The 72,089-nt window shown below is 34.7% G+C and overlaps 1 long non-coding RNA gene across 1 annotated transcript, besides 1 other annotated feature; it reads left to right on the top strand.

Annotated features, from left to right (window-relative positions):
* Positions 21,830-23,029: an enhancer, noted in NCBI's record as "BRD4-independent group 4 enhancer chr18:37825467-37826666 (GRCh37/hg19 assembly coordinates)". NCBI's record gives its function as "activates an origin of replication core promoter dependent on BRD2, P300/CBP, MED14 and CDK7 cofactors, and independent of BRD4, by STARR-seq in HCT116 cells {active_cell/tissue: HCT116}" and the evidence as "EXISTENCE:reporter gene assay evidence [ECO:0000049][PMID:35650434]".
* Positions 22,600-25,953, top strand: LOC105372082 (uncharacterized). The gene is made up of 3 exons (XR_935408.1): positions 22,600-22,633; positions 22,842-22,892; positions 25,804-25,953. It is a non-coding gene; the product is annotated as an uncharacterized LOC105372082 (long non-coding RNA).
* The last annotated feature ends 46,136 nt before the right edge of the window (positions 25,954-72,089 follow it).

A 72,089-nucleotide genomic window follows, 5' to 3' on the forward strand; every position in this document is an offset into this window, starting at 1 on the left:
TGCTTTGGGAGAGACAGAGGACTAATAGACAAAAGGGATGGGGTTGGGGCAGGAGTCAGAGAGGTCTTGAGGCTGCTTCTTTAGTCCAGCATGTCAAAGCACCATATTTTAGGGTATCATATTTTAAGCCCCAACATTTCCATAGAATGAGAAATGGCATTGTTACCATGGGCTTGTGGTCAATTGAGACAACAAAAAAAAATTGCTATAGAATGGGTTTTCTGCTTGAACTGGCATTGTTTATGAACCACTGCAGTGAAAGAGTCCTTGTCACATGCAAGTGTGTTGGACATCTTGCTCCCCAAACTCTCTCTTTTCTTGACATCTTTCTACTTCTCTTTGCCTTGTTCTTGTTCTTCTTTGAATGCCAGAAGAATGCTCTTTCTGGCATTCTTCCAATATTAATTTAAACATCACCACTTTTTAAAGAGGTCCTGGAATAGACCTCTCTAAATCAGCCGAAATCTCCATTCTAGTTAATCTCCATTATATCACTGTACTTATTCACTTAATAACAAAGGCAGCGCTATTACTACCTATAAAAAACTGGTTTTATTTCTTTGTTTGCTTATGTATCAACTGTTATCTCCTGCTGGAATATAAACTACATTAGGAGTATGTTTTTCTGTTTTTATCTATTTTATACAAAGCTATTAACCTATAATTGGCACTCAAAATTTTTTGATAATTTGTCCATGTATGTATTCATCTATATATTCATTCATATATCAAATAAACATTTACTTAGCATTTACTATAGGCCGGGCATTTTTTTTTAAGGCATAGGGGACATAGAAAAATACAAAATAAAAAATCTCTGCCCTTATGACTATTGCAGTCTAGAGATGGAGACAAATAATAAACAAATAGACAGGTAACAGATAGCATATGAGAAGTGGATATGTGCTATGGAGAAAAATAAAGCACACAAGAGAATGGTTGCCATTTGGAAGGGAGGTTTTATGTTACATATGGTAATAAAAGAAGGCCTCAAGGTGAATGTGATATTTGAACAGAACACTGAAAGAAGTGGAATATTTACTGTAATTAAAAAAAGGAATATTTTAAATGGTCTAAAGAGAAGTGATCTGGCTCTTATTTTAGAAACATCATTTTGGCTCTTGGACTGAATATGTATTGTAGGGGGCAGGATCTTGTGGAAGTAAGGAGACGATAGTACACAGTATATAATTGTCTAGGTGAGAAGTAACATTGCTTTTGACCAGGATATTAGTAGTAAAGTTCAGAAGACCTGTTTTATATATTTTCAAGTTACAACATATAGAATTTACTGATGAAATAGACATATAATGTGAAAAAAAAAGAGAAGGTTAAGGGCGACACCTAGATTTTTGGCCTGACTCCTTAGAAGGATGGAACTGCCAGTTACAGAGAAGAGCTGTGGGAAAAACAGGTTTGGGGTTAACGAGTATAACTGGGGTATGTTAAGATGATAGACGGTTAGGGAGACCATCCTGCTTCTGAAGTTTGTTCAATTTCTTTCAGTTTAAAATACTCAATATGTCAAGGTGTCATATTTTGGGGCAGCATTTCCTGTACTCCATTATTAGAATATGGGCCTTCGTGATGCTGCAGGAGCAGGAAGATGTAGAGGTGACAGGAAGAGGCCCCTCTGGTATTGGGTTAAGAAACAGTTAATCAAGAATTGATATTTAACTGAGACCTGAATGATATGTAAGAGTTAGCTAAGTCAAGAATAGAATTTAGAGTGTTCATTTGCTTATTCTTGAAATTCAGCTCATGTAATTCTGTTTCTGGGATTTGGAGAGATAATTGTTATTTCAAAATGGGCAGCAAATTTATTAATCTATGTAAGTATACATTTTTATTAAAAAGCTTGTCACATAAGCTTTTTATAAAAATAATAAATACATACATCTTTATTTATTTGTTATTTATTTCTTTATTAGATGCCACTGCCATTCTTTCTTATAATCCCTCTCCCACCTCCATCAGACACTCCCATAAACTCATTCCAGTGAAATGTTTTTCTTTGAAATAATACAAAACAAAGGGAAGATGGATTTGAGTTTGGGGAATTTTATTTACAAAGGAAAATTTTGTTTACGAAGGAAAGATAAGATGTATTACACATTTCGTGGAATAACTTGAATAAATTAATAGAAAGTTATCTTGCAGTGCATTTTGACCTTGCAAGTATTCTAAATGTACAGTATTATTACAGTATTGTGAATGAATACTGTTGTGTGCCCACATGCTCCTTCAGGACCACAGCCCTAATTTTCCCAACTATCTGGAGCATCCTTTCCTCTGGAAGTTGCCTTCTGATGAAAGAAATCCATCTTCCAAGGATAGCCGTCCTTTCTAGGGTCAGCACAGATCTAATGAATATTTAATGCTGGGGTACAAGGGATTGTCTTGCACCTCAAGTCAGGACACCTCTGAAAAGCCATCTCAGCTCTATAAATCTCTATGAGGTTGGCTGAGGGCTCTGTTGAAACTGCATGAGTTCAGTATCTTCTTCAACCCAGTTCTACTTTCCTCACTCCTTTAAAGATATTATTTTTAAAGATACTACTCAGTAAACCTTCTGTAAGCACATTTCTGCTTCAGAATCTATTTCCTGAGGAACTGTGACAGACAGAATCATTTAAATCATCTGCAGTAGATTGCTGTAGCAAATGGCATTTAGACACCCCAGTTAGAATTGAGAATGTTCCCTTTGCTAAAAATGCTATTATAATTTTGGATTAAATCAATAAAAAATATCCTTCATTCCCATGTTGTGAGTTCTTGTTAACATGGGCTGAGTTTGGATTTTGATTCTCTAGCTCTCATCACTAGACAAATGAATAGATGAATGTATAATGCCTGATCGGAGAGAATAACCTAAAGCCTCAGATGAAAGGCCCTACCAAATGCTCCCATTGTTTTTTGAGGTGTTCTTCTGTCTTCTGAAATTTTAGAACTTTAATCTGGACATTCTCTTTAGGAAGGCCAAGTAGAAAACATCCAGAATAGGACACAGATGATCCAAATTATGGAGGGCCAAGATGCCAATCTCACGTACTTAAAGGATTTAGTAAAGAAATAGATTTAGCCCTAAGAAGTTGAAGTCACATTGGACATCTAAAGATACGATGAATGGAAATTATAAAGATGCAGCTGCTGCTCATTAGCAAGATAACTGGTTCACATTTGGAAAAATATATCCTGTGAGGTCCTAAATGCACAGAACAAACTGAAATGAAGGTGACCAGGAGCCAAGGATGATGCAGAAGAGATACAGGGATTGTCCTGCTTTGATTTTGCAACATCGAGACTTGCACCAGGAAGGGTCTTAGTTTGAAGTTCATGTCTATACAATGCGGTAGTCTACACAAAAAGAGAAATACATGCACCAAATGTATTTATGGTAAATGAATAAATGCATAAATCTGTATACTAGTTTTCATAGTTGTGGTTATGGAGATAAATGTTCTAAGATGACATTGCACCTTAGCTTTGGTTCATTTATTTTCACTGTTTTAGAGCATTACATATAGGACAATGTGTTTATCATTCTTTTTATGGAAGTACAACTGTGGTAGTTTATTTGTTTTTGTGATTACTGTTAGTACCCACAGTGCTGCTATGCATATCTTTGTGCATGCTTCCAAGTGCACATGTGTAAGAATTTCTCTAGAATACATAAGAGGCATGACTGATCTCAAGGTGTGAGAATCATTTCTTTTAATAGAAAATGCCAAATTATTTGCTAAAGTGATCAATATTCACTTCCACCAGCAGTATGTAAAAATCAATTGCTTCCAGACAGCACCAATACTTGTCTGACTTCTATATGTTATACCAGCGCATTGTGCATGAAATACTCTATTATAGAGACTTTAAATTTCACTCTGTTGATTATTGAGAAATTGAGGGTCTTTTCATATAATTCACATGATATCTTTCTTTCCTATTCTGTGAAATGCCAGATCATTGCTTATAGTGTCTTTGTTGGGGGCAGGTGCACAGGTGTTTAAAAAATCTTTTTCTAGGAGTTCTTTATATATTTTGTAGGTAGTCTTTGTTAGTTATATACGTATGAAATATCTTCTTTCAGTTTGTATTTTTTTATTTGCTTAATAACTTTTTGGATTAATGGAAAAGTTAATTTTAATATGTTCACATTTATTTGTCCTTTATGATTTACATCTATTAAGTCTTGTTTAAGAGATTATTTTCTATGTAAGTGTTTTTGTACTGTTGTTATAACAGAATACCACTAATTGGGTAATTTATAAAGAAAGAAAGTTTATTTAGCTCATGGTTCTAAAGCTGGGAAGTCCAAAAGCATGGTGCTGGCACCTTGTGAGGGACTTCTTCCTGCATTAAGACATGGCAGAGCGCATTGCATGGTAAGCTGGTGAGAATGTGCCTGTGTGTCAGTGTAAATCTCTTTTTCTCATCTTGTGAAGCCACGAGTCTCATCAGGGAGGCTCCTCACCCCTGTGACCTTTTCTAACCCTAATTATCTCCCAAAGGTTCCACCTCCAATCAACATATGAATTTTGGAATCAAACCTCCAATACATGAAATCTGGCGGGCACAGTCAAGCCATAGCAGCAAGGTCTTTTAGAGATTCCCCGATTTTTTTGTAGTTTTGTATTTATAATTTGGATACTTACATTTACATTTTTAAACTACCTCAATGATTCCTGTTAAGAGTATGGCGTAAAGATCCAAATTCCATTTTTTAAAATGTTATGGATAAGTGATTCTTCTGGCAAAATTTATTGATGACTTTGTTTTCTCTCTTGCTACCTAGCAGTGCACTTGGTCCCTAAGCAATTTGAGATGTAGGTCTGATTCCAACTCTAAAGGGTTTCTTATCTATACTCTCTTACTCCCATTTTTTTTCTTTATATGTTACTGTAACTACATAATAAATCTGGATATTTGGTAGTGTTTGACCATTTTTAATACTGTAAGTGTATTGTTTATTCTTCTACTTTTCTCCTCCATACACATTTTAGCATCAGGTAATAATATTTTTTAAAAGCCTGTTGGCTTTAAAAATCCTGTTGGGGTTTTTTTTTTTTTGGAGGCTTTTTTTCAACCCCTCCCCCACTTTATTTTATTAAGGTGAGATTCATAGAACATAAAATTAGCCATTTTATTTCATTTTTTATTTTTTTAGAGGTGAGTTCTCACTCTGTCATCCAGACTGGAGTGCAGTGGTACGATCACAGCTCACTGCAGCCCCCAATTCCCGGGCTCAAGTGATCCTCCCACTTCAGCCTCCCAAGTAGCTGGGACTACGAGTGCATGCAATCAAGCTGGGCTAATTTTTTATTTTTGTAGAGATGGGCTGGGTTGGGCGGGGGGGTGGGTCTCACTATGTTGTCCAGGCTGGTCTTGAGCTCCTGGCCTCAAGCAATAAAATTAACCATTTTGAAGTGAGCAATCCAGTACCACTGAGTGCACTCAAATGTTATGCAACCATCACCTCCAATTCCAAAACATTTGTATCACCCTATAAGAAAACCCCATATTCATTAAGCAGTTACACCCCTCCCGTCTCCCACTACCCCCTGGCAATCGCCAGTCTGCCTTCCATCTACATGGATTTACCTATTCTGGACATTTCACATGAATTGAATCATACAATATGTGGACAGGCTATCCAGCCTGGGTGACAGTGTGAGACTCTGTCTCAAAACAAAACAAAACAAAACAAAACTGCAGACTATCGCTCTCTAACTGTCCCATAGGCACCACAAACTTGACAAGCCCAAAGTGAAACTCACCGCCCTCCCAAATAGCCTTGGTTGTTGTCCTTCTTGGCAACAACTTAGATTACCTGATTTCTTCCACTTAGCCAAGCGTTTTGGGGTTCAAGCATGTTTTAGCTTGTATCAGCACTTCATTCCACTTTAGGGTTGATCCCACTCTCTTACAACTCACAGCCAATCAGCCAGTGAATCCAGCTGAGTCTACCTTCAAAGTATTTCTAGAATGGATTCACTTCCCACTATTTCCACTGTTGGCACTTCATTCCCCCTCCCCAACATAGCATCACCTGTCATCTGGATTTTCTTACTTCTGTCCTTCATGCTTCCCACTCCCTCCCCACTCTTCCTGGTCCAGTTTTTTTTTCTTTTTTCTTTCTTTCTTTATTATTATTATTATTTTTTATTATACTTTAAGTTCTAGGGTACATGTGCACAACGTGCAGGTTTGTTACATATGTATACATGTACCATGTTGGTGTGCTGCACCCATTAACTCATCATTTATATTAGGTACATCTCCTAATGCTATCCCTCCTCCCTCCCCCCACCCACAACAGGCACCGGTGTGTGATGTTCTGCTTCCTGTGTCCAAGTGTTCTCACTGTTCAATTCCCACCTATGAGTGAGAACATGCGGTGTTTGTTTTTTTGTCCTTGTGATAGTTTGCTGAGAATGATGGTTTCCAGCTTCATCCATGTACCTACGAGGGACATGAACTCATCCTTTACGGCTGCATAGTATTCCATGGTGTACATGCCACATTTTCTTAATCCAGTCTATCATTGATGGACATTTGAGTTGGTTCCAAGTCTTTGCTATTGTGAATAGTGCTGCAATGAACATACGTGTGCATGTGTCTTTATAGCAGCATGATTTATAATCCTTTGGGTATATACCCAGCAATGGGATGGCTGGGTCAAATGGTATTTCTAGTTCTAGATCCCTGAGGAATCGCCACACTGTTTTCCACAATTGTTGAACTAGTTTACACTCCCACCAACAGTGTAAAAGTGTTCCTGTTTCTCCACATCCTCTCCAGCACCTGTTGTTTCCTGACTTTTTAAAGATCGCCATTCTAACTGGTATGAGATGGTATCTTATTGTGGTTTTGATTTGCATTTCTCTGATGGCCAGTGATGATGAACATTTTTTCACGTGTCTGTTGGCTGCAAAAATGTCTTCTTTTGAGAAGTGTCTGTTCATATCCTTCACCCACTTTTTGATGGGGTTGTTTGTTTTTTTCTTGTAAATTTGTTTGAGTTATTTGTAGATTCTGGATATTAGCCCTTTGTCAGATGAGTAGATTGCAAAAATTTTCTCCCATTTTGTAGGTTGCCTGTTCACTCTGATGGTAGTTTCTGTTGCTGTGCAGTAGCTCTTTAGTTTAATTAGATCCCATTTGTCAATTTTGGCTTTTGTTACCATTGCTTTTGGTGTTTTAGTGATGAAGTCCTTGCCCATGCCTATGTCCTGTATGGTATTGCCTACGTTTTCTTCTAGGATTTTTATGGTTTTAGGTCTAACATTTAAGTCTTTAATCCATCTTGAATTAATTTTTGTATAAGGTGTAAGGAAGGGATCCAGTTTCAGCTTTCTACATATGGCTAGCCAGTTTTCCCAGCACCATTTGTTAAATAGGGGATCCTTTCCCCATTTCTTGTTTCTGTCAGGTTTGTCAAAGATCAGATGGTTGTAGATGTGTGGTATTATTTCTGAGGGCTCTGTTCTGTTCCATTCGTCTATATGTCTGTTTTGGTACCAGTACCATGCTGTTTTGGTTACTGTAGCCTTGTAGTATAGTTTGAAGTCAGGTAGCGTGATACCTCCGGCTTTGTTCTTTTGGCTTAGGATTGACTTGTCAATGCAGGCTCTTTTTTGGTTCCATATGAACTTTAAAGTAGTTTTTTCCAATTCTGTGAAGAAAGTCATTGGTAACTTGATGGGGGTGGCATTGAATCTATAAATTACCTTGTGCAGTATGGCCATTTTCATGATATTGATTCTTCCTATCCATGAGCTTGGAATGTTCTTCCATTTGTTTGTGCCCTCTTTTATTTCGTTGAGTAGTGGTTTGTAGTTCTCCTTGACGAGGTCCTTCACATCCCTTGTAAGTTGGATTCCTAGGTATGTTTTTCTCTTTGAAGCAATTGTGAATGGGAGTTCACTCATGATTTGGCTCTCTGTTTGTCTGTTGTTGGTGTATAAGAATGCTTGTGATTTTTGCACATTGATTTTGTATCCCGAGACTTTGCTGAAGTTGCTTATCAGCTTAAGGAGATTTTGGGCTGAGATGATGGGGTTTTCTAAATATACAATCATGTCATCTGCAAACAGGGGCAATTGGGATCTTTAATGGAATTATATTGAAACTATAGTTTATTTGGGGAAAACTGTTATTCAGTATTGCATTCTCTTATTTGTAAGCATTGCATATGAGTTCATTTACCTAAATATTTTCCAATGTCTTCCAATATACATCTATAACCTTCTCCATGAGAGGCTTGCAAATTCTGCACTTTTGAAATGATCCATACTGAATTATATTCTATTTTAATGATTGTGTGGCATATTCTTTCACTTTTTTACATTTTTCAATTATATCTATTTTAAATAATACCATTTATTGCATATTAATAACTTTAATATTTTCACAACGAAATGTCCTTAGAAATATTAATCTCATCATTTAAAAGGAAAGTTAAAAAACCTACGACAAATGAAGGCAAGAAGAAAATAACTTGAAGACACATAAGCATTCCTGCCAACATCATCCCAGTGATGGAAAAAAATTATAATAAAATCCTTATGAATGCATTTTTATAAATCCAGCTTTTGTGTTTTTTGCTGGGATGTGTCTACTGCTAAGAAATTGTGCTCTGACTTGTTCAGATACCAAGTTCTATTCTTGTTGGATTGATGTTTGGGGGTTTATGATAGATAGAAAAGTAAAATCTAACACCTTTACCTCCACCATCCTTACTTCAAAAGAAACTGCTCTGTCTGATACTCTCCCTGAAGTTTCTATTGACAGGACATCAATCATTTTATTTGTATACACGTTTTCACAACATTAAAAGTGCCTCACAAAGCTAGTAACACTCAGTTCTCAATATAGACGACAAGTTATTTGTTCAAAAGGCAAGCTTATCAAGCCTGCACCACTTACTTTCTGGGTCCAGAGCTATATTGGCTGAATATGAAATAAGGGTAGAATCTGTTGCCCATGCCATTAGACAAGCAGAGGCCCTATGAAAGTCTCTATATCAGCTTCTTGGAATTTCAGGCTGTAAGCTCCTGTGTGTCAGAAGGGACCATATATATCCACAAGGTAAAAGGATGTGCCAGATTCTCCAGGAGTCTTCCATATGTAACTGCCATAAGTCTCAAATCTCTAGGCTAAAAGTTATCATGGAGTACGAACAGTTTTAGGGGCTACACTCAGTATCCAAGTCTCACTGCATACAGTCATTTTAACTAAAACTGAATACAAACACCATTTCTTTATTGGCAAAATGTGCAATCACTTTTTGTTTTAGCCATTCTTCAACATGAGCCATTCATTCAGGTGGAGTCTACCTTCTCACTTTCTCTTCAGGCACCTCGTCTTCTGCCCTGCTCTACCCTGCCCTATGACCTTTCTTCTAGGTTATCATAAGCACACCTCCCTTGTCTTTTCAGTCACCATATTACACTGGCATGATTCATCCTCTCTCTCATCTGAATATTTTAACCTACATTTACTTTCTTCATACAATTTATTTCAATAGTGTCTTAGAGATAAATTATATTTGCATATATGTATCAATGCTGTCTGTGAGTATCAGTTTGATGCCAGAGTTATGTGATCATGTAAATTTCTCTTTGAGTTCCACAGGCCAGCTGTGTAATTATACTCATGATGTAATACATATAGCACATACACACACACATACACACACACACAGGCACACAGCATGTATATATTAAATTTTCATATTATTATTTATATGTTGCTGTAGAAAATTTCTTGGTTCATATACTCATGTTCTTCCTATTAGAGTATTACTAGAAACTTGAAGCAGAAGATGTGTATCTTTGTTCCCTAATTTCTTCCAGAAACAAAATAAAAAAAACTATGCCTGTAAAAGGCTGTATATAAAAATTTTTGAGTGACTGGCATAACTAAGAAGTAGGATAATTTTGTTTTATATACTGCCAATAATAAAAAAGTTGTGGCAATGGAAAATTTGTATATGTTTTAATACACAGTTATTTTTAAATGATCATAAATATCAATTATATGTACATATGAATTTATACATATAATCTATATAATTATTTTATAGTAATCAATAAATTAGGTACTTCTACTATAAAACATTACATATAGATATGTATATGTTACAGAGAGATTGTTGTCTTTTATAATAATATAAAGCAAATTATAATATTAAGTATTTATTTCAATAGTTATTAAAATATGTAATTTATCATTGATATCAGTGGGTTTATTTCTTAGAAAAAACAAAATTTTATGGTTTTTAAAGAAACATGTTATGGCCTGGAAAAAAATATTTATAGTGTCTAACTTGTGCAAATATTTTCTTCTCAACAAATTCTTCTATTAACACATACATTTATAGTCATAAAACAACCTTTAAGCCACATTTTACTAAGCCCTAAAGCAGATGAAAATCAAATGCAGATGTGGAAAGGGAGCCAAACAGATGCTGAAAAACTCTGTCAATATCCTAAAGGAATCCATTCCCTATCAGAAAGAAACTTAATTTCTACTATAAAGAATTTGATTATGTATTGTTATACAAAATGTGATTAATGTTTTGTGGTGATTAATCAACTGCAAAATATATAATTATGCCATCTGTATTTTTCCAGCTTCTTGTCACTTACAAATTCTGCAGGGGAGTTGGGAGGTGGGGTATTGAGAACTTGTGGCATTTGGAGAGCTTTAAAGCCACAGGAGACTAGTCTGGGGAAACAGAGCAACTTAAAGACCTGGTGCTTATTCTAATGGAAAAGTACTAAAGAACATAAACAAAGAGACCCCCAAAGCCCACTGGCTCCCTGCAGAATGAAACACTGATAAGAGAGGCCCATAACCTCCCAGACACAGCAAGAATTAGTGCTTCTAGATAAATTGCCATTTGCTTTTCACTCCAGAAATGGGTTACAGACTTCATCTTGACTCGTGGAAGTAACAGTTACAGTACCAAGCAAGGTTTATCATTTATTTCAAAACAAATAAAGTGAATACTTTTGCATTTCCAGTCCACTATAATTCAAGATGTAGGACTGTGATTAAGGTGTATGCTATGATTGATATTCATATCTTCCCCCCAAAATGAAAACTGTTAAGAGTTGTATTTACATGAATGTCCCAGTTGGACAAAGTTTCAATATAGTTGAGAGTTGCTTATAAAGTTCAATTCTGCAGAATACCTAGGGTTTTAATATATTGTTTTGACCTAGATAATGCTAGATAATATGTTTCACTGATTTTTTTTATTTTACTATTGCTCTGGGGGGGGGCATTATATGGAAACAACTTACAGTGAGTTTTGTTTCAAATTCTTGATGTTTTTTCATGAAAATAGCATTTTACTTGTGTGCTATATGGTAGCACAAAGAGCTGTTGTAGTTGATTTTCTCTTAGCATGCTACCTTGACTCTGGATATACATCAGAATCACATGGAATCCACTTTTAAACATAAATTCTGTGCCATACCTGCAGATAATGCTTGAGTTGCCCAGAGGTGGGGGCCAAACATTCGTGATTTTAGAATTTCCCAGATACTTTTCATGTAATGTTTATCCAAAATGAATATGCAATAGGCCAATGGTTCTTCAAGTGAGGTCTCCAGATCGCCAGCATGAGCAACAGCTGGAAACTTTTTTAAAATGCAAATTATTAGACTCCACTTCAGATCTACTGAATTCAAACCTCTGGGAATGGGGTCTAGGGATCTGTGATGCAGTAAGCCCTGCAGACAACTTTGGAGCATATTAATTGTTCCTCAAACTTCAGCTGGCATCAGAATCAGAATGTCTGATATTGTAGGTTTGGGGCGTGCCTCAGTAATTTGAATTTCTAACTAGCTTCCATGTAGGGCTGATGCTGCTTGTTCAGGAACTTTGGTCATTACTGGGCTAAAGTGCTGCAGAACTGTAATCTGCAAATAACAAGACAATGTGTCTAGAGGTGTTTTAATCTGTCAAGCCGTATCATTTTTGATCTAAAAACTATTCTTTTTAAAAATTTATTTTGGGAGACAGGCTCTCTTGCTCTATCGCTCAGGCTGAGCTCACTGTAACCTTAAGCTCCTGGTCTCAAGTAATCCTCCCGTCTCAGCCTCTCAAGTAGCTAGGACTACAGGTGGTTGCCACAGTGCTCAGCTAATTTTTTATTTTTATTTTCTAGAGACAGCGTCTTGCCATGTTGACTAAGCTGGTTTCAAATACTAGCCTCAAAGAATCCTCTCGCCTCAGTCTTCCAATGGAATGGAATTACAGGCGTGAGTTACCGCACCCAGGCAAGAATTACTCTCCTTTAAAAGACAGGCTTTGTAAAACTTTTAGTTTTAAATCACACCAAGTGATACTAAACAGTCTCTGTCGCGCTTTTAGAACAAAAGCTATTTGTGTGCAGGAGCTCCTGTCTTGTTCATTACTGGCAGCACAATTTAGCTCTCAGTAAACATTTGTACAATGAAGGAGTACATGAAAGCCTTTGTTTGTTTCTTTTGTTTTATACTGGCTTATAAATAGCATACATTTATTTATCACTGTTCCAGAGGCTAGAAATTCCAAGATTGAGGTACTGTCAGATTCAGTGCCTGATGAGGGGTCACTTCCTGGTTCATAGATGGCCACGATTTTGTTGTGTCCTCACATAGTTGAAGGGGAAGGAGAACTCTCTGGGGCCGCCTCTTTTATAAGGTACTAATCTCATTCATGTGGTCTGCCTATTCATATCCTAATCACCTTCCAAAAACCTTACCTCCAAATACCATCATGTTGGGGATGAAGTTTCAGTATATGAATTTGCATGGATTTAGGGAACATTTTTTAGGGCATCATATGTCCCAGGGTAAGTGTATCAATGGAGGGTTAGCATTTAAAACTTTTATAGTAATTTGTCGGACTGCATTGTGTCTGTTTTCATGTAATAATAAAAGACACATTCGGGCTTGTATTTTTTAATACCTGCTTTAATTTCATTTTCATAAATGTAATATCTATTTTAAGCTCATGGTATTTTCATATATTTATTTTTTTGTAAAAGTATTCATACACAATAGATTGGTGGGAGAAATATGTTTAAAACATATTTATATATTTATAATACATAATTTATATATAATATATATATTTTTAAAATATAGTTTAAAAAGTGTAACCAATCCGGCTAGTCAGAGTAGAACTTATTGGACCAGAAATCACAGCCTCAGACAATGACTGCTTGATAAGAATGTTTTTAATGATCTAGCAACTAAAATTTGGAGGAGTACGGGTTAATATTTGGAGAAACAAGTTTTCTGCTATCCATGGGACTGAATCATCGTTTCTCACTAGGGCCTGGTTATTTCTTCCAACCTTGGAACACTGGTTGCTCTAGACCAACCTCAGTGAACATGTATTTTGATTGAACTCATCAGTAAACTCAGTCTACACAAAGATTTGACTTGTTTTTTTTTCCATAGTTGTTTTAATTCATTGCCAAGCTGTTTTGAAATAATATTGTTTGGAGGTATTTCTGGTTAAAAGATTAAATCCATTCAGTTTGACAATTCACTACAATCAAATATCTATTGTCTCTTTTTCTTTTTTATTCTGAAATGGTTATTATGAAGCTGAACGAGCCGGTGATGCTACCACTGCAGTTATTTTTTCATTTATATGGCTCTAATATCTGTAAACCTTTAATATTGTCAGTCATAAAATTATGAATCTGCCATTAGCAACTTACAAAGGACAGAGTAACTCACTCATAAAGGAGAAACTACATTTTCTCTTGTTTCTTTGTATACATTTTCTGATAATTGTAATAATAAAATTGGAAATATAAAAGAATTTTATGGCAGTTTAATTGGGTTTGCGGTTTTAAAACTATGGGTTTGATATAACTAAATGATAGCAGAGGATAAGTAATGATTTTTTAGGAGAACACAATTTTTGTAGGATAATTTCCTTCTTTTTCTCCTTTATATGGTGAGAAGGAAGAAAAGAATTTGAGAAATTAAAGGCTTAGGAAAGGAGGAGGAGAGCTTCTCTGTGGGAAAGGTTGACATCGATGTAGCCTCAGAAATGTTATTCTTAATGCAGTGGGAAATCTTTGCATCTTTGTATTCCTCTTAAAGAGATTTGGATAAGAGCTTCAGTTTAAACTGTTTCAGGAAAGTGATACAGAGACTTGATTGTTTAACATCTCATGTCCACCTGTGTATAAAAACAGAGTGTATTTAACATATTTTACCAAGATCTCAAAAGATGTCAGATTCTGTCAAATGTGGCATATTTTCTCGAGACCTCAAAGAGACTTTGGATTTATCAATTTAGTGAGGAATGTGTAATTTGCACCACATGTGCAAATCATCAGGTGGCTACCACAAAAAACAAAAAAGAAAAAGAAAAAGAAGCCAACATTAAACAATGTTGCCAAATTTTGATAAGCAACATTATCACTCATCAGGATGACTTAAAAAGAAACAAATTTCTTATTTAGAATTTGGAGATGTTTCACAAAAAGAAGTCAGAAAAATTTTTTTAGGAGAAATACAGAAAAATTGAAATTTGATAATAAAGAATATATATTTTAAGATGAGAAATATAGTAAAACAGTACCACTTACACAACCTAAATGCATAGTTATTTTAAAGATTTTATAATGAATATTATAAAAATATATCATAATCATATATATAAAGTAATCAATATGAAATTCAAGATGGCATTTTACACCAAGTAAAGAGAGTCATATGTAGTGAATTAAAAAGAAAATAAATGAAAAGAATATTTTTTTTAAAAAAAGGGTTTATTAATCACTAATTGGGGTAGCCTTGAATTTGGGGATAAATTTAGTCATTGACCTTTAGAAGCATGACTGAGTGAAGTGTTACAGAGAAGATGAGAATTGGGAGTTATCACACACCCTTGGTGAAGTACTTTCAGTTGCCATAATTTTGCAAAATTAAATCTCTTTGTAATATCAAAAACTTGGAAGTATCCATTAGGAGAAGAATTTATAATTTTCACATGTTGACAAATGAATAAAAGCATTCTATCTGTGTAGATACAGATTTATATTGAAGATTTTTAATGTAGAGTGAAAAAAGAAAGTTGCAGGATGGTTAAATACAGAATGAGACTAAAGCAAATAGCGCATCATTCATGGCTTATAAATACATTTGGATGGTAGCTCCTCCAGACAAGGGATTGAGAGTGTGTTGAGAAAAAATGTAATTTCATCTATATCTGTTACTTAACAACAAAAGATATTATATGCAGAAATTATTATTTTGTTAATGCTTAGTAATTTCTAGAGGTCAGTTAGTTTATTTTACCTTTAGAATATTTTATAATACAAGAAGTTGAAGGAACAAAAAAATGACACCATATAATTCTGCTTCAGAGTGAAGCCAAACAGATTGTTTTGCTAATTTCATCATTTTTATTGAAAGTGCTTATTGACCTATGTGAATACAGTACTAGGTTGAACTATACATTCCTATGTACAATGTGTTTGCAATTTCAAAGCCCCATCTGGAGAAAAAAAATTTGAGGAGGCTGAAATTTTAGGTATAGTTCCTTATTTCTTGTGGTATTTTGTGTAAATAGCTCTAGTTTTCACAAACCATGTTCTCTCTGCATAAACTTTCGTAACATTGCAAAAAGAAATTCAACTCAAAGCAAAGCAAAGTATATTCATTTTCATTTAATAGCTACATATTGAAAAAATATTATTTCTATGTGTTCATTTAATTACAAGCTTCTTTGAAAGAACTAACTGCTAATGCTTTGTTATGGAACTTCAACTTTTCAAAGATACCATATCAGGGTATCCAATTAAAGGAGACCATTAAGGAAATACATTGCAATTAAGTTTACATTCAACAGATAGGACTTCTTGGTAGATAAGAGAAATCGTTTAAATGTAGGCTATTTATTTATTTTTACATTTTATCATGTTGATTATCACAGCATGAGGTATTCTTTTAGATTAAAAACATTGCAAAATGTTAAATTTAAAAAATGAAAAAGCCAATATGCACAATTAAACAATTATCACTTTCAACCTAGACTCACAAATGAAAATTAATAAGTAAAACAAGAACACATAAACACTTAGGGGGTCTCAGTTATACTCCCTGCCTCTGTGGCAGCTCCATTAACTTGAAACCTTGGATTGTTATTAAGAAATTACAGTCTTGCCTTAGGAAAGGAGTAGAGTTATGCTTGTTCATAAACCTGGAATATATCTTCCTTATCATCATGGTTTCCACCTTCATAGGTGGAAGAGATATATATTTCAACATGTGACACTTAATAAATCCACAGTCCACCTCTTTTTTTCCCAAAATACATTTTCAAATTCCATTAAAGATTACGTAGTAAGTTTGCAACTAGAGGCAAAGCCCATGCTTCAAATACATAGCAATGATAAAAGAACATATAAAAGAGTAAATAATGGCAATGGCAATAACAAAAGCACTTCATGCAGGCTCAAAAAACCAGATTATATACTTTCATGGACCAGAAATAGAACAGATGCACAAAACTGTGAGCGCAGTGATGGTGTCAGGCCTGCTGGTCTCCAAGATTATGAACAGACAATAGAAATGATATTCAGTAAGGAATCACCTGTTTAAAGCCAGAGGACAGTAGTTAGAATACTTTGAAACTAGCTTAAAAAAATCCGAAACTTAAGAATCCAGGGAAGCTCATAGACAAGGTCAAAGATATGTGAACAGAAAATTCAGCAAATCACAGCTGGCTGGATAAAAGGAAATACAAAATCCCTGATAGTTTAACAAGAAAGATATCTGAGCCACAACTATAAGGATCGAGGTCCAGTGAGGAGGGTGGGCAAATCTGATATGCATGAATCAATGACAGGTAAGAAAAGGAGGATGAAGTGAAGGAAAGAGCAAGAAATAAGAAGCACACACACAAAACTTTCCACTCAAAATTAACATTTAATTCAAAATTGCAAAAACAGGTAAAAATGTATATATGCACAATATTCTATAGTATATATTTTTATCATATATATTTCAACATAAATTCCTGGAAAAGAGAATTTAGCTAGATGAGACTCATTTTGTACAAATGTTTTAAAATAATTTAAACACACTGAATTAGAACAAAATAAAATTTAAACTTCTCTACACAAAAGGCAAAATAAAGTTAAAGGACAACAAATGGCAAAAAAAATTATGATACATCTAAATGACAAATGATTATTCTCTGGCATATATTAAGAATTTACCAAATCTGTAAGGAAAATACAATCAACTTAAAGGTTATGAGCACACAACACATACAAGGAAAACAGTTAACCAAAGGTATGAAAAGATGTTCAACCTAATTGTTACCAGGGAAATGAAAATATAAACAAAATATTTCATCTGCATCTGATTGGCAAAATGTGAAATGTCTGCTAATGCTATGTGTTGGACACGTTGTTCGCTTTGGCAGCCTAATATAAAATTCATAGGTAATATTACCTCTCTATACACATACATTCAAAAATCCAACAATATAACATGATAGTATCATAATATATAGCATCACAATTAAAATATGCAAGGAGAAATAAAGAAAAGTAATTTATAATGTGATTATATAGTATAATATATCAATGCTTGGGCATGACAACATAATGTCAGGCATTTGCCTCTATATCACCATGAAAGGGGCAGCAATGAATACAAATCCTGACATTTTTAGTAGAGGATTTAATGGCCATGGGCATTTCTGTCATTAGTGATGTACTTTTTCCAAGTAGTGACCAATTTTTTTGTACAGATCCTTATCTGTCACTACACACACACACAATGTATCTTTCTACAACTGTCACAGTGGTTCCAATCATTGGAAATTCAGCATAAGTTAAAACTAAGCAAAACTACTTTGGATATGTATGAAAGATAATTGACATTATAGCTTTGATAATTACTCACAGGATCTCTTTTTAAAAAACAATCTTGATAGGTGTCCAGTTATACTTTCAAAAGACCTCTGAGGAACAGAACAATTCTTATGGGGGGACTGTTGCATATATTGTTGGTCATCTCACATTCCTAACATCCACCAGCTTCGTGCTTGTAGTGCTTTCCAATCATTACGGCAACCCAAAACATCCCTAGAAATTTTCCAGTGCCTCTCAGAATGTCACATCCCCATCTGTGAGAAGCACTGACATAGAGCAATGGGAAATTTTTCAGGATATTGATTGTGATATAAATTGGTGCAACTTACAGGGCAGCACGTTTATAATGCATTAAAATATATCACTCTCTAAGACTAAGCAATTCCACTTACGAGCATACACTCCAGAAAAACCCTACTTCATGACTCCAGGAAAAACACATATGAATTATTATTAAAACATAGAGAAAAACTGAAACCTAAACATCTATAAACAGAAGGGATAAGTAAACAGTGATACATTCTTGCCATGGAATACCTGATAGAAATATGTAAAAATGACCTAGCATTACACATATCAAAATAGATAAACTACAAAAACATAACATTGAGAAAAAGTTGAATTTATGCATTATGATGTCCACTGCATACAGTTTGTATAATAAGAAGTTAATATTTACGTTGTTGAGGACACATACACATGTAGTAAACAACAATGGCACACACCAATGGTACACACAGCTTCTTTATCTAGGAAGGGAGGGAGAGAATCTAGTATGTTACTTTCCTAAGTAGAAGGTTCAATATGGACATGTCAAAATGTTTTTGTTGTTAACCTACTATCTATGAGATTTTTAATATTCTTTTATATAACTATGTGAGGTAATTGTTTTCAAAAACTGCATATTGTTTTAGGTAATGAAAGTCAGTATCTCTTTCATGGCGTGAGACTATATTGGTAACGGAAGAGAAAAAGTTCCTTTTTTCATATGCCTTTTGTTCTGTATTTGAAATATGTCCTTACAAATAAATTCTCCCACAGGTCCACTTAGATAGCTTGCATTTTTCCTATATTATATGAAATCTAGACAATTTGACTGAATAAAACTATGTGTCATTCATCTTAGTTTCTTAGTTTCTAGCATGATGTCTAATTTATGCATCATGTGTGAGAGATACTTAAATAGATGGAATGTGGGGGTAGATTATGTGTGAAAATAAACACAGATGAATTGAATACTCTGTGCTAGGGACTTTTTTCCGGGACTGATTATCGTTGGGAGTGTGGATGGGGTATAATCTTATGCCAAAATACAGGTGTTTCCCATCGTTGCTGAAGCTTTAAAAAGTAAAAATCATTTCATAGGCTATTTCTGCATATTTCAGACATTTGGCAACACACATTGAAGGAGGGATGACCTACTTGTGTTTCTTTTCTCCTTTTTCTGTATTCCCTTTATTTTACTTTTTTTTTTTAACTTGAAAAGGTCTATACAATAATAAATCACAAATAGGATTCTATTTAAAGCTATACCACTACTGTTGAAAACTTATGTTTGAGCTTTGTTTTTTTGTTTGTTTGGGTTTTATTTTCAGCTTTATTGAAACGTAATTGACAAATAAAAGTAGTATTATATTTAATATGTACAATGTGATGTTTCGGTGTAGGTATACAATCATTGTGAAATGATTACCACAATCAAGCAAATTAGCATGTTCATTATCTCAGATAATTTCTTGTGTGTATGTGATGAGAACATTTAAGATCTGCTCTCTTACCTAATTTCAAGCTTACACTACAATATTGTTAAATAAGTCACTAAGCTGTACACTATGTCTCCGGCAATTATTCGTCTTGCATAACTGAAACTTTGTATCTTTTGACCAACATCTCCCTGTTTCCCCAGACCACTCCCAGCCCTCTGGTAACCACCATTCTATTGTCTGATTTTATAAGTTCAACTTTTTCAAATTCCATATATAAGTGAGATCATGCAGTATTCATGTTTCTGTGCCTGGCTTATTTCACTCAGCATAATGGCATAATGTCTTCCAGTTTCGTTCATGTTGTCTCAAATGACAGTTTCCTTCTCTTTGTAGGATGAATAACATTCCATTGTATGTTGCATGTATGTGTGTATCACATTAGTAAATCCATTCATTTGTCAAGCTTTGGTTGATTCCATATCTTGACTATTGTAAATAATGCTGCAATGAATGTGGAATGTAGATACTTCTTTGAGACTGAAACACTGATATCATTCCATTTGGCCATATAACCAAAAGTAAGATTGCTGGATCATGTTTTTAATTTTTTAAGGAACATTCATCATGTGTTTCATAATGTCTATGCCAAATTGCATTTTCACCAAGAGTGTTCAAGGATTTTCCTTTCTTCATATCTTCACCAACACATTTCTTTTGTCTTTTTAATAATAGTAATTTAACAAGTGTGAGGTGATTTCTCACAGTGGTTTTGATTTGCATTTCCCAGATGAATAGTGATGTTGACCTTTTTTATATAAGTGTTGGCCATAGGAATGTCTTCTTTTGAGAAGTATTTGTGGAGTTTTGGAAAGTTGCAGACTAGCAGAAACTTCATAGCAAAGAGCATAAAAGTCATCAGTCAGTGACTAGGTATGCTATTTATTAGAAGTATTCAATGAATTTTGTAGAATAAATAGATTAATTGGATTTGTCACACTAAGGCATCATGCTCCATTTACCCTGCGAGTCGGCTTCCATCAGCAGCATCAGATGTTGTTTTAGAGTTGCAGGAATATCTATCACAATGACAATTTAGAGATTAGCTTTATTTGTGAAAAATACCAATTTCTATTAAAGCCCATTATACACTGTCATCATTGATTTGCCTAAAACTTTATTAAAAACATTCAGGTAGACCTTATTCTGGTGTGTAATATAAACTTTTTATTAACACCAAATTTATCACTTAAAAAATGTTGGGTGAGGTTTCTCTGGGTAGAGCAGTTTGTGATTGTCAATTGTATTTTATTTTCATCCCATACAAGAATTTTCAGCCTCAATTCCCACCCCTAGTATTCAGTCTTCAGTCAATCACTAATTCATTTAATTGATTGTCAATCATTCAATAAACGCCTGTTAGATACCATTATGTGCCATGCATCATTATAGGTGCTAGGGACAGAGTAGTGACAAAACATGCAAAAATCTCTGCTTTTATGAGGCCATTCTGATGGGGAAACAGACAATAAACTAAATTAAAATAAGTGTGTTTGTAACACACACACATACACACATATTCATTTATCTGTCTATATGTCTATCATCTGTCTATCTATTCTATATATCAAATCATGCCAGACCATATAAAGTGCTAACGAGAAAATAAAGCATAGATGAGTAAAAAGAATTTTGTGTGTGTGGCAGAAGAAGGATAATGGTGGTAGGCAGGTTGTAGTTTTTGATATGGTGACCAGGAAATGTGGATATTTGAGTGAAGGCATAAAGAAAGTGAGAAAGCAATATGTGTGACTATCTAGAAGAGGAGCTTTACAGGTAGACGAATCAGCAAGTGCAAAGATCCCAAGACTGGGGTATGCCTGGTACATCCACAGACCAGAGGCAATACCAACATGAAGACCACGGAGGTTTGCTTGAACCTGTGGAGTCAAAGATCTCTTTCTTTGTCTGTCACCTGCAGTTTCCTTCATCATGACTTTCTTGAGTCACAAAGGCCAGGACTGCAAGACTGCATTCTGGTTTTGAAGAAGAAATATTAACACTTGGAATTTAGTTCAGTTTCTTTCCCTTGGAAGCCCAGTAATTTTTAGTTACCCATGTCTCCCCAATCATCCCTTATCCAACAACTTTATGATGTAAGTTCTCCTTAAAGTTTGCATAGTTCAAAATGTTTTTGACCTCTTCAAATGTTATATACTATTTGTCAGTGTTAAAGAGTTATGCATCTGCTTCCAAAAAGGCAACTGACCTTCATAAAGGAAAGATTTGCTATTAAGAGGTGAAGCCGGCCGGGCTTCTGGGTTGGGTGGGGACTTGGAGAACTTTTCTGTCTAGCTAAAGGATTGTAAACACACCAATCAGTGCTCTGTGTCTAGCTAAAGGTTTGTAAACACACCAATCAGCACTCTGTAAAAACGCACCAATCAGTGCTCTGTGTCTACCTAAAAGTTTGTAAAAGGACCAATCAGCACTCTGTAAAAATGGACCAATCAGTGCTCTGTAAAATGGACCAATCAGCAGGATGTGGGAGGGGCCAAATAAGGGAATAAAAGCCGGCCACCTAAGTCAGCAGAGGCAACCCACTTGGGTCCCATTCCATGCTGTGGAAGGTTTGTTCTTTTGCACTTCACAATAAATCTTGCTGCTGCTCGCTCTTTGGGTCCGCACCACCTTTATGAGCTATATCACTCACTGTGAAGGTCTGCGGCTTCACTCCTGAAGTCAGCAAGACCACGAACCCACCAGGAGGAACAAACAACTCTGGACGCGCCACCTTTAAGAGCTGTAGCAACCACTGCGAAGGTTTGTGTCTTCACTCCTGAAGTCACGCCAGACCACAAACCCACTGGAAGGAAGAAACTCCAGACACATCTGGACATCTGAAGGAACAGACTCAGGAAACAATCTTTAAGAACTGTAACACTCACCGCCAGGGTTCATGGCTCCATTCTTGAAGTCAGCCAGACCAAGAAGCCACCAGAAGGAACCAATTCCAGACACGGTAACTGACTTCTACTTGTTCCATGAAATATTTATTATTATACTATTTTCAGACTAAGAAAACTGTTTAAATAGAGAGGATGAAAAATGAAAATTACATCAACTTAGTTTTAGCACATTGTACAGATAGAATTTTAAAAAATACTATTTGACTCTTACGTGGATTGTTTCTGCAAATAATCCCCGATTTATATGGCTTTATTTTTCAGGGAGCACAGATGTACCCTGAATATATGCCTTCGTTACAGAAGCTTTTTGAGGTACTGGACACGTTTCTGAATTTGCTTTACCCTGAACAAACGTAGGCAACTCAAAACCTAATTCTGAACTCTGGTCTATACCATGTTATTTTTAAGATTTATGTGCGCATTTAATTAATTATAAAAGCACTAATGAAAGGCCTGTCTCTCTATTCTATCCGTTCATACATTGTTCCGAACTCTTACAATTACTATGACTGAGAAAGATATTATATCTTGTACTATCAGCTGCCTTGTACCTCCATTTTTTTTTTTACTTTACAATTGCTTTCCTGACTATAGTAAATTTATATTCATACTAGCTTTAAAATCCCTCTGTTTAGTTTCTACAAAGAGTTTATTTTTTAATTGACTTTATTAGGTTATAATTTATACAGAGTATAATAATTTTTATCACATTGTTCAACAGATTTTGCCTATTTAACTACCCCTACATTTAAGATAGAAAACATTTTTCATCACGCAAAAGGTTCTTTAATATCTCTTCCCAGTTAGTCACTAGCCGCTACTGGTCCTGCTACTGCTGCTCTGCTGTCTATCCTTGCAGATTAAATTTGTCTTTTTTAGTGTTTCACATTAATGGAATGACACGCATATGCTCATTTGTGTCTGGATTCTTTCATTGATTATAAGGTTTTTAGATTGATCATGTGGTTATGTCTATCCAGTTCATTATTTGTTTTTAATTTCTGAGTAGTATTTCATTGCATGCTGTATCACAATTTGTTTATGCATTCATTTGTTGGTAGACATTGTTAGGATTGTTTTTTGACTATTATGGATAAAGCTTCGCTAGACAACCTTGTGCAAGTCTTTGTCTTATATATTTTTTTCCTCCACTTAGTGTAACTACTCTGTTGTACAAAAATGCATGTTTAATGTATTATATAAACATCTTTATATAATAAATACACGTATTATATAAATACATCTTTATATAATAAATACACGTATTATATAAATACATCTTTATATAATAAATACACGTGTTATATAAATGCATCTTTATATAATAAATACACGTATTATATAAATACATCTTTAATAAATACATGTATTATATAAATACATCTTTAATAAATACACGTATTATATAAATACATCTTTATATAATAAATACACGTATTATATAAATACGTCTTTATATAATAAATACACGTATTATATAAATGCATCTTTATATAATAAATGCACGTATTATATAAATGCATCTTTATATAATAAATGCACGTATTATATAAATGCATCTTTATATAATAAATGCACGTATTATATAAATACATCTTTATATAATAAATACACGTATATAAATACATCTTTATATAATAAATGCACGTATTATATAAATACATCTTTATATAAAAAATACACGTATTATATAAATACATCTTTATATAATAAATACATGTATTATATAAATACATATATAGTACATATAATATATAATATATACTGTATTTTATGAATGTATGTTTAATGCATATATTTTGTTATATATAAAAACTTTTTTCCATGTAATTTACATTTGATTCATACTTCTGTTATAATTTATATAGAGTATATTTTTTCAAAAAAATTATATACATTTATATTTATACATTTATATATACATAAATAAATATGCATTTAAATATATACATTTATATAAGTATATATAAATGTTTGTGTGTATGTTGTGTATGTGTTGTACACATTGTCTTCCAGTCTCTGCCTTTTCATCTTCTTAATAGTGCCTTTTATGGAGTAGAATTTTCAGTTTTACTAAAGGTCAATTTATTGTATGATTTTTTTCTTTTCTTTTCTTTTTTTTTTTTTTGAGACGGAGTCTTGCTCTGTTGCCCAGGCTGGAGTGCAGTGGCACGATCTCGGCTCACTGCAAGCTCCACCTCCCGGGTTCACGCCATTCTCCTGCCTCAGCCTCCTGAGTAGCTGGGGCTACAGGTGCCCGCCACCATGCCCAGCTAAGTTTTCTGTATTTTTAGTAGAGATGGGGCTTCTCCATGTTAGCCAGGATGGTCTGGATCTCCTGACCTTGTGATCCACCCACCTCGGCCTCCCAAAGTGCTGGGATTACAGGCGTGAGCCACAGCACCTGGCCTATTTTTTCTTTTATCATTATTTTTTCTGGGCTCTATGTAAGAAATTTTTACTTTCCTAAAGATGCAAAAATTTTCTTCTACCTTTTCTTCTAAAAACTTCACATTAGTTTTTACATTTACATCTGTGATCACTTTTGAATGAACTTTCATTTATTCTAAGTATTGAGATTCTTTAATTTTTATATGGATATCCAGACATTCCAGTACCATTTGTCATAAAGATGCCTTACCCAATTAAATTACTTTGGCATCTTTATTGAAAATCAAATAACCATGTAGGGATGGATGTATTTTGGGATCCTACTCTGTTGCATTGATTTGTATATTCATCTTACTCCAGTAATACATTCATTATCCGATTTACTCTTTGTTTGTAGCAATTCTATGACTAAGGCAAAATCTCCAAAATTTTTTTTAGTATTGTTTTAGTTATTCTAGACCATTTTCCTTTTCATAAAAATTCTAAAGATTGCACTGAATCTATGAAAAACTTGAGAAAAATTTTAAAAATGCTAATAATCCATGAAAATGGTATATCTGTATTAATTTAAGTTTTTTATTTCTTTTGTCAATGTTTTACAGTTACCATTGTACAGGCCAGTTCTGTAGTTATCATTATGCAGCATATTTTTGTTAAATTTAACTTTAAGTATACTTTTGGTTATTTAACTTTTAATAATTAATTGATATTAAAATGAAATTGATTTCTATATATCAATATTGTATTCTGAAAGAGAGGGTGGAAAACTCCCTGTGCTAGTAAAGAATCAGTAATATAAATCAACTTATGTTTTTCTTTCTTCCCATCTGAGTTTTAAGACATATGCTGAAAAAGAAGTGTGGCAGTGGCTCACCACCTACGAAGAAAAATCCAAATTACTCTGTTTAAACAGGCAACCTTGAAATACGATATGCACTGGATTTGAGTTCTGTTAACTCTGTGTGAGTCACTTCTGGAGGCACGTGAGGTAATGGAGAAAGAAAGAATACCTACTCAATATTCCACTTCTTTTATAAATTGAAAATAAAATGATTAAACATAATATTAATTACTAATAGTTGCTAGATTGAAAATGAGCAAGTTGTGAAAAGTTATTTATGTTTTAATAAATACCAAACTTCTGAGCTTAGCATCAGGGTTACCAATCATGTTTTCTCTTGACTGCTGCTTTATTTTTCCTCTTGGAGACAGATGGCTTGGTGTCACACATTATTTTAGTGTGTTGAGGTATGCTCCTGGTATGACTCATCTAGTTTCCTGAACCATGGCTAGTTAGCATATCTTAACTTGGCTAATGACAACAAAATTGTAACACCTTGAGAACTAGTATTGAAATAATGGCAAAATAATAATATTTATTTCAGAAAAAAAAGAATGATGAGGATGGCTTGAGAAATGAAACAAAACAAAACAAAACAATAAACAAAAAAACCCAGAATGTTTAGAGACTTGAAAAAGAGTTGCCTGTGCAAGCAGAAAACACACACACATACACACATAGAATGAGAAGATGGCATTGTTAGTGTTAAAGCAACAGCCAAAGCATGAACTCATGTCTACCTGCTTTTTTTAGCTCTCCTGGAGATAATTAACAAATGTAGGTCTCTCCACAGCAACACTCTTCTGTTGGCCCATGACCAACAGGTAACTACATTCCCAAAGATACTGGTCTAATTCCTTCTCCCTGGCAAAAGAGCTCAGGGGAAAAGCACAGCTCGGTCTCTCTTTTTCAGTCACATCTACCTACTCCCAACAGGCTTCACCCAAACAACAAGTCCAAGGATTCTGAACAAGATGTTTTTCTTTTCAGCATGTCCAACTTGGCTCAGCCTCCCTGTAGAGCAGTTCTAGTATGATTCAGTATGATTCTGGAATAAAATCAAATGATGCTTGTTTCCTTTCTTCATCTGCTGTAAGGAAGTTTCTAATCTCACAAGGCAAATTTCTGCTTTATCTGGAATTCACATTCAAAAATTATGTCTACACCTAAAACGTATAAAAGATGAGAGAGAGATTCCTGGACACATTGAATGTATCCACTAAATTGATACAACAAAAAACTGAGACAGTATTATGATTGGTTCTCTAATTCGTATGTATAATGAATTAGTATTGTACTGAGTAATTCCAGGCTAAGTGGCTAAATATTTATAGTGATAATCTGTGTATATACACAGTTACTTTAAAATAAAAGCAAAATAATGGCATACACATAACTATATTTAAACAATTCATAACATAAAATTGTCAGTCTTTTAATGCCTTTCGTAGCTCAGATGATTTCTCAAAGACCATGGCCAAAAGAAGGTCTAATTTAGGTGACACAGCCTCACTATGCGGTACCAAATTCCAGACTGCACCAGGCCACTCATCCATACCTCACTTTTCAGTAGTCAGATGCGGAATGATACATTATCATAACCAACAAGCCAACAGACTTAGCAAGCTGCTGACTTACTAGTAAATTCAAATAATCTGAGGTCAGCAAAGAGTACTTTTGGCTTGAGCAGAATATATCAGTATTTCCAATTTTCCCCTGCACTAGAATATTATAAAACTAAATGCACCACAATGCAATAACACAAATAGAATATTTTTATTGAATTTTTGGCAAGATGTCTAAACTGCATTTTCTTTTGCAATACATTTGTTACCATTGTTATGAATTCTGATTTTACTTAGGTGAGCGTTGATTTTTACAGCAACCAATATTCTCCTTCTTCACATTTACTCATAATCAGTATAATGGGAAAGATATTGAAATAAAATTACTGTGGAATGAGGAGTATATCACATAGTGTTCAGTATGTAGAAACAGCTTTACAATGGGTAAGCATGCCACCTTCTCTGAGCCACACTAATGCCATCCGCAAGAGATAGTAACTATGTTTGCCATATCAAAACCCAGCCTTTTAAAGTAAACATTGTTTTATATAGATGGCTAAGCTCTACACCATGCTCCTTAATGGAAAGAATATATGTAGGGGCAAGAGGACATACGACTTTTAATTGTGGTACTCCAATGCAGGTAGAACCACAAACAGTATTTTGCAATCTGTGTCTTTTCCGTTACATAATTTCTATCATTGAGGTGACTTTATCTTCTGACTTTGTTCAGGGCCTTGTGGTAAGCTTGCTATCAGAGCAAAAAATACATATGATGAGTGGGTCTTCTTTAACTCACTCCAGCATCACTAAAATGTTCATTGCTGATAAAATGTAGGTTATAACCCTCTAGCAATGTAAAATCTAATTAGTATTTCTAATGATAAATCAGTAATTCAAAATAATTACTCTCTAAAGACAGACTTTTAGCCATTGTGACTAAAGATTTTAGAAATGTCTCTTCAGATTTATCAGTATTTCTCAGATTATGTATTATTGGAGGGATTCCTTATTTGTGAATAATGTTGGCCCTACCTTCAGGACTTATGCTATGATTAAGAAAAATATCCTGTTTTGAATTTGAAATTGGAAAGGTATCTCAAAGCCTTGGCTTATTGTGCTTCTTTAGTGCCTTCTTCTCTCTATTGATAGAGAAGCTGTCAGGTAATCTTAGAGATATGAGTAACCCCTGATTGCTTTAGAAACAATGTACAAATGATTTTACTTCATATAGTAACAAAAATGCACTCTTACCAGGACAGCTGTTGTCCTGTTCAGATCTGCCAGAACATATCCGATTTTAGCTGTTTTATGTAACTATCTTAATTAGTCAAAGCACTGTTGAAAAGTCTCTGACTCTTCTTGGCAATCCATCCAAACTCTTCATATGGCCCAATAAATGACATATCTGTTACTTTTAAGTTAGCAGATTTCCTTCACTGGCCTCTGTTCTCAAGAAAACGATCTGAAGCCATCGGATCCTGTTATACTATGGGGAAAAGAAGGAAATTCAAACACATACATTCTTATTATCATTGTCATCAAATTGTGCGGACACATTTTAAAGAGGTTAAAATCGACTTTCTATACTTGGTTCAAGTACGTGATGTCATATGAAATACTCGTTGTTTTTTTTTTGTTGTTGTTGTTGTTTTTATAAACTGGGGAGACTTGATATAGCCTGTTCTTTAAAGTCAGCAACTAAGCCATTCCGTGAAAGTTAGAGTTCTGAACCATGTTTATGGTGAGAGCAGTGTTAAGCAGGTGATAAGTGTTTATGTATCTGTATTATTCAATTAATAATTTTAAGTATTAAGGGTAAAAAAGTGAAGTAATGGAGTTGAAAAAAGATCATTTTAGACTTCTTTGTACACATACCCCTAATTTTTTGTTTTTTATTTTTAATAGGTGAGAAAATATAAATAAAGTGCTATGTCAAAGATAGTTTTAGAAATTAGCTCATCTGCAACCAGAATTCATGTTTACTTTGTTCATCACTTGTAGCTTTCCTGGCAATCATATTCAAGTTAACATGGCATAATATATTTTACTTTTTTATTCTCTACTTCCCATGATTGAACACTAAATAGTCCAGCTAAAATTATATTTCCAACTTAAACTGCTTTTGCTTCCCTCATTTTGTCCAGCACAGAGCTTAGTAAGCTATAAATGCTGTTTTGTATTTGTCACATAGAGTTTTTCTTGAGAAAACTGTTTAGCAATTGGAGAACTAAATGGAACCTATTGGAATTCATGTTCCATGGTCATTCTACTTGCATTACAGACACAATGACTAAGATTTGACCCACTACTCACCTCCCAGGAGCAAGCCACTGCTTCCTGATCATTTATCTTCACTTCATCCCTAATGATAAGTTATGATTTTATGGATTCTATGCAACTGGCATCCTGCAAGAATATCTGAGGAAATGTAATACACCTATATTGTAACGCCCCACCAACTGTATCTTGATATTTGGATTTTTTTTTCCCTCTAGAACACCAGGGTTACTTTCATTACGAATCTTAGGAGTTTTATGGGTTTTATTATAATGTAAATCCACAGAAATTTGAGGATTAGGAAGTAAAATCATTAGTTATATCTTCAGGGGATAACTATGGTTACCTCGAAAAACCTTGTAAAGTTGTCGTAAAATGATACATAGGACATTTTAAATGGCTTATGAGAAAGAAATGCTGCCAGGCAGCACCCCTTTGGTAGCTAAGGGTATAAAACACTCTGTGTTTAGGGAAGAAGCAGTTAAATGACCACGCAAACATAAAGTGTAGTGCTTCCTGATAAACTGAAGTGACGCCATTAAAAGCTGCAATAAAAAGGGCAGATCACTGGCCGACTAAGCATGATCACACGGGAGACTTAATCAGCTTCTTCAAATGGGTTCATTTCCCTTCCTGTGCTTTCTATAGTGTGGGCTTGAAACAAACGAACAAAAAAATATCCATTCTGTCTTTTTCATGTCTGTAACAAAATCTGTAATTCACATTCTGATAATTCTATGATATCAATTGAATTATTGTCTTCCCAAGTCCCCAAGTGTTCCCTCAACAAAATTTTCCTTCTTCCAACATCCATATATACAAAGCTACCTGAAATCAGGTGAACCTCATGGCCTCACTGCTGATTTCGGAGCTCTGCCACTGTCCAGCAGGAATTAAAAAAGTATCTTTAGTCATGCCTTCTCCCTCAGAGCTGGTCTCAGCTTCAAAAGCTTCGACTCTGCAGTCCACCAAGATGGAAAAACCCAGCCCTGTCTTCTGTTCACCATATCTACCTCCTCCATCCCTTTAATTTGAGGACATTCCTTTTTCCTTTTTACTCTGTGCCTGCCATATATATTTTCTTCTTCTCATGATTATCTGAGTTATGTTTTTTCCCACTTGAAATACTACTGGACATGGTGTATGGTATTGATTCAACCACCAAAATCCATATACAGTATAAACATTTGAGTGTGTCAATACAGTGCTAACAATTTGATGAAGTTAATAGTAGACAAGATAAGATGCTTTGGAAAATTGACAACTTCTTTGAACTTTAATTTTATTCCCTTTCAAGAGAGAAAATTCCAGAGAGCTATTGTTAATATCAGTGAAAGAAAATGAAAGGGAAAGTGTGGCCTATGTGTTAATGTGCCCACAGACATAAACACAAACAGGTTGTAATAGGCAGAAGGAGATTAAGAGTAATACAAAGAACACATGATGTAATTCAATGGCTTTCGTTAGATGGGATGTCTTTCTCAACCTGGGAGAAAAAAGCAAAAACAAAGACTTCTCATCCTCCAAAATGCAAGGAATTTTTATAATTTGTTATAAAATTAAGTAATGTAACCCATAGATTACAGGTAGGGAGGAGTGAGAAGAGACAAATAGAAAGACAGATTAAAAAAAAAGTTATGGATTGACCTATCTTTTAATCTATTGATCAATCTATCTAGACAGATTGTTACAGAGAGAACCAAAACATGCCAGAGTACCAGAGCTATTCAGCAATGCAGAGGAAGTTCCTGACTGTTTTTTTTAAGAGCAGATGCAGAGAAGAGACCTGTTCCTACAAAACAAGTAATTTTTGTAAATTTTTCAGTTGAAATATTAAGGAAGGACAAACTTCAAACTCAAACCTTTCACAGCTGAGTGTGGTTGGTAAAGCTAGAGAAATAGAAGTTGGCAATGCAGTAAGTAAAGACTGAACCTGGGAATTGTAAACAGAATTTACTGACAATTCTCTACAATTGTTTTACTAAGTGATCTTTCCAGCCCAGATCAACATAGAAACTCAGGGGACCATCAGCCATTGATAGCCAACCAGAATAATAGAAGAAGAAAATTGATTGGACCGTGCTCCGTTTTGCTTAATATTTTTCTAATTTTTTGGCAAGGAATGATTCTTAGTTAATAGTTGAAATTCTGTGTCTCATACGGCTCGTTATACTTTTACTTAATCTAAATGTGGAGAAATTTGCATAGACATTTCATTGTATAGTTAAAACTCTGACAGGAATATCATTGTTGTCATGGTAAGATACTGAAAGAAAGCCTACAGATTTGGTTTCATAAATATATATGAATTTATTGAACCTTAATTGGCAGTAGTAATGCAAACGCACTAAGTGATGCCTAAATGAGACTCTTCCAGCGCAACTTAAGTGTGGGTAATAACTATCTTAGTATGCTGTACATTACCACCATGTGATGTTGACAGTTGATACATTTATATTACACATTTTAGTTATAGCTATCATTTTAAGTATTAATATAATAGCCACATTACCCATCTTTACAAATACCAAGGGACATTAAAGATAGGTAGGAATTTAATTACATTTCTCTAGGTCTCATAGACAAAGGGGCTAGTTATAATAAGTTTTACCTTTATTCAAGATCTTGGGCACTAAATTATAAATTGGGAAGTTAGGCTGCCCTCCTAAGACAAAAATAAGATCATGTTAGGGCCAACACTGATTAAAACCACTAATCTCTATAATCTCCAGAGCTTTTCTAACTCTACTTTAATCTCTAACATGCCTTCCTAGTGTTTTATACTGACTGGAAACTATTGACACCGTGAAGTTGAGATTAAGAGGATCATTGAGTATGGCACAGAGTGAGATATTAGAGACCTATTCTAGGAGTTTACAACTGTGTTTCTCAGGGATTGTCCTTCCCCATAATCTTCTTCTCCAGGCTATTTTACCCCATGTCACCCAGGAACAGCCAAAATAAGTAGAGGTGGCAGGCCAAGTTTATCCTTAGTTTTCCAAAGCATGTAAGAATACTTTTGCTTTTGTATGTTTTCTACAATAAATTACTGAGTAAGATATTTTAAGCAAAATATTCTTTGAAAATTCTTTGGAAAACCACTGATTAAGGCTAATATTCCAATCTTTTGACTAATTGTGACCATTTCTTGCTGAGGGATCAAAGTTTTAACTGGCATTACAAATGAGACTTATTATTTTAGCTGAATTTCATATTGACACTAGCTGACATGGAGTGATATAGTTATCCTGTCTCCTATGATCTTTCCATTTTTCATGCAATCAAAATAAAGGTTATATAAACATGTATAATAAATATACACATGTAAGAATTTGTATGTAGCTTTAATGTATGTTGTTTTTGTTTGTCCTTTATGTATTCTATATATTTAAGCTTTTCTTTATGTAAAGTCACAGTTAGATAGATTTAAATGATTCATCACAAGTTTTCCACTGAAGTGAAAATATTTACTCCAAAGGCCAAGGAAACCCTGATGAATAAGACAAAGACAGTGGATTTTGATAAGACAAGTTTGCAGCACAGTGGAGGTGGAACAGGAGAAAAACGTTGATCATTTCTTTTATTTTCTGTATTTCAGTGTTTTGATATCTGGGTCCTTGCTGAACCTAGGGCAACTGTGCTTCTTAGGGATAGCTAGTTCTTTGTGATTGCAAACAACTACCAGTGAGTATGCTTTCAAATGTGAATTGACCAATCCAGAACCCATACTCCACTACCTACTCTGTAGAGCTCTCACACCTGGTCCATGAAATACTTTCCTTAATCACTCCAGGGTCGCATACCAGACAACAAGGTACATCCCATATGTCCTCGAGCCTGTAGAAATTATTCAAACTAACCAATTTAAAGCCGGTTTACCCTGTCTTTCCTATTCTTTCCTGCAGAAATCACAATAAGGCCTCTTGCCCATACTTTCCCGTTGTTCATCTGACCCCTGACTGCCTCTGCTACTTACCTCTGTGGTCCTCATTCATGACATGCCATGCCTCTTGTTTCTAGGAAATAGAAGTAAATGTGCTCATTTATGACAATCATTACTGTATCTGTACATCTTACTTACCATACCGAAATAAAACAAATTCTGGGTACCCTTAAAACTGGATATAACATTACATCGTTTTGAATTCTAGTTCCTTGGGTTCCTAAATGTGTGGCATTGAACACATTACTTAAAAAAAGAATTTGTGTTTCCTCAGCTTTATGTAGTAAAGATAATAATATTTAACTCAAAGAATTGAGTGTTTTTATATATATATACTATATATATAGTTTTATTGAGTGTTTTATATATATAAATTGCATATTTTATATATATAGTTTAGAACAGTATCTGTCAAAAATTAAATGTTCAATAAATATGAGCTATTGTTATAAAATATAATAAGCATGGTATGATTATTATAATTACAAATCTCCAAATTTCTAAAATAATTTAACGCGTAACAAATTGAACTCATAGACTACAATTTTAATTTCATTGTTATTCATTGCACATGTGTGTTTTCTACACATCTGCTTAAATTTTTATTATTTCTCAACTAGCAGATATTTTCACTTGCCTTAAAATAATAATATATTACCCCATTAGCTGTGATCTAAGCATCATAGCCTTTCAACTTATTGGTGAATAACTAGAGAAGTAGAAAGATTAACCAACTAGGCCAAATCACTACACGAGTTTTCCTCCTTATTCCTTGGAGATTGATATTCAGGGATGAAAGACTCTATTCTCTGATCACAATTCCAGAATTCCTTACACAAATCCACCCAGCTGTCACCCAAGAGCTCCCCAGACTTATGTCCTCTTAACTAATTTTCTGAAAATGAAGTCCTAAGGTAGCCTAAGCTAGTCTAAGTTCCCTCTCATAAGTATTCATTACTGTTTTCATAGGTTGAAAGAGGGAAAATTTGTGGAAACATGAGAAGCAAAGAAGATCAAAGAAGAGCAGGAAGAGGCAGAGAGCAAAAAAGGTTTTTTTAAAGGTATACTGTGGACTTCCTTCTATTAAAAGATTCTTGTCACAGCCCTCCAAAAGTAGCTGCAGGGAAATATGAGAGGCTTATAGATGAGTTCGCTCTGAGCCCTATGTCTGGCACATTCTTTACTGAGAGGTTTGGATAAACTATTTGCCAAAACAGTGTTTAGCTATTTGCCAAGCTTAATAAATTTAGCAGCAATGTTTACTGGAACAGGGCATGACCCATGCAAAATACATCTGGTGAAAATCTAGTAACTGTGATTTGAGCGGTTCCATAAGTCTCTAGAAGCATATCCTCAAGGGTCAGCTTTCATCATATTTGTTTGGGGAAAATTCTTTCTTTGTAGTTCACTCTCTAAAACAATAATAATTCTCATAATAATCATGATTATTATAGTAACAGTATTAATAATAACAATTATAATAAATATAAGGAAATGAGGAAATAAATAAGGAAAAACAGCTTAAAATAGTGTATACTTAAATCTTTGTACAAGATAGTTTACTTAACATTGGAATGAGAAGTCACTATTTAGAAAAGTAAAAATCTAAGCAAGGACACAAAATAGTAGAGAAAAACAAAACTAATAGCATGAAATAAAACAAAAACAGAAAATATATTTTATTTATTTTTCAATAAATTTCCCAAGATTGATTTTCTTATCATTAGCATCTGAAGGAAACTCAGAAAGATGAGATTTAACAAATAAGAAAAATTCTTCCTAATAATTGAGAATTGTGTGTATATGTATAGAAATCATTATTTAACCTTGCATATGTCAGGACAGTCATAAGCTTTCCAAGTCTGATTACTACTTACTAATGGGTAATGACCTGGCTCTGATTATTCACTAGAAAGCCTCCTGTTACATCTTCAGATAACTCTGATCTCTAGGAATGTACTACTGTATGAAGGACAAGAATTATGAGGTGAGAATGTTACCGTGTGTACAAGTTGGAGTTTTCTGAATGTTCGGTAGAGGTTCACATGACGTTAGAAAATAGGAGGACATTTTTGGAAGATGTGCAAACTTCTGGCAAGGGAGACAAGTTGCAGACTGGGATCAGGCAGACAAATAGATTTCAATGTGAATCTTTAACTTAATAGAGACTTTTCCGTATTTTAAGTAGAGAAATAAATGTATATTCACACATGTGGTTGTATGTCATGATTGGATGATGATTAAAGAGACATTTTCATATACAGGGCATGTGACTTTTGCATAATAGGATCTCTGCTGTGTCTATGGAGAGGGAGCTGGAGATTGTATTCAGGAATTCCTGATAGATACTAATTGCCAAATGAACAATGTTCCAATGCCAGGAATCAGTTTCTAAGCATATGACTTGGGAAGGCTATAAAAACAAACCGTTGAAAACATCACATGGTAAATGAACATTTGGAAGAAATTCTTATGCATGTGTAACGTGACACTATATAGTAACTCAGAATACTATACAGGATACTGTATAGTATGTCAAATCCAAAGGAATAAAGAGCACAAGTAAAGATAGTTACCTAAGTACATATTGTAACTAGTTTTGCATATCTATGACTTTTCCTGTTTGATTTAAGGAACAATTTAAACAATGTAAAATATATCATATAAACAATAACTAAAAAATAACTAGAGAGGCTATATTAATAGCAGACAAAATATGTGTTAAGACAGATGTTGTTACTAATGACAAAATAGGACATTTTAAAATTATAAAGTGACCTGTACATCTAGAAAGGCATAATAGTTATAAACATATAGGCACCTAACAATAAGCAGCAAAATACATGAATCCAAAAAAAACTGAAGAATTGAAGGGAGAAATAGGACAATTCACCAATAAGAGTTGGAAATACTAATAAATACTTTTAACATGGAGAGAACAGCTAAATATGATTTAAACAACATTATTAACCAGCTAGGACTAACAGACATCTTTTTATGGAACATCTTACTCAAGAATACCTAAATATGCATTCTTATCAAGTACACATGAAGCATTCTTTAGCATAAGCCATATATTAGTTATTAAAATAAGCTCAACTGAATTTAAAAGGATTGAAATTTTAGAAAGAATGTTTTCTGATATCAATAGTCAATAGAATAAAATTAAGAGTCAATAACAGAACTTGGGAAATTCACAAATATGTATAAATTAAACAACATTCACATAAATAGAAAAGAAGCCATAAGAAAAATTAAAAAAAAATTTGAGATGAATAAAAATGAAAACATAAGAAACTAACCTTTATGGGATGCAGCTAAAGCAGTTTGGAGAGGAAAATTATCATTGTAAAGAGTACTGGAAAAGAAAGAGGAAATCTCAAATCAATAACCTTGTCATTCATCTTAAGAAACTAGAAAAGAGAGCAAACTAAATTCAAAACAAGCCTAAGAAAAGCTACAACTAAAATTAGAGCAAAAATAAATAAAATAGAAAATAGAGAAAAACTGACAAGACTAAAAGTTGGTTCTATGAAAAAGAACAACCAAATTGGCAAACCTTTAGCTAGACTAACCAGAAAAAAAGACAAAACACTGAAACTATAAAAATCAGGAATGAATAAGGAAAAATCACTTTCAACCTTACAGAAATAAAGATTATAAGAGAATACTATGAAGAATTGTCTGCCAAAACATTACTTATTCTAGATGAAATGGACTTAAAAAAAATGCAAACTAATGAAACTTAAGAAAAAATAATCAACCTTGATATACTTATGACAAGTAAAGAAACTGAATTAGTAATTAAAAAATAACTACCCACAAAGGAATCTCAGGCCCGGATGGCTTCATCAGTGAATTATTATTATTATTATTATTTTTTGAGACAGAGTCTCACTCTGTCGCCCAGGCTGGAGTGCAGTGGCGCAATCTCAGCTCACTGCAAGCTCTGCCTCCTGAGTTCACGCCATTCTCCTGCCTCAGCCTCCCGAGTAGCTGGGACTACAGGCCCCCGCCACCGCGCCTGGCTAATTTTTTGTATTTTTAGTAGAGACGGGGTTTCACTGTGTTAGCCAGGATGGTCTCGATCTCCTGACCTTGTGATTCGCCCGCTCGGCCTCCCAAAGTGCCGGGATTACAGGCGTGAGCCACCACGCCCGGCACCACTGAATTTTATCAAATATTTCAAGATGATTTAACATCAATCTAGCAAATTCTTATAAAAAATAGAAAAAGGGGAAACACTTTCCAATTTATCCTGAGTTCAGTATTACCGTGTTGTAAAGGAAACAAACAGACAAACACGTGAGAAAATAAAACTACAGAATCATATTCCTTATAAATATTGATAGGGTATCCCCTCCAAATTTCATGTTGAAGTGTGATCCCCAGTGTTAGAGGTGGGGCCTGGTGGAAGGTGTTTGGGTCATAGGGGCAAATCCCTCAAGAATGCTATGGTGCCCTCCTTGTAGTAATTAGTGAGTTCTTGCTCTGAGTTCATATGAGATCTGGTTGTTTCAAAAAGATGGCACCTAACCCCTCCGTCTCCTGCTCCTGCTCTCACCACAGGATACACGGGCTTTCCGTTCACCCTCTCGCATCATTGTAACCTTCCTAAGGCCCTAGCCAGAAGCAGTTGCTGGTGCCATGTTTTGTGTACAGCCTGCAGAACTATGAGCCAATTAAATCTCTTGTATTTCCAAATTACATAGTGTCAGATATTTCTTTATAGTAATGCAAATAGACTAATACAAAAAATGGTACCAACCAGGCCTGGTGGCTCATGCCTGTAATCCCAGCCCTTTGGGAGGCCGAGGCGGGAGTATCACAAGGTCAGGAGATTGAGACCATCCTTGCCAACATGGTGAAAACCTGTGTCTACTAAAATACAAAAAAATTAGCCAGGCATGGTAGTGTGTGCCTGTAGTCCCGCTATTCAGGAGACTGAGGCAGGGGAACCCGGGAGGCAGATGTTGCAGTGAACTCTGATTGTGCCCCTGCACTCCAGCCTGGCAACAGAGCAAGACTCCATCCCCCCACCCAAAAAAAACAAAAGGTACAAAGGAGTGAAGCATTAGCGTTGCTACAAAGATACACAAAAATGTGAAAGCATCTTTGGAACTGGGTAATGGGCAGAGATTAGAAGAGTTTGGAGTGCTCAGAAGAAGACAGGGAGATGAGAGAAAGTTTGGAACTTCTTAGAAACTGGTTAAATGATTGTGATAAAAATATTGATAGAAATATAGACAGTGAAGGTCAGGCTGATGAAGTCTCAAATGAAAATGAAAAAGTTTTTGAACTAGAGTAAAGGTCTTCTGTGTTATGCCCTAGCAGATAATTTTGCTGTGTTATGTTTATGTCATAGGGCTCTATGAAAGTTTGAACTTCAGAGTGATAAATTAGGTTATCTAGTGGGAGAAAGTTATAATTAGCAAAGTGTTAAAGCTGTGTCCTGGCTGCTACTAACAACTTATGATCAGATATAGGAGCAAAGGAATGACTTAAAGTGGGAATTTATGTTTAAAAGGGAAGTAGAACATAAAAGTTTATGAAATTTGCAGCTTGTCCATATCACAGAGAAAGAAATCAAGCAGGTTCTGGAGCAATCATTTGCTAAAGAAATTAACATAACTAAAAGGGAGTCATGTGCTGATACCCAAGACAATGAGGAAAAAAAGCCCCAGAGACATTTCAGAGATCTTGGAAACAACTCCTCCCCTCCCATGACAGGCCCAGAGGCCTAGGAGGAAATATTGTTTTGGGAGCCAAGCCTGGGACATCACTTCTCAGCTCAGCCTCAAGGCACTGCTCCCTGTATACAGGTTGTTCCAGTTCCAGCTGCAGTTCAAAGGACCCCAGGTACAGCTTGGGCTGCCACTACAGAGGGTTCAAGCCTTAAATCCTGGTGGCCTACATGTGGTGTTAAGCCTGTAGGTACACAGAATGCAAGAGTGAAGGAGGCTTGGTGATATCCACCTAGATTTCAGAGGATGCATGAGAAAGCCCAGGTGTGCAGGCAGAGGCCTGCCACAGAAGCAGAGCCCTCACAGAGAACCTCTACTAGGGAAATAACAATGGAAAATGTGGGGTTGGAACCCCCACACAGAATCTCCATTGGGGAATTGGATCTGTGGGAAGGGACCACTGCTCTTCAGACCCTAGAATGGTAGATCCACTGGCAGCTTGCACCCTACACCTGGAAAAGCTGCAGGCTCTTGACTCCAACACATGAGAGTAGCCACTGGGGATGGCTTCTTCCTGCAAAGCCACAGAGGTGAAGCTGCCGGAGGCCTTGGGCACCCTCTCAGCAGTGTGCCCTAGATGTGGAACATGGAGTCAAAGGAGATTATTTTGGAACTTTAAGATTTAATGACTGCTCTGCTGGATTTCATACTGCATGGGGCTTATTGCCCCTTCCTTATGGTCCATTTTTCCTTTTGAAATGGTAATGTTTACCCGATGCCTATATTACCATTATGTTTTAGGAATAAATAACTTGTTTCTGATTTTACAGAGTCATAGGTGGAAGAAAGTTGACTTGAATCTCAGATGAGACTTTGAACTTTGGGACTATTGAGAATAGATGATTATATTTTGTAATGTGAAAAAGATATAAGATTTGGGAGGCCAGGGGCAGGATGATATGGTTTGGATGTGTTTCCTCTCCAAATCTCATGGTGATGGAAGTAGCCTGGTGGGACTTCTTTGGGACATGGAGACAGACTACTCATTAATGGTTTGATGCCCTCCTCACAGTAATGAGTGAGTTCTCACTCTGAGTTCATGTGAGATCTGGTGGTTTAAAAGAGTATGGCCCCTCCCTTCCCCTTGCTCCCTTTCTTGCCATGTGATACATCAGCTTCCACTTCACCTCTTGCTATGATTGTAACCTTCCTGAGGCCTTCACCAGAAGCAGTTGCTGGTGTCATGTTTTGTGTACAGCCTGCGGAAACATGAGCCAATTAAACCTCTTTTATTTATGAACTACCCAGCCTCAGATATTTCTTTATAGCATGCAAAAATGACCTAACACAAATATAGATACAAAAATACTCAAGAAACTATTAGCAAACCGAATCCAACAACATATAAAAAATTACACACTACAACCAAGTGAAATTTATCCCCATAGTAAAAGGTTTGTTTAATGTCTGAAACATCAGTTTATATAATAAACTATAATAGAGTAAAGGATTAAAACCACATGATCTTCTCAATCCACACTGACATTGCATTTAACAAAATTTAATACGTTTTCATTATTGAAACACTGACTACAATGAGATACAAGGGAATTTTCTCAATCTGATATAAAACATCTTTGAAAATCTCATAGTAAAATAATAATATTTTAGAAAAAGAGCTGATTTTTTTCCAGTAATTAGGAATCAGATAAGGATGTATATTTTTGCCATTTCTATTCAATATTATACTAGAGGTTCAGGCCAGGGCAATTGGACAATTTAATAAAAAGCATCCAGATTGTAAAGAAATAAGACTATCTCTATTCAAAGATAACATGATCTTACATACAAACTTAAGAAGTACAGAAAAAAATTTTGAATCAATAAATGTGTTCAGCATGTATACAAAATACAAGATCAATAGATGAAAATTAATTATATTTCTATGCACTAATGAACAACATGAAAAATAGATTAAGAACACAATTTTACTTATAGTAAAATATTTGCAAATACATTTCTTAAAATAAATGCAAAACTTGTACACTAAAAACTACACATTATTGAAAGAAATTAATGGTGACAGTAAAAATGTAAAGGCATTTCATGTTCATGGATTGGAAGACTTAATATTGTTAAGATGGCAACATTCCCCAAATTGATCTACAATGCAATCCCTATCAAACTCTCACCTCCTTTTTTTAGCAGCACTTGACAAAGTGATTCTAAAATTCACATGGAAGTGCAGGGGACCCAGAACAGCCAATCAATGTTGATTAAAAACAATATTTGGAGGATTTACACTTTCCGATTTCAAAACAGCACAATGCTAAACAAATGGAGAAAATTTGCTACTGGTGTGAGGATAGACATGTAGATCAATGGAACAGATTGTGAATTCAGTAATGAACTCTTACATTTGTGATCAATTGATTTTTGACCAGTGTACCTCAGCATTTTGTTGGAGGAAAATAGTCTTTCAACAAATGGTGCTGGCATGACTGATATTAGCATGCAAAGGAATAATCCTCTAACTCATATCAAACAAAGAACGATTAACTCAAAGTGGATCATAGACATGAAACTGTGAAGCACTAAAACATACTCTTAGAAGAAAACATACAAGTAAATCTTTATAACCTTAGATTAAACACTGATTTCTTAGATATGACACCAAAAGCATAAATGGCCATACTGGAAAAATAACAGACAAGTTGGACTTCAACAAAATTAGATTTTAAAGTTGTTTATGTTTCAATACCATTAAAGAAGTGAAAAGTTGGGGCCAGGCACAGTGGCTCACACCTGTAATCCCAGCACTTTGGGAGGCCGAGGTGGGAGGATCACGAGGTCAGGAGATCGAGACCATCCTGGCTAACATGGTTAAACCCTGTCTCTACTAAAAATACAAAAAATTAGCTGAGCATGGTGGTGGACGCCTGTAGTCCCAGCTACTCGGGAGGCTGAGGCAGGAGAATGGCTTGAACCCCAGAGGCAGAGCTTTCAGTGAGCCGAGATCGCGCCACTGCACTCCAGGCTGGGCGACAGAGTGAGACTCGGTCTCAAAAAAGAGAAAAAAAATAAGTGAAAAGTTAATCCGTAGAATCAAAAAACCACATTTGAAATATATAAATAACCCTTAGAAATCAATAGTAAAACCCAAAACCTAGCTAAAACCCAAATGACAGAATTGCCAAATGATTTGAATATACTTCTCCAAATAAATATTCAATAAGCACATGAAAATATAATCAACTTCTTTAATTATTACAATGTCCAATAAGCACATAAAACTATAATCAACATTCTTAATTATTATTTTGAAATGCAAGTCAAAACCAAAATAAGATGCCACTTCACATTCACTTGTATGTCTATTGTTAGGAGCTCAGCTGAGCCTGGAGAACAGAAGCTGAGCTGCCAGGTGTCTAAGTAACTAATTAAAACAAGCCAAAAATGGAAGAGTTAAACTGTTAATCAGTTATGGATATAGTAAAAATGGAGCAAATGCCAACTCCCCTGGCCCTTTATCCCATTAAGGAATGGTGCACAAAATAAGGGTCAGGTAGACCAGCATAGATTTGGGAGTCATCTCTCTGTTAAGGGAGCCAGGAATTTTATAGAATCTGAAGCAAGGGGAGGGAAACAGGAAGTTTCCCTGAGTGCAAATCCCTTCAGAGATGCAATGAACTTGTGCCCCATGTCTGGTGTGGGGAGGGAAGTTTTGTCTCATGAGACCTGAGAGGGAAGACTTTGTAATTCCCGTTGTCAGGCCTGAAAGAAGCACCCATAGCTTGTTGTTGTTGTTGTTGTTGTTGTTGTTGTTTTGAGACAGAGTCTTGCTCTGTCGCCCAGGCCGAAGTGCAGTGATGCGATCTCTTTAGAACATAGTTTGGCATTCCCTCAAAATATTAAACATGGAGTTACCATATGACTCAAAGGAGAAATTAAAACATGTATCACCATAAACTTTTACACAAATGTTCATAGCAGCGTCATTAACAATAGCCAAAAATTAGAAACAACCCAAATGTATATCAACTGGTGAATGTGTATCCATGAAATGAGACATTATTTGGGCGTATAAAGGAATAAAGTCCTAATACATGCCACATCATGGATGAACCCTACCTTGTGCTTAGTGAAAGAAGCTAGAGGAAAAATCCCACATATTGTATGATGCCAGATGTATAAAAAGTTCAGAATATGCAAATATATTGAGACACAAAGTAGATTATTGGTTTTAAGGGGCTAAAGGGAGGAGCAAGAAAGGGTAGCTTCTGAAGGGTACAGGACCTATTTTTGATGTGTTGAAATTGTGCTAAAATTAGATAGTGTTAGTGATTGTAGACCTCTGTAAATATACTAAAACCCACTAAAATGAGCACTTTAAAAGGATGAATTTCATGAAATACTAATAATATCTCAATAAAGTTGCTATAAATAAATATTATACAATTGATAAGTAAAATAAGGGTAAGTTAGAATTGGATACATATAAATAACATTTTACTTCAATTTAATTTAATACATGCTTTTAAATACCATCTATATGTCAGGAAGTTGCTGGCAACCAGTGGGTGCAAGGATGAATTTGAAATTCTTGTCTTTGATGAGCTTATGATCAGGCAGAAAATAAAAACAAATGCAACTATTACTATTTGTTAATTATTGTTATAGAATATGGACTAAGGTGAGAAGTACTTAGAATCATTTGAAATGAGGGACAAATCAGAGACAAGCACAGAGGGAAGATGACTTTTTAAATTGGTACCTAAAAGTTAGTTGGAGTTTTTCAGGATAAAAACACAAGAGTGACATGGGAGAGCACTCTTAGTGAAGGATATGGGGAATATATACAGAACAATGCAAAACTGGCTATGATTAAAGTCTACATGCTAAGATGCTATTGACTCCAAGTGCTGTAAAAGATCAGAGAAAATGTTATGAGGAAGGACTGAGTAGCCCCTTGGAGAAGGCAGCATTTTATGGAAACTTAGATGTTGAATCATCACATGTATGCTTTCTGTTTGCTCAGAATAAGAAAGTTTTTCATTTTTATTGTAGAGTTTAGGGAATTCTCTGACTCTAAAGATGCATAAAAGTCATTCATATAGACAAGAAGAAGATTTTTTTTCCCCAATTGTTTGTAAAACATTATGCTGGATAGCATCTGGACATTGATGTGGAGAGAGGGCCTTCTGCCTTAGTGATCAGCCCTCAATCTAGGGGGTAGCTCTGTCCAAGCACATATCTTAGACTTGTGACTACCACTCACCCTGTGGACAGCTTGTTCCTGAACCACACTTTAAATGAAAAAGAAATACTGATATTATTAAGGGTCCAAGTCAAATTCATGCTGAATAGAAGCTTTATTCTTGATACAGTCAAAAGAATTAGAAAACTCTTTAAGAGACAGTGAAAAAAAATAGATCAATGAGCACAACAAAAAAATAAAATAAAATAAGTGCTGTCAGTACAAATAGAAGAGAAACATGATTTAGTTTGAAGGAACAAGAGAAAGATATTTGGTATTAAATGCAAGGTTGGTCTTGGAGTAAGCAATAAGTGGTAAAGATTGGCAGGTGCAAAATCTCAGAGACTCCAGGGAATAGGCTGGAACATAGAGCTTGGGGTCAAGGTGGGGGAGTGTCAGGTAAGCCTTGTAAATATCAATTATTAGCTTTAACTTTGCTTTCTAAGAAAAGTATCTGAAAGAATTGATTGTTGAATTTGCCTTTTAGGATTGGCACTGTGGCTATAGAATGGGAAATTGATCTGAAAAATGCAAAACTGTAAGCAGGGAGAGTAAGTATGAGGTGGTTGAAAGAATCCAGGGACATGGTGATTGTTTGCATGCAGTTATGAAGGAGTGGCATTGACAAGGAGGATAGAGTTTCAGACTTAGGCAACTGGCAGAAAGACCCCATTCACTGAAATAAGAAAGGTGGAGGACATGCAGCCTGGAAGAGAAAATGAACCTGAAATTTGGCCATCTATTAGACAACTAGGAGAAGTTTCCCAGTAGAAGTTTAGCGATGTGGGCCTTAATCTGTGAGCAAGAGAATCAGAGGAGGAAATAAAAGTCATGAAAATGAATGATAAAAACACTAGAGAGGAGAAGCTGGACTCAGGAGAGTATATTAGCAGAAAGCATAAAAAGGAGGATAAGACAAAAAAAAAGAAAACATCGATTGTCGTGTAACAGGAGAATAAAAAGAAGGAGAATAAAAAACCAGAGGCAACAAGAGCATCTCATGTTATTAAAGCGTCAGTGGGATGTTTCTTCAGATTAGATTTGTATTATGGTTTTATTTGACATTAATATTGTAATCGATCAGATTCTTGACAATGTCTCTTTTTCTGATTACTTGCGAAATCAGCTTTTATTATCTGATAAAGGCAGTGCAATCTACTCTGAAGCTACTCTTTGTTAAGCATGTTGTGGTGAGATATCTTGAGAATGTGTAAACATACCACTTTCAGTATACTGTTACTTGGGTAATGCTAGTATGTACCTATGTCTCTTTTCTATAATGATATGAAATAATTTTGCCACTATGATAGTTGAAAAATGATGATCTTCCAATCTAACAGTTCTTCTATCTACATTTCTTAGCTGTTATTTTCTTATAAGGAAGAGACTACCTTCCTTCCTTCCTTCTTTCCTTCTTCCTTCTTTCATTTCTCTCTTTATCAGTGGGGTCTTGTGATTTCTATTTTATCCAGTGAGTTAGGAGATAATTTTTTAAAATTCTCCCAATAGTTGCTTCAAATTTTTTCCATACGAAGCTCCTTCAGAGTAGTTGCATCTTTATTTCTTCTCATAATATTCCCCTATTCTTTGTGCTTTTTAATTTTTATTTTTTTTACTTTTGGGCTCAGAAAATCAATAATGAATGCATTTTCCTCTTCCATTTTTGCTTTCTTTTAGTGAAAATGTATATAAAAACCAAAAAAAATCTGCACTGAAAGTCACTGTTCCCAGTCTTCTCAGGGAGGAGAATTAGAAAATATGTGTAAACACAATCACACAGACACACACACACACACAGATGCATGTACATCTATATTTCTTCATCTATCCACATCTATTTACATAGATAAGCGTATATGTTAAAATATATGTCTTTATACCAATACCTTCAATATTCTAGGTTCATTCTAAGTGCCCCTTTTTCCATATATGTAGCCCTCCATTTCAACACTGAGAAACTTGGTTCCAATTATCCACAACCTCCCAACCCTCATTGGCATCAGCCTCAATTACACCAAGCTACCACTCCATCTTGCTGAGTCCTACCTTCCCCCATGTGAGCCCCATTGCTGCCAGTGTGACAGGCAGGCAGGAAGAAAGGAAGGAAGGAGGAAGGGATGGAGGGAGGAATGGAAGGATGAAGGGAGAGAGGTAGGTGTCTCTATATGTTTATGACATTTTTCTGTGTCTACCCCTCCTTATCTTCTCCATTGCAAGCTTTTTGAGGGCAGCGAAATCTTACACTTCGGCGTCTATCCCCACAATGTCTACCACAGTGCTCACCCAAGATTTGGGAATGGCAACCTAAGGGCTGAATCTCATCAGCACAAATGTTTTAATTAGCCTATTGTATATTTTAAAAACGAGTTTGTCTTCAAATTTTATTTTAATGAAAGTTTTAGATATGGGCCTCAGTTTCTGATTTCTTTCAAAAACCAGAAGTTATGGCATCACTGGAACTGTATTCTTGCATGAGGAAAAAAAATAACAAAAACAAAAAACCATTTGAGTGGCTGCTGTTGATGTAGATGGGATACTTACTAATAGTTCAGCACAGATCTCCTGGCATACTTTGGTTCATTTACTTTACTTGCCTGATACTTGAAGTTTGAATTTAGACCCTCACACATAGGAAGCTCTGCTAGTTGAGTGATTACTCAAGGTCAAGTTTAGAAACCCAAGTCAACTGTATCAGCCTTCTCTAATGAAGCTCTGACAGTTTTTCTTTGCTTTTTATTCCTTTTCATCTCCCACCTTAGGCTAAATTCAGAAACTTGGTCACTGCCATCTATGAATCATAGTAATTTAACCAGTGAATAGTACAGGCAGTCCCCTAGAAGAGGAGGAGAGTGTGCCAGAACCATTAGTTTCAGGGGAATAAATATTGCTCATTCACAATTTTGTGTGTGTGGTCTATGAGCTGTAAAGACCACTTAAGGTCATTGCTTCATACAGTATTAGGTAAACATTTAAGAGGTAAATACTTTTATCCATCTTTGCTTCCAGCAAATAAGCAGACCATGAAAACTCCAGAGGGCTGGTTTGATATGTATTTTCACTCTTATTATTTTCCCTGAGCTGAGTACTCAGTAATGCTCTGTGTAGATGCAGGTAACTGGACCATGTTCAGTGTGAGGGAAGAGAAGCAGATGCATCTATGAATCCATTTTTCATATGAGAGGTAGAAAAATAGGAGGAAGAGAGAAAGAGCAAATCTCATTCTCTGTTCATAAGAAAGCCTTGTATTTCAGGGATGATAAATATGTCTGCTAATTTATGAACTTATATGCAAGTTAGAGTAAGAAGTGAAAAAATAAAAGTAGAGTTACTGTATTAATATAAGATAGTTGACATTGTTCAATGGTTGTATACCATATCCAATGCTCATAGTTATTTCCCTTCTAATTGTAGACAAATGTTATATCTGTCCATATGTTAGTTTTTGGTATATTGGCTGATGGTATGTCAATTTGACATATGTCAGTTGATGCTAACTCTAACTTGAAAAATAAAAATGGCACTTTATTGATGGTGAGCCTGAACATATTTTTATGATTATGTTTATTTCTCCTGTGAATTATTTGTTCATGTTGCTAAGGTGCTAATGAGTTGTCTGGAGCCAATACATATTAAAAAGATCAAACCTTTGTCTTATTTTATGTAATTATTTTCCTGTTTATTTTTGATTTTATTACAATTCTGATATATACAATTTTTTTTAAGTAGCTAAAATTGTTAATTTTCTCCTTTTGATTTCTTTCTTTACTCTTATGGTTTGAGCACTTCTCTTCTTCCTAGATGGTGAGCACTAAAATTATTTTTGCACCAAGTACCTAGTAGGCACTGGATATCATTATAGTCCTGGGTTATACAAGGGTGACCAGGGCATCAGCTTTCTTTCGAGAGACTCCCAGTTAATTTAACAAAGATAGTCATATGACTAACTGACTTTATTTCCACCGTCTCTTTCTCTGTCTTCATTGCCATCCAGGTACCAGAGAACGTAAATATCAGCAGGATTCATAAGATTGGTTTTAGATAATAATGGGAAAAAAACCCACACACAGTCCTTCCCATAATTCAAACTCAGATGCTGATTCCAAGTTGGCTTTAATGGAGAAACTTTTCTTACTAATTTAGTGAGGATTCTTAGTGTACATCTCAAAGGAGCAAAATCTTCAACTCTGGTTTTTGCATCGACTGACACACAGATACACAGACATGCATTCTCACACCATGTCTTTAAACTGCCAAAGAAGTGTTGAAGGTGAAAAAGAAAAAAGCCAGGACACATCTCTGCCCGTTAACAAAATTAAAGGCTTTACTTTTCCTGGGAGAGTGTGATTTAAGGGCTAATCAGCACCATGGTCCTTGCACATTATCTGGGAAAGTAGAAATTACTGGCTACTGAATCTGTGCTTGGAAGCTCCAGGGGGAATCTCTGCAGGCCCTCTGATAACTTTTTATGTGGTGCTTGAATATTCCTCCCCATGTAATTGGGTTTGTTTGCTATATATAAAAACCTGCCGCTGGCTAATCGTCTGATTCTTTCCGTATGTGTTTGAGTAGGACAGTTTACTTGTGCAGATTAAGCTTCTTGTGTTCAGTTTCCCTCTACTCCACTGGCAAGGACTTGAACTGCTCTATTTGCTTTGCACAGTCCCATTAAATTATTCAATGGCATTCACATTCATATATCTCTAGAACATTGGCTCCAAATGAGTCATATTCAAAAGAAAGGCTTTATTTTTAGGCCATTGAAATCAGAAACAGTATCATAGGGAAAATGATTCTAAAAGTAGATTTTAGTTCATTCATGTGGGGCACGCAAACTCTTTTCCAAGTTCTGTATGTTGATTGCTCCTCAGTTGCAAGGCAACACTTTGTGTGGAATGAAAAAGCCATTTCTCACTTTCATTGAGGCCAAAGTTGCAGGCAGAAAAAAAAAAATCCATGAGAGGCAAAGATACCTGAATGCCCTAAGTGTTTCTTTTTTGGGGGAATATTTATATGAAATTGCCAATGTAGTCTGTCTCTCTTGATGCTGGTACAGAGAGTACAGAATGAGAACCTTATAATAAACATTCCATTTGCTCATTAATGCTATACCTAACGTGTCCATCAGGTTTATTCACATGGGGAAGATAATATTATAAAAATCTTGTAGACATTGTAAACAAAGAACTTAAATAGAAAGGCAATCCAGTACAACATGTGCACACACACACACACACCATTTTGAACTGACTTGACTTTAGAAACCTGGAAATTTTTGGTGCTTGCTGGGGTGTTATGGAGCCATGTTTCTGATTTTTCATGTGTTGTCATCTTGTTTGAGAGGAATAAGCTTGTAAGAAGGTCTTTCACTCAGATGTCTCAGGATTCCAGTCACCTTTTTATGTCAAAGTAATTAGGCCACTCTGTCATCTGTGGAAATCCTTCCCTGTGACTGTTTTGAGCTAAAGACATTCTCTGTTCTCAAAAATAAACAAAAACAAACAAACAAAAATAACAAAGTAAAAAACATACAACAGCCAAGCACGGTGGCTCATGCCTGTAATCCCAGCACTTTGGGAGACTGAGACGGCTGGATCATGAGGGCAGGAGATCGAGACCATCCTGGTTAACATGGTGAAACCCAGTCTCTACTAAAAATACAAAAAAAAGTAGCCGGGCATGGTGGTGGGCGCCTGTAGTCCCAGCTACTCGGGAGGCTGAGGCAGGAGAATGGTGTGAACACGGGAGGTGAAGCTTGCAGTGAGCCGAGATTGCGCCACTGCACTCCAGCCTGGGCAACAGAGCGAGACTCTGTCAAAAACAAACAAACAAACAAACAAAAACATACAACAATGACAACATACAGAATCTTCCCCAATATCAGCAAGGGAAATCTTAGAATTTTTTTTCCATTATTATACTTTCCTATCCTCTCCAATTGATATGTCTTTGTTCCCAAACACTTTACTTCAGGGGCCATTTATCACCCATTGCCTTCCTCTTTTCCAATCAATGATCTGATTATTATTTATATTTTATAATCATATTACACAATATCAAGGAGTGGTGTGTCAGGATATCTCTGCTCTCTTAGACTCAGTGACAGTAAATCAATTGTTTTTGTCCTTTGACCTACTGAAATCATCTTCACCTGCCAGCTACAGCCATATTAGCTGTGTGAAGAGTGACTATCTGGGAGTAGGGAGGTTATAATATAATAAAAAATAAATCAGGATTTGGATTCAGAAATACTAAATTCTTGGTCAAAGACCAGCTATTTTCAAGTTATATGTCTTTGGTTAATTGTTTGATCTAGTTGAATCTCTATTTTTCTTTTCATAAAATAGTCTATCCCTATTTGAGGATGAATAAAATTACCCAAATAAAACCACCTTTTACGGTATTTTGTAATTGTGATATTGTGACATATATATTTGGTCTTAGTCTCAGTTTTCTGACAGATAGCTCTTAAAACCCTTGGAATTTCCAAAGTGATAAGATTGTCTTTTGCATGGTAGTGAGATGACTGATGGCTGGTAGCCCCTAAATATCCTTAGAATGGGGGCTGGTTGCCAGGGAACTAGCTCTGGAGATTACAGGATTGGAATGTTCAGTCCCACACTCTCCATGAGGAGAGGGGGGCTGAAGGTTGAGTTGACAAACCAAAGGCCAACAATTCAATCAATCATGAGTATCTAATGATCCTGCCATAAAAACACAAAAGAACTGAGTTCTGACAACCTCCATAGAGCTGAACACATAGAAGTTCCTAGAGGGTGACATGCCTGAAAGGAGCATAGAGGCTCTGTGCCCTGCTCCCATACCCTGCTGAATGTATCTTTGCTATCTGGCTGTTCATGTATCCTTTGTAATATCCTTTATAATAAATGGGCAAATGTAAGGAAAGTGTTTCCCTGAGTTCTGTTAGCTGCCCTAGCAATTTAATTGAACCCAAGAATTGGGTAGGCATAGGAAGCTTGATGTACATCTGACTGGTCAGAAGCACAGGCCATAACCTGTGCCAGAGACTGGCATAAGAAGGGTAGTCTTGCAGGACTGGACCTTTCAACCTGTGTGACTTGATGCTATCTCCAGGTAGATAGTGTCAGAAATTAATTGAATTAGAAGACACTCAGCTGACGTCCACAGGAGAATCATCTGAAGAATTGCTTTGTGTTTGGGAGAAAACTCCAGCATAGCTGAAGTCACAGAAGTGTTCTGTGTTATGAGAGTATAGTAGCATAAATTGAGTTAGTTTTTTCTTATATTCTTATAGTAATGCTTTTTCATTCTAATACCAAAGTCATTAAAGTAGGCAAACAATATGTTAACTCCCTGACATTCTTTGTTTGTTTGTACAAAAGATTTCCCAGGAAATGGTATTGAGAAGGATATATTTATTATATTGTTATGGCAAGAATCATTCAGTAGGAAAATATAGGTGGTATAGCTAATGAGCAAACTATAGAGTAGATTCCTTTTATCTTTTCCTTTTCTTCTCTGTGGTTTTCACTTTGCTCTCTTATCATCATCATTAATATCAAAGAATTTGGAAGATCATTAAAACTCTGCTAGCATTTGAAACTATAATGCTTTTGGACATAATTTTGAAGCTTGTGAGTGATGAGGATTGTAATTTATAATATCAATTGACACCTTCTCCTCCACCCTTCATGCATTTAAAGAGCTCTGGGCTCCAATCTGCTCTCAGCTATTGTTTGAAGGCTGTCATTAAATACAGCAGCTCACATATCCTTCAGCAGGATTTGGTCTTCAATGGGTAGCAAGTAGAAACAGGCCAATAAGTCCTAAGCAAGAAGAAATATAGTTTAGATTTTAGAGAACTCATTCAGTTGAAGTCAAAGAGGGTTCATCCTCTACAAAAAGAACTGTTTATTTTGAACATATGATGTTTCAAAGACTGAAATTGTTACTGTACTATTTTGAGTGCAGGGAAATTGTTTACAAAAGGGACATGGACTCTTCTCAAATGGAGAGAATAAAAGTAATCATATGTATTAAAAAATTAATCCCAATAATTCACTTTCCTCTTTGATTGTACTTGCTATGAAGAGGCACAGAATGTCAGGCTTTGTCCTAATTGAGGATGATGAAAGTCACCAGAGAGGGCTTCCCTTGGGAAGTAATGTCCAACCTGAGATATAACAGGTAAAGAGGGCTAGCCGGAGAAAAATTGGGGTGAGAGAGGCTAATGAAGTAATGTCAAAATGAGTATGGAACTGACAAAGACCTTCATGGCTGGAGCTCAAAGACAAGGTGGACTGACATGAAGCTGATAGGCAAGAGCAGTGGTGGAGAAGTTGGTATTTATCATAAGAGCAAGAGGAAGTTTTTAAAAAATTGGCATGATAGGTGTATGTTTTGAGAAGTCAGTCAGGCTTAAATCTTCTGATCCATATTAGAGGAAAGTAAGAACAAAAGTAAGGAGAACAGTTAGGTGATATGGCAATGGTCATGTCAAGAGTCCAGGCTTTCACAGCAGTGTTTACAGTACTGGCAGAGAGAGGAGAACATATTCTAGAGACATGAGACAGGGTAGATAGAACGTGATGACTAAATGACAATGAGAAAAGAAGAGAAAATGTGAAGAATATCATCTAGCTATCTTCCCAGATGATTAAGTGGATTGTGGGATCATTTACTGAGATAAGAAATATTAATGAACGATCAATTTTCGAGGAAAAGATAATTTAGTTTTTGACATTTTGAATTTGATTGGCCTGTGTCTTATTTTTAAAGTTAGTTGGGAACATGAAAACTTATCTGGCTGATGTTTTGTAGACAGAGGAGATGTTATGTCACTTTTGAGCCATAATATTTAATTACGTTTGTGAGACAGTCCAGGGTTCTATTCTTTCTGCCACTGTAGCTCTCAGTGTTTGAGACAGTGAAGCCTCCACTATATGGGTCCTGAAGTGAAGACAACATAGAAATGAAATGAGTGGTGAACATAGGGTATGAACAACAAATAAAACCTTTGTGATTTAATTGACTGAAATCTTAGGGGTGTTTGTTACACCAGTAATACCTGGCCTATATTTGCCAATATATCTTCCTTTATTAAGAATACTTACTCATTCTCCAGACTTTTCATTGCATTCAATTTTGCATACAACTCACATTTCATTAATCATGCTGCTTTCTAATTAGTTGGGTGCATAGATGACCCTCTTCCAACATACTTATATTTGGGACTCTCTCAAGAAAACTTGATATCTGTGTTTCTTAATGTCTCACTAAGTAACTAATATGAGTACCTGAGCTCAATTTGAAGTCTGTACATATGCATGAAATGACAGGAAATGAGCACTGATGGTAGCAATACTTCTGTAACGGGTTGACTTGGGGTCCCAAAATATATGTTGATTCTTAATTTTTGGTACCTCAAAATATGACTTTATTTGGAAATAAGGCTGTGGGAGATGAAATTAGTTAAGAGGAGGTAATACTGGAGAACAATTGTGCCTTAATCTAATATGACTGGTATTTTTATGAGAAGAGGAGAAATTTAAACCCAGACATGAAAGAAGCAAAGTGATATGAAGGCACAAAGGGAAAAGATTGCCTTGTGAAGACTAAGGCAGAGATTGGAGTTGTGCTGCCACAAACCAAGAAATGCCTGGGCCTACCAGAAGCTGGAAGAAGCAAGGAAGGATCCTCTCCCAGAGGCTTTGGAGGGAGCATGGCTGAAAATACCTTGATTTCAGGATTCTAACCTCTAGGAAAGTTAGATAAGACATTTCTGTTGTTTTAAGCCATGCACCTAGTGGTACATTGTTATGGGATTCCTAGAAAATTAAGTATATTTTATAGTACTTTAATAACATTACAAGATTCATAACATGAGAGTTATAATGTATGATTCCTGTGTTGGATCCTAAGAATATGTAAGTGGTAAAACAAGCTCATGAGTTTAAACAATGAAGAAAAAACATCCTGTTGCAGGATGTTGATATTTTATAAAAATACAATTTTCCAAGGTATAGCTATTTAATTGTGGTAAGTGCTAATAGGGACAATTATTGAGCCCTTAGAAATCGTAGAGTAGAAGACATAACCTAGTCCATTTAAAAAAGGATGATTTTCCTTGAAGAAGTGACTTTAAAATTGGAGCCCTGGGAGCCTCACTAGAAGTCTTATCTTTCTTTCATTATTGAGTCTTGTCTGAGTAGAATTACAGGATGGAGGGTGAAATCCTGATATCAGTGCTTTCTCAGTAAGTGTTTGGGGAGAAAATTTGGAAGAAAGGAAATTTGGAAGGAAGGAGGAAAAGAAGAAAGGAAGACAAGAAAGGAAAAAAGAAGAAAGAGAAGAAAGGAAGGAAAAGAGGGAAGAAAGGGAGAAAAGGAGGGAAGAAAATAGGTGGATTGAAAGAAAAGGAGAAAGATGAAATTAACTCTGAAAATAATATGTGTGTGTCCTATATTAAAAACAAAACAAAAACACATATTGTCTCACTAGTCTAGGAAAGATGCCATATAAATATATCCCTCCTGAATGTATATAAGGATCCTTATATATACGGATAAGAAAGATGTATTAGATATGTAGATAAACAGATTATATACACACACATATATAAACATATATATATTCAGTAATAGGAGGGATAAACACTTTCATTTCAACAAAAGTTGAAAATATAATTTTTAAATTTAAGAATTTCTTGAATTTTTTTTTGTTTTTTTTTGAGACTGAGTCTTGCTTTGTTGCCCAGGCTGGAGTGCAGTGGCGCGATCTGGGCTCACTGCAAGCTCTGCCTCCTGGGTTCACACCATTCTCCTGCCTCAGCCTCCTGAGTAGCTGGGACTACAGGCGCCCACCACCATGCCCGGCTAATTTTTTGTATTTTTAGTAGAGACTAAAAAGAGCCCTATTTTTAGTAGGGGTTTCACCATGTTAGCCAGGATGGTCTCGATCTCCTGACCTCGTGATCCGCCCACATCGGCCTCCCAAAGTGCTGGGATTACAGATGTTAGCCACCGCACCCTGCCAGGGTAGGATTAGTTTCTAATACTCAGCAATTATTAGAATAGACTAATAAAATTAAATTTTTGAAAATAACACAATGAAAAGAGTTGAAGACATTCAAATGTTTATTCCATTTTTATTTATCTGGTAATCCAGCAAATAATTATGAAATAATGATTATATATCAGTTTATTTTACCAGCTATATTTCAAGATGTTGATGATGTATATACATGGTAGAAGAGATAAAAAATGTTCACAATAAAACACACATACTACATAGTTACTATAATATGCATATTTATAATGTACTTTAGAATTACAAGAGGGCATCTAGACTATGTGGAAAACTCAGGAAAAGCATCATGTAACGGTAGCATTTGAATAGTCTGAAGGGTTATTAGGTGTTGATCAGTAAAATAAATTGAGAAATGCATTGTAGCACAAGGAAAACTACTATAGGCTTAGGGCAATTTTTAGGTCGCCAATATAACAGATTTTAAATTACTAATAAAGTAGAGATAATAATCCATTGTAATAAATTTTACAACGCATGAACATTTTTTCTATTGTGATACAATGTTTTTTAAGCTGAAGATATATGTAGCAGTTACCGTTACTTCAAAAAAGTCTTATGTTCCTTCAAAAGTAGTTATTAAACATCAACTGTTTTCAGTTCTGAGCTAGATGCTGTGAATGACCTCAGAATAAACGAGTTACAGTTCTTCAAGAACTTTCTTTTTTTAAGAAATAATACTCTGAATAAAATCATACATGTAATAGCAGGTACAAACAGTATTATTTTGAGCATTCAACCATTTAGCAGTGTATTTATGATGACATTTTCTTTCTTAATCTCACAGTAACATACTGACCACTTAAAGTGGTTAACAACAGCAATAACAAAAGGCAAGGTTATTGGGCAAACGTCAGAAAGTCAAGATGGCTAAAGATCTTAAGAGAGCAACTTTTAGGAGGTCATTAGGTCATAAATAAGTACCAATGTACTTTTTTATTGGTATGATATATATTATACAAAATATAGAAGTATATGTTATTCCTACATTTTAAAAGGTTGTGTAGCCTCTTCTGACATCTGCCCCTGAATAACTTGATAAAATTAACACCAGCAACTGACAATTTAAGAAATTGTTATATTACTATTCTGGTACTATTTAGTTCTGTATCTCTGGTTAAACATTAATACCTCAAATTTCTAGTTTTAATATATTGGTTTTAAAATAGAAAATATAAAATTTCTATTTTGCTACAGTTCTTAAATCTGACAGATTACAACTGAAAAGATGAGAAACCATTTATTATACCTTTAAATATCTGCTGCAATGTTTAGTTTACAAAAGTAGTTTTATCACTGAGTTTTCAAAAATATAGCTTCCAAAACAATGATGATAATTTCGCTGTCACAGTTTTTAGGAGTAATTATGTATTCAAAAATTATCTACTATATTAAAGCACAGTGACATCACAAGAGTATAGATAAAACACTGTCTTCTATTTAAAAATATATTATCTTACAATCACTTTCAATAAAAATGTCATTGCACATAAAAAAATGAGAATTTTTAATGGGATGAACTAAGAGCTGTAAACTAGATGATAGAATTACAAGTGTTGATTTAAGTATTCTTTCTACAAGTATTTGACTACAGGTTTTCTAGATTTAGGGATCATATCTTATGTATTAACGAATCTAAAATACTTAATATGAACTTGACACATAAGAAGTGTGAGATAAATTTCGATAAACAAGTAAATAAATGTATGGATTAATTGTCAAGTAAAAATTATTCTAAAGAAACTATTGAAGTTAGAAGAGAGAATAGTCTGATAATGCTTATAAGGTAGATGGTAAATAACTTGGAGAGTTTGAGGGAGCTTTGACTCATATTCAGGAAAACTGGAAGATACTTAGATTAAGTACAAGACAGCAGCTATCTGTGGGAGTAAAAGGGGGCAGAAGAGAGATGAGCAAATTACCGCTACCACAATGAACTAAAACCCGGTGTTGCAGGGCACACTAAAGCTTGAAATAGGGCACGAGAACAGACAATCACTCCAGGCACTTTTTTTTTTTTTTGAGATTGTGTCTCTCTCTGTTGCCCAGGTTGGAGTGCAGTAGTGCGATCTCGGCTCACTGCAACCTCCGCCTCCCGGATTCGAGCTATTCTCCTGCCTCAACCTCCCAAGTGGCTAGGACTACAGGCACGTGCCACCACGCCTGGCTAATTTTTTATATTTTTAGTAGAGACGGGGTTTCACCATGTTGGTCAGGATGGTCTCCGTCTCCTGACCTCGGGATCCGCCCTCCTCGGCCTCCCAAAGTGCTGGGATTACAGGCGCGAGCCACCGCGCCCAGCCAGCGCTTTCTCCTTTACACGGAGAACAATCATGTGGTTGAGAAGAGGCAGAGGAGTTTAAAGAGACCACCCTCAGGTAAGGACACATACGGTCAACTGAAAGCTGAAGGTAGATTAAGAGTAAAGAGATAAAACCAGCAGACACTCAGATCCTAAGCCTTACTAAAGGGAAAGTTGTGATTCTACCCTTAAAATATTTGAGATCTTTTGTTGAATTGAATCTAATTAAAGGAATAACAGAAACTAGGCCAGTTCAACTATGGAGTAGATTAAACAAAGACCTGGCCAGACACAAATATACATTGACTTAGTAATCTCTGTCCCATGGTGAAAGTCTGAACAACAACAACAAAATAGGAGCATGTCCTTTCCTAGACTTAAAATTACTCAGTTCTTTCCAGTTCTTTCCACATAATGTCTATATTTAATAAAAAAATGAAACAATCAAAGAAAAAAATATGTGAGCCATCATCAAGAGGAGAAACAATGAAACTAACCCAGGTAGCTCAAATGTAGGAATTATCAGAGGCATTTTAAAATGATAGTGAGTATAATAAAGAATCTAACAAAAATATGTACAATGTGAATTTTCAAATGAGTAATTTCAACAGAGTGAAAAACACTAGAATGAAAAATATGAGAAAAGAAATAAAGATAATTTTGGTGGATATATCAGCTGAATATATATAGCACATGAAGGAATAAGTAAACATAAGACAGAACAGTAGAAATTATACAAAAGGGAATAAAGGAGGAAAATAAGCTACAAACATATAATATCTGTGAACAAAACATCAGCTGGCCTAAGATTTGTGTGACTACTCAGAAGGTGAAGATGGAGGGAAATTAGGGCACAAAAATAGTGGAGGAAATATTGGCTGAAATTTTTCTGAGTTTTATGGAAAACATCAAATCACATATTAAAGAAATTCAGCTTCAGTGAACCACATTCAGAATTTAACAGATTCTCTATCTCTCTCTCTCACACACACACAGACACACACATGCACACACACACACCATAAATAAAGAGAAAACTTGAAAATTGCCAAAAAAAGAAAAGACATATAATTAGAGGAGATCAAAAGAGAAAAAGGACAAAAAGGAAGCCACATGGCAAATAAAAATCATCTTCAATATACCAAGTTTTTTTTTTAATGAGGAAGAAAAACCTGTTAAAAAATAAAGGCAAGGGAAATTCGACTTTAGCTTAGTAATGGAACTAGAAAATCCTCTTTTGAAAATTATAAAATGGACAACATTTACAAAAACAATAATTTTTGCACATTGGAAATTAACCAAAGACCTAGCTGTAATGCATCTATATTTCAAAAACAGCTGAACTTAGAGTGAGACAGTAGAAGTCTGTGATATTCGTGCTTGAGAATGCTCTAACCGTCACTTCTACTATTCCAGAGTTAGCATGGCTATCATTCCAGGGCTAGGAAGAGAATAAGAATAGTTCTATCAGGCCAGGTGTGGTTGCTCACACCTGTAATCCCAGCACTTTGAGAGGCCAAAGCAGGCGGATCATGTCAGGAGTTTGATACCAGCCTGGCCAATATGGTGAAACCCCGTCTTTGCTAAAAATACAAAAATTAGGACAGATAATGATGGATTACTAAAAAAAAAAAAAAAAAACAAACAAAAACCAGAGAGCTCAGCAACAATAACCTTTATTAGAAAAAAATCAAGATTCATAGTTACTACATTATATTATAAAAATGTCAATTTTTAACAAAAACATGTAAAACATGCAAAGATATGGAAAGTGTGAAATATCTTCAAAGGATGCAAGAAGCTAATAAAAACTATCACTGAGTGTTCCCAGAGATTGTGTTTAGGAAACAAGGACATCCAAACAGCTGTTATAAACATATTCAAAAAACCAATGACAACTACTTGTGAACTGGAGGAAACTATGACAAGAAGGAGAGAATTTCAATAAGGAAAGAGAAATTATTTTTAAAAGAATCAAAACAAATTGTATGTTAAAACATGCAAAAAATGAAAAAATTCACTGAATCCATAAAAAATCATGGATTCAATAGCAGATTGGAAATAACAGAAGAAACAATCAAAGCACACACACACACACACACACACACACACACACAGAAAAAAGCCATAGAAAATAAATTGAACAGGATCTCAGGAATCTGTGGAAAAATACCAAGCTTACCAACATACGCGTAATGGGAGGCCTAGAAAATAGTGAGAAGGAAAGGAGATAGAATTTAATAATTTAATGGCTTAAAATCTCACAAATTTGATTAAAACACTTTACTACACACAGTCAAGGAACTGAAGTAATTTCAAATAGGATAAATACACACAGATATCCACCAGTGTGTTGTAGTCAAGCTATAGAAAGTAATAAAGAGACCACCTTAAAGACAATGAGACAAACAAACAAGCAAAAACAACTCAAATAAGTGCATCAATATGACTAACTCATGACTTCACATCTGAAACAACAGGGGCCAAATGGTAGTGGGATCACATATACAAATTAATAATTACAAAATCAACCAAGAATTCTATGTCCAATAAAAATTATCCTTCAAATATGACTTTAAAATAAAGACACTACAAGATAAATGACAATTGACATAATGTGTTGTTAATAGGTATGTCATAAGAAGAAATAGTAAAGCAAATTCTGGATGAAATAAAATGACACAGGGCAGTAAATCAAATCCATAGGAAGAAATGGTAATATGTGAGTTAATATAAAATATATTATAAATGTAGTTTGCTAAATTCTTTGTAGACTTATTTTAAATATATGAGATGGTATAAAGCAATAATTATGACACATTATTACTGACTTTATACAACCCATAGATATTTATGAAAATAATAGCACAAAGTAAGAAAGAAAACTGTGCTATAGTAAAACAATATTTTCATATTTTATCAGAACAAATTTTATGTTATTTGGAAGTATATGGTCATTGGTTAAGATGCATATTGTAATCTCTAGGGCATCCACTAAAAAAAAATTAAATGTAAATAGTAAAATAATCCACAGATGAGTAAAAATTATACCTTGAAAACATGTTTACTAAAAATAAAAGAAGGGACCACACTAAAAGAGAAAGAAATAAAAAATTATTAATGTTAAATTCAAATTTATTAAAACATACTACTAAAAAAATTGATAAGGTACAAATAGGGAGAAATTATTTGAAAATTATATATTTCCTTTAGTAGACTCCAAGGTAGACTCCCAGATAAAGGACATGTATCCAAGATACAAAAAGGTTTTTAAAAAGATAAACAATAAGCCAAAAAAAGAGCAAACATTTTCATTATCATTTCACCAAAGAAGTTATAGGAATAAGGATTAAACACTATAATGTATACATACATCAATAATATTTAGGGAATTACAAATTAAAACTACATGAGATACCACTATACACCCAACTAGAATGGCTCTACTCAAAAAGATGGACAATGACAAGAGTTAAAGAGGATGTGCAGAAACTACCACCCTAATACATTGATGATTAAAGGTTAAATGGAAATGTTAAATGGGCTAGACACTTTGGAAAACTGTTTGGCAATCTTAAAAACAAAATAGACATATACATGACCCAGAAAATCCACACCTGGGAGTCTACTTTGTATTCTACTGAAGGAAAATTAAACGTATGACAACACAAAGCTATTAATAGGAGTATTATTCATAGTAGCTTAAAATTAGAACCAACCCAATGTCCATCAAAAGATGAATTATAAACAATGTTTTCTATTTATATAACTGATATAATTCAGTAATAAAGAACAAACTATTGACATATAATTCAGCATGGCTAAACCTCAAATTTAGTACACTTAGTGAAAGAAGCCAGTGGCAGAAGACCACACATTATATAATTTAATTTTTATGAAATATTTAGAAAAACTAATTTATATAGAAAGAAAGATAATAGATGTCATCTACAGCTGGAGAAGTATATGAAGATTAACTGCAGATGAACAATAAGAAACTTTTTGGTGTCATGTCTGCCATCTTTACTTGAGTGGGGAATGGGAGAAAATGTGTTGGCTTTTGTCATTTTTTTCTATAGGCTGTATGAAGCAATGAAAGTAAATGCTTTTTACTTTTATAAATGCTACTGTGTTTCTGAAACACGATTTCCACATTTTCAAACAAGAATTATTAGAATTGTATTTGTGTGATTCCTTTCCTCTGTACCTTAGAGATCTGTCTTTCCATGATGAAATTCTTTTAAAAGCTATCCGAAGGTATACTCAATGTAATGCATATGAGGTCATTTGCATTTTTTTTAAAAAACATCTTATTTGTGAAGCAGATTTCTTTCAACATATCAAAGCATATACTCTCACTGAATCCATCTGAATGTTTTCTAAATCATCCTTCTAAGCAAAATACTTTCATTTTTTAAAAGAGAACATTTCCTATACCCAATTTAACTTTTTGTGTTGAGCTCAAGCAATATAAAATATCAGCTCAAATAAGAAATGTGGGGAGGAATTGTAAAAGAAAGCCAGGAAGATTAAATGGAAAAATGACTCTCTAAGGTCTGATGTGTGGCATTAATGATGTAGCTCACTATAGCTGACGGGGGCAGCTAGTTCTTTGCCCTTTGTATCAGGAAAACTAATAAAGACTTTCATTTGTTAAGTGGTGAAAATTTAAACAAACTGAATCTTTGGTTATAAAAGATTGTCTTTTAATTGCTTAAAAAGAAACATACAATGCTACTGCCAAGAAAAATATATAATTCATTCTCATTCTGTATTGAACACGTACAAACTCATTTTTCTTGTCATTATTTCCTAAATAATATAGTATAACAACTATTTACATAGCACTTACATTATATTTGAGATAATAAGTAATCTAGAGATGATTTAAAGTATATGGGGGACTGTATAGGTTATATGAAAATACTATGCCATTTTATATAAGGTAATTGAGCATTCACAGATTTTGGTTTCTGAGGGGTATCCTGGAACCAATCCTGAATGGATATCAAGGAACGACTATTTAGTGTTTTGATATGATTAACTATAATCAAATGCTAAGTAGAATCTATGAATTTTATGGATTGTAATTACCATAAGGAGTTTTGAGGAAGTAGAACTTGAAATAGGAAGGTGATGAGTTTCAGGACATGCTACTACAAAATATGGCACTTTGAGATACTGAATATTTTAAGCTAAAGAAATTGGAAAAAACAGCAGAAGCTAGAAAGTCTCTCTGATCTCCCCCTGCTCTTCTTCCAAGAAGCAGTTCATAAAAACCGAGGAAGAATTTTCTGTTCTTCCCCTGAAGCAGGTCATAAGACCCTCATGCGAGAGGTGTTCTTCCTATATCCAGAAGAAAAGATCATTGTTATCTCTGAAGACTCAGAGACACAGACAGAAAAATCTAAACAACAAGACCTTGCTAAATTTCCCTCAGTTTATTACCATTCAATTCTACTTTTTGTCCTATTATATTTTCTCCATGATTAGTTACTCTTCATCAAACTGAGTATAAAAATATTCTGCATTACTCATTTCTTCAGGTCTTTATTTTTTTAAATTAAGGTTCAGTGTCATATAAAATTTATAGTACATAAATTGGTATACTTTTCTTTTGTTAACCTGTCTGTTGTTATAGAGCCCTCAGCCATGACCTAGGATGAGTAGAAGGAATAATATTTTTCCTTCCTTACAAAGGACAAACTTGGTAGAATACCTAAGCAAGCGAAGAAGTGGCAAATGGAGTGCAACGCAGGTATGGGTGCATAATGTAGATAAACATAGGCCATACAGTGACCAAATAGCACACTTTAGTGGTAGTTCCTACTCTACCACTTCTACCTATTATACTCTTTGAAGGTAATAAAGAGAAAGGGGGGGCGGAAAAATAATTAGAATTGCTAGGAAAGATATGCAAGAATAGTCATTTTGGGGATGCTTTCACACAGTTAATTGAGCTACAAAGCACAATTAATTATAGTCAATGAATATTTAATTACTGGTAATTCAAGAGAAATTCCAAAATGAGTTATTTTTATTTTGAAGGTATTTTGCAAATAAGAAGAAACCTTTGGTTACTATTTCCATGATAATCTAAAGAAAGCAGGAGTGGCTATACTTACATCAGACAAAGCATACTTTAAGTTAAAAACTGTCTCTAGAGACAAAGAAGGTAATTATATAATCATAAAAGGGTCAATTCAACATGAAGATAGTAACTGTATATATTTAGTGTATATATATATTATATATATATATAATCTCCAACATCAGAACACCTAAGATATAAAGCAAATATTGACAGAATTGAAAGGAGAAATTGACAGTAATACAATAATAGTAGAAAATATTAATATTCCACATTCAATAACAGATAGAAAATCCAGACAGATAGTCAGGAAAGAGACAGCTGACTTGTACAACACTATAGAGCAAATAGAGTCGATAGACATATATGGAACTTTACATCCATTGGCAGCAGAATACACATTCTTCTCTTTTGTACAAATAACATTCTCAAGGATAGATCACCTTAGGTAACAAAACACATCTTAAAATTCAATATGTAGAAACCAAATAACATTTTAACAATCACTGAGTCAAAGAGTAAATCAAAAGGAAATTTTAAAAAAATCTCATGATGAGTGAAAAAAACCCTAAAATATGCCAAAATTTATAGGATGCAGCAAAAGCACTATTAAGATGGAAGTTTGTAGGGATGAAAACCTACATTTAAAAAGAAGAAATATTTTAAATAACCTGCCTAACATTACACATCAAGGAACTAGACAAAGAAGATCAAGCTAAATTCAGTTACCAGAAGGAAGGAAATAATAAAGATTAGAGAAGGAATAAATTAAATAGAAAATAAAATAACTATGGGAAAAGTCAACATAACTAAGAGTTGGCTTTTTGAAAAAATAAAATCAACAAATTCTTAGCTACTCTAACTAGTAAAATAAGAGAATATATTCAAATAAAATCAGAAAGAAAAGAGAAGACATTACAATGGATACTTCAGAAATAGAAAATATCATAAGGGACTATTATGATAATTATGCAAATAAAATGGATAAATTTCTAGAAAGATACAACCTACCAAGATTGAATCAAGAATTAGAAAGCCTGAATAGACAAATTGTCAATAAAGAAATGAAAGTAGCACTCAAAACCTTCCAACAAGAAAAGCCAGGTAACTTTATTGTCAAATTCTACCACATATTCATTGTATTAATACCAATCCTTCTCCAAGCTTTAAAAATAAAATAAAATTAGAGAGAATACTTCCAAACTAATTTTATGATACCAGCATAACTCTAATATCAAAACCAGACCAAGATACCACAAGAAAACCATAGGCCAATATCTCTAATGAACATAGATGCAAAAATCCTCAATAAAGTACCAGCAAAACAGATTCAACAACACATTTGAAAGATTTTACACCCTGATCAGGTGAGATTTGTCCCTGGAATGCAAGATTGTTTTAACATACACAAATCAAACAATGTAACATACCACATTAATAGAATGAAAGATAAAAATATGATCATCTCAATACCGGACAGAAAAAACACTTGATAAAGTTCAACATCCTTTGATGATGAAATCTTTCAATAAAACAGATTTAAAAGAAAATGTTCTAAAAAAAGAACTTATTCATGAAAAGCACATAGCTACCATAATAATCAATGGGACAAACTGAAACCTTTTTCCCTAAGACATGGTACAGAGCAAGAAAGCCAACTCTTGCCACTTCTATTTAACATATACTGGAAAAATCAGCAAGAATAATCAGACAAGAAAGAGAAATACAAGACATACAAATCAGAAAGCAGGAAGTAATCTTATATCTGTTTGCAGATAACATCATTCTGTATGAAGAAAATCTTAAAGATGCTGCAAAAAGATTTTCAGAACTAGTAAGTCAATTCACAAAAAGAACAGGGTCTAAAGTCAACATACAAATATTAGTTGTATTCATTTACACCAATACTGATGTATCTGGAAAATAATCTAAAAAGCAATCCCATTTATGATAGCATCAAAAAGAATAAAATACTTAGAAATAAATGTAACCAAGGAAGTGACAGATTTGTGATTTGAAAGCTGTAAAACGTTCATGAAAGAAATTGAAGACACAATTAATAGAAATCTATCCCGTGTTTGTGAATTGGAAGAATTAATATTGTTAAAATACCCTTACTACCCAAAGAATCAAACAGATTCAATACAATATCAATACACGTTTCAATGGTTTTCACAAAAATAGAAAAAAAAATTCTAAAATGGACATGAAACCACAAAATGTCTTGAATAGCCAACATAATTTTGAGAAAGAAAAACAAAGTTGGAGGCATCACACTTCCTTGTTTCAAATTACATTATAAAGCTATAGTAATTAAACAGGATGGCATTGGTATAAAAACACACACAGACTGGCTGGACGCGGTGGCTCACGCCTCTAATCCCAGCGCTTTGGAGGCTGAGGTGGGCAGATCACGAGGTCAGGAGATTGAGACCATCTTGGCTAACATGGTGAAACTCCGTCTTTACTAAAAACACACAAAATACAAAAAATTATCTGTGCATGGCTGCGTGCGCCTGTTATCCCAGCTACTCGAGAGGCTGAGGCAGAAGAATCGCTTGAACCCAGGAGTTGGAGGTTGCAGTGAGCGGAGATCCCTCCACTGCACTCCAGCCTGGGCGACAGAGCAAAAAACAAAAACAAAAACAAAAACAACACACACACACACACACACACACACACACACACACACACACACCCCAATGGAACAGAATAGAGACCTAAAGAAATAAACTCAAACATATATGATCAATTGTTTTTTGACAAGACAATCAAGAAGATACAAAAGACAAAGGGTAGTCTCTTCAATAAATGGTGTTAAAAAAAAACTGGATATCAACATGCAAAAAAAAAAAAAAAGATACGAAAGAATCTGAACCCATGTCTTACAGTACATACAAAATTAACCTCAAATGGATTAGAGACTTAGATGTAAGGTATGAAACCGTAAAATTCTTAGAATAAAACATGGAGAAAAACTCCTTATAACTGGCCTTGGAAAAGAGTGTTTGAATATTACACTAAGTTTGGGCAATAAAAACAAAAATTAACAAGTGGTACTACATCAAACCAAAAAGCTTCTACATAACAAAGAAAACAATCATCAAGATATGAAGGGAGCCAATAGACTGAAAGAAAACAATTGTAAGCCACATACCTGAAAAGGGCTAATGTTCAAAATATATAGAGAACTTACATGACTGAATAGCAAAACTAACAAACAAAAAATATTTAAAAATGGGCAAAGAACATGAATATAGATTTCTCCATAGAAGAAGATACATAAGTGGCAAAAAGGTATATGAAAAGGTGCTCAACATTACTAATCATACAGGAAATGCAAACCAAAACCACAAACAGGTACCACCTCACACCTAAGATGGACATTATCAAAATACCAGAAAATAAGTGTTGGCTGGGGTGTGGAGAAAAGGAGATCTTTGTATATAGTTAATGGGAATATAAATTGCTACAATCATTATATAAAATAGCATGGAGGGTCCTGAAAAAATTACAAACATAACTGTCATGAGATCCAGCAGTCCTTCTTCTGGGTATATATCCAAAGCAAATGAAATCAGCACCTCATGGAGATATCTTCACTCCTATCTTCGTTGCAGCGTTCTTCACAATAGTCAAGATATGGAAACAATGTACATGTCTATTGATGGATTAATAGATAAAGAAATTGTGGTATATGTATACAGGGAAATGTCATTCTGCCTTAAAAATGGAGTTGCTGTAATTTGCAGCAATATGGATGAGCCTGGAAAACAGTAGCTAATTAAAATAAGCAAGATACAGAAAGAAAAATACTTTATGACCTCACTTATATATGTAATCTAAGAAAGTTGAATACAAAGAAACAGAGAGTAGAACAGTAGATACAAGAGGCAAAGATTGGGAGGAAATGGAAAGATGTAGGTCAAAATGTGTAAACTTGCAGTTATGTAGGATGACTAAATCTAGAGATCTCATGTACTGCGGAGGGACTGTAGTAAATAACATTGTATTGCATATTGGTAACTTGCTAAAAGAACACATTTTAGATGCACTTACAGGACACACACAAAAGACATAACTACGAAAGTTGATGGATATATTAAGTGCTTACCTATGGTAATTATTCTACTATGTCTGTTTATATCAAAACATCTTATACACCTTAAATACACATAATAAACATAAATTGAAAAAAAAATAGGCAACCTGAAACTTTGAGTCCCTTAACATTATTTAAATTCTGTTATTGTAACTTATAGTTATCACGGAAAATATGTTAAGTGGAGATCTTATGTTAACAAATTCTGATAATTTAAACCCCAAAATTGTATCTCTCCATTTCTTCATCTCTCAATGAGAATCATTATCTAAACTACATATTGAACATGGTATATATTAGGACTCTATAAGATGGCACAATGACTATTTAAGGTTGTAATTTGTTTTCCATTATCTTATCCTTGTTGGGGAGTAGATTTTTGTGGCTTGAAAATGTATCTTTCGATCTATATGTGCATATAACATGCATAGTGTTCCTTAAAGAACCCAGACCACCTACCTCCTTTGTATGCCTCTTTCCTTCCTTCCTCCCTCCCCATCCCCCCACCTTTTTTTTTGTTCCCTCTTTTTCTTTCTCTCTCTTTCCTTTCATTTTTTTTCTCATTTTTTCTTCCTCTCCTTTTCTTCTTATTAAAAAAAATGTTCAGTAGTTTAGACTGCAGCTAAGTTAAGCATGGGCTAAACCATACTTTATCTTGAACATGGGCATTTTGAAAAAATGTTTGTAAGGCAGAATATTTGCTTAAAAGAACAAACACTTTTTGAAAACTCTAGAAATAGCCATTTCCATACCAAAAATACACAGTGGGAAAGTACAAATGGTACTTTGTTGTGCTCATTAAGAATCATTTGTACTGCTTTTTAATGCAAAAACTAGGCTAAGATAATGTAGTATGTTCTAAGTTACGAAACCAAGAACCATAGAACTTGCTCCATAATTTACTGATTGCAAGGTCTAAGGGCAGTCACAACCAGCAATTTTCATTTCTCAAATAAGGCACCCAGAGTTGAATATATATCCTTTTATATCCCTTTATATCCCATGATACAGAAACATCTATAACATAAACTGTGCTTAATCCCCTTCATGAGCATATCAAATTTAAGAATTCTGTGGTTAGGATTTACTTTTGTTTTTCAACAAATAGCAAATTATACATTTTTTTAACTAAGTATTTTTATTTGCCTACATCTGCCTCAATTATTCTTCTGTTTAAAAGAGTATTTTCTTTTTTATGCTAATATATGTATGTGCAATTCTTTAGAATGAATATGCTCATTTGATTGTTATACTGGTTTAAAAAAGTTTATATTTCTAGCAACTGTGTACCTTAGAGACAACCTGTATTCCCAAAAGAGTTTGCCTATCTAGTGACCATCATTTCAAATGGAGATACATTTACTCTTTCAGTCTTGCCAAGCTGGGAGCCTCCCTGAATTCAGGGAAAATAGCCTAGGGCTCCATGGCATAAAGATGACGATGAGGCAGCACAGCCATACAGGACACAAGCAAGAATTCTGCCATTTTTATTTGGACCTTCCTTTAGGTTGATTTAGCTTCATCTGTCCTCTCCATATTCTTTATTACCCTGGCTTAGTGATATATTGGCCTACCACAAAATAGCCATGCATTTCTCTGTTCCTTTGTGAATTTAAAAATCTTGTCCTCTTCTGATACTAATTGCAGTGTTAGCCTATTTGTGAAGCTTTATAAAAATCCCATCTAATATCAAGTTAATAATACATCGTGGGGCTTTCATATATTGGATATAGCAGCAGCTCCCCCTACAGATGTGGAACCAGAAATAACAGACTTTGTTCTGGTTACCTACAGATGAGAAATAAGTAATAGTACTGGGTTTTTGGCTAATTCACAGTGTATGATGGAGGTAAGAGAGGATATTATTGTTTGTTTTAACTTTTCGTTTTGAAATCTTAGACTCACAGATGAGTTGCAAAAATAGTACAGAGGTTCACCATATACCTTTACCCAGCCTCTCCTAATGTTAACATAACCATGGTACAGTGGCAAACCGAAGAAATAAACATTGGCACAATACTGTTATTTTACTATAGGCTTTATTTGGATTTCACTAGATTTTTCAATCCTTAGATATTCAATCCTTTATATTCCAGGATTGAAACCACAATACTAAATTGCATTTAGTTGCTGTGACTTTGTAGACTCCTCCAATCTGTGACAGTTCCTCCATCTTTCCTATTTTTATTACCTTGACGCCCTTGAAGAGTGTTAGTCAAGTATTTTGTTGAATGTTTCCTATTTTTTGTTTGTCTGATGCTTTATCATGATTCATGGAGGATATGGATTTTTTTTGAAGAATATCACATAATTGAAGTACCCTTCTCATCACATCATATCATTGGGAACAAGGTATCATCATGATTTATGGATGGTGATACTAACTTTGAAGCTTGGTTGAAGTGATATCTATAAGTTATATCCACTGTAAAGTTATTAATTTTTCTCTTTGTATACACAATTTGTAGTAAATGGATCACTACATTCAGCCCACACTCAAGAGGTGGTGGGATTAAGCTGAATTACACTCTATCTTTTGGAAAAAAAGGAGTATTCAAAAATTTGGAGACATATGTTAAAAACACTATAGTAATTAATAGATATTTGGGAGAGATAATTGAGGCTATGATGAATATCATTTTACTCCTTAAAGTATCCAGTGCCACCAAAGTCAATCTTGGAGGTGTACAACATCCCTAAACCAGAAGGACATAAACTGATCGATTATTTCCCTTTCATTTTCAATTTTTTTTGGAGTTGACTATCCTTTTCTTTTTCTCTGCTTTAAATGTTGTACAGTGCCTTTAATAATTTTATAATATATTTCATTCTAATTTTTATAATTTTTAACTGTGGCAGTGTTCATGTGTCTGCTTTGCTGCCATTTCTAGAAGTATTAAGGCTTAATTTTATTGATTTGCTTGATTCCATTCATAATGATGACATTCAATTCTAAAAAAGTTAGTGTAAATATATTCAATATAATATGTTTACTAAGGTAAAGAATGAACTTATATATAAATAATTAAACATGTTTCAGTGATGACAAATTGAGTTATTCCTAACACACTATTTCTTGGACATTTCAGGTAAATATTTAGTAGTTCTATTGTTTTTCCTAGTTTTTATCAATATTATACTAAACCTGCCAATTCAGTGAAAACTTACTTACAGTTGTGATTATAAGCAACATATTGGTATTCTTAGCTTTTGTTTTGAACTTGTAGCCACCTCTTTGAGTATCAAATGCATTCAGTCTAGTCTCACCATCAAGAATGCTCAGTGCTCATTTGCTTTCCAGTATGATGTAATTATTTTCAGCTTTCACTGTTGGAGTGAATTACAAAAGTGACCACTGTAGACAGATGACCTAGCAATGGGTTTGCAGAGGTTGACATGATTCTGTGGTTGAAACAGCTGAAATTATCAGATTGCAAAGCAATGTGCTTATGTAGTTTTGGCTTCCTTTACAAACAACTAAATCATATCATAGGCACAGTGATCCAGCTGATTGGTGTGTAACAATGATGAATTCCTGCTCACTGGTGTGTCTGTGAGTCTGTGTGTGCTAGTTCTCAGGAATATGCATGGGTTGGGGCAGGAGGGGGTAAGGCTTAAAGACAGACAATTCAAGGACTAGAAGAGAAAAGGGGTGAAGGAATAGTGGAGAAAGAGTAGAATCAAGCTAGTCAAAAAAACCCAGAACTGAATAATAACATAAGCCAGCAAGTGTGGGGAATATAAAAACAGAAGCCAGAAGCTTCTTTGTTTCAAAGAGCAATTCTCAGGTAACCAATCTGTGTAGCCCTTGCATGACTTACAGCAGCCATTTTTAAATTTGGTAATATTACTCCCAGCGTTCTTAGAGGAGACTGGGAGCCAAACAGGGTTCTTGGGACCATCTCCTTGTTCAAGCAAAAGAGCTTTATATTCATGTTTTGCGTGGTTGACATCTGAGTAAGAAGGCTTTGAATAAAGAATTCCTTTAA

The sequence above is a fragment of the Homo sapiens genome, chromosome 18, assembly GCF_000001405.40.
Source record: "Homo sapiens chromosome 18, GRCh38.p14 Primary Assembly".
NCBI classification, from domain to species: domain Eukaryota; kingdom Metazoa; phylum Chordata; class Mammalia; order Primates; family Hominidae; genus Homo; species Homo sapiens.